The 60,948-nt window shown below is 38.4% G+C and overlaps 2 protein-coding genes across 3 annotated transcripts; both read right to left on the bottom strand.

Annotated features, from left to right (window-relative positions):
• Nucleotides 1-10,201: 10,201 nt before the first annotated feature.
• LOC139936072 (uncharacterized) lies at nt 10,202-43,656 on the bottom strand. Of its 2 annotated transcripts, XR_011785891.1 has the most exons (4): nt 43,342-43,656; nt 37,267-38,529; nt 33,826-36,412; nt 10,202-13,262 (listed from the first exon to the last, which is right to left on the bottom strand). XR_011785891.1 is itself a non-coding variant. In XM_071930797.1 (3 exons), the coding sequence occupies exons 2-3, from the start codon at nt 38,522-38,524 to the stop codon at nt 35,802-35,804; spliced, it is 1,869 nt and encodes a 622-aa protein (XP_071786898.1). In that variant the 5' UTR covers nt 38,525-38,529; nt 43,342-43,656; the 3' UTR covers nt 30,730-35,801. The 2 variants fall into 2 exon arrangements, 1 of the variants encoding a protein (XP_071786898.1); XM_071930797.1 differs by lacking the exon at nt 10,202-13,262 and having other exon boundaries at nt 30,730-36,412.
• Nucleotides 13,256-22,529, bottom strand: LOC139936074 (E3 ubiquitin-protein ligase TRIM56-like). Its single transcript, XM_071930800.1, has 3 exons — nt 22,410-22,529; nt 16,451-17,707; nt 13,256-15,639 (listed from the first exon to the last, which is right to left on the bottom strand). The coding sequence occupies exons 2-3, from the start codon at nt 17,700-17,702 to the stop codon at nt 15,023-15,025; spliced, it is 1,869 nt and encodes a 622-aa protein (XP_071786901.1). The 5' UTR covers nt 17,703-17,707; nt 22,410-22,529; the 3' UTR covers nt 13,256-15,022.
• Nucleotides 43,657-60,948: the final 17,292 nt, after the last annotated feature.

Below are 60,948 nucleotides of genomic sequence, written 5' to 3'. Positions count from 1 at the left end.
CCTCCCAGTTGAACACTTCTTCAGCTCGGAAAGCCATGCATTCTGTACGAAAATTAACAGACATGATGCAGGCACGTTGTGTTTACATTGTGGCCATAGAACGCTGGGTCTGGTTCCCTACGCATGTGTAATGGGAAAGGGTCTAAATGAAAATGAAGGGGCCAAACTATGTAGGAATCTATGGTAATACTTTGTTTTAACGAATTTTGAAACTCATTTCCCAAGTTGATGATTAGCAAGTTTCATTTAAATAGAGTACCGTGTATACATTAAATCGTGGTGGTATAAGTGATATTTTTCAGATTTGACTTAGTCCTTGTTTGAATAAAAAAAACACAAAAATGCTGACTTAGGTGTGTATTTAATTTATCAATAACGTAGTTAAACCTATAGTCAAGTTGTAGTGATGAATTATATTGAGTGTTCTGGAACAATAGAAGTATTTAAAGGTTTTAAAAATTGAACTGAAACTTTTTGCTTCCTCTGTGCATGCTCAACGAAATGTTGTTTCTCTTGCGTTTTTTCCCAGACGGCGTTGCCACTCCTCCCCAATGACCGAAACAAAATCGAGAACGAAACGTCAAAACCCAGAACCAGTCAAAAAACACCAACAATCTCAACAACCAAACAATAGAGTAGTAAAAAAAGAACCATTAAAAGTATAATGAAATTTTAACTACAAAGTAAAACAAGATCAACAATAAAGATCAACAAAAACGGCTTGGCTTGCCACTACTGGTCCAACAGAAAATAACCACGAGGGGAAAACAAAAATAACTTTATGTCATTCTTATTTATTTGTAACTCAATCATTTCCGCACAGCAATAAGTTATCGCTACTTCAAACAAGCTGGTAAAGAAACCCAACAGGGTTAAATAAAAGAAAACTGTGGAATGAATGAACTTTGTTTAAATTTAGACCAACCTGAGAATGTTTATACAGACATCTTGACATTATTGACTTTGCTGCAACAGTCGGGTCCCCGACGCCCACAGAGACAATGACAGTTCTTATGCTGATTTCATTAAGTCTGGTTTGCCTTGTTATTGGTTACTGTGGTTTGAATTAAAGACAAATAAAATGGTTGTGTCATGATGGATTGCTTATTGATTTAACCTCTACCCCAAAAATAGTGGTAGTTACTAGTAACAGCAACAATAAAACTACAGTACAATTATTTCAAAAGTGAGCAAGGCACAACAAAATTAGCCAAGAACAGAAAAGTCTTGCTTAGCAAAAAAATATAACCTGCCAAAGTTACATTAGAAATAGGTTCAGACAGACTTTTGCCCAACTCAATTTATGCTTAGCAAACAATTTTGTCTAGCAGTTGTTCTGCTCAACAGCTTTATGAAGTTGGGCCCTGAAGGTAACATTAACACCAGTGATTAACACCAGCAACGAAACTTTGTGGAATTTTGACTGGTAACCAGTTTCTGTTAAGCAAGCTTTTTCTGTGCTTGGCAAATGTTCATGCTTACAGGCTTAATGAAATTGGTTCAAGATCTATCCTCAATAGATTTGGAATAAGCCAGATATAAAGTCGGAGAACATTCAGGCTAAAAAAGGGCCCTTTTTAGAACAACAGTTACAGTACACCCTCAAAATGTTCATTGAAAATTTAAACACGCCTTTCTAATAAAACATAAATAATACATAAAGACTGATTATGTACAAGGTTTTTAATGGAAGGGGGGGGGGTAAGTCAAATTGTCTAGATTTCATGAAACATTTGGTTATTTGAAGAATACATTCATTCCAATCCTTTAGTGTTAAAGAAACATATAACGGGATGGTGCATAATTGGTTATTGGAAGAGTACATCCATTCCAATCCTCTTGTTGTCATGAAACATCATTGGTTATTGGAAGAATACGTTCTTTCCAATCCTCCAGTATTAAAGAACCATATCTTAAAGGGGGTTGTACATCATTGGTTATTGGAAGAGTACATTCATTCCAATCCTCACGTATTCAAGAAACATATCTTAAAGGGGTTGTACATCATTGGTTATTGGAAGAGTACGTTCATTCCAATCCTCTTGTTTTCCCAGAAACATATCTTAAAGGGGTTGTACATCATTGGTTATTGAAAGAGTACATCCATTCCAATCCTCTAGTATTAAAGAAACATATCATAAAGGGATGGTACATCATTGGTTATTGAAAGAGTACACCATTCCAATCCTATAGTATTAAAGAAACATATCATAAAGGGATGGTACATCATTGGTTATTGGAAGAGTACATCCATTCCAATCTTCTAGTATTCAAGAAACATATAAGTTAAGAAATATAGGCCTTTATTATTTAAAGGCAGTGAACACTATTGTTAATTGTCAAAGGCTAGCCTTTACAGTTGGTGTATCCCAACATATGCATAAAATAACAAACCTGTGAAAATTTGAGCTCAATCGGCCATCGAAGTTGCGAGATTATAATGAAAGAAAAATAACCCTTGCAACACGAAGTTGTGTGCGTTTAGATGGTTGATTTCGAGACCTCAAGTTCTAAACTTGAGGTCTCGAAATCAAATTCGTGGAAAATTACTTTCTCAAAAACTATGGCACTTCAGAGGCAGCCGTTTCTCACAATGTTTTATACCATCAACCTCTACCCATTACTCGTCACCAAGAAAGGATTTATAATAATAATTATTTTGAGTAATTACCAATAGTGTCCACTGCCTTTAACACCGAAACTAGGGTTAAATTTTAGATGGGTACAAAGGGGTGCACAATGCCCTGCACATCAACAAATATAACAGCACTGTGCTATAATGCAAAACATTATTGATCATCAGCTGTCATAAATTTACATACATTTGTCAATAAACTTTATTCTCATGATCAAACACTGCTTGTATAATATTATTTTGTTCTTTATAAAGTCACCTTTGGATCAATAACTGTTTGAATTTGAACATTCTAAAAGTTGCCCTTTTAGCCCAATTCACCTGATGTCATAATCACAACTTGTTTGTGCAATTTGATGCCCAAAAGCAAGGGTGAGTGCAGCCCTGGCGGTCTTACACTTTCGTATTGTACTACAGTGACGTCCTGGATATCAGGGTACATTTCTGGGGCGGAAAATTTTATACACATACGCACGGCAGCAGACAACACTGTAAGAGAGTACGATCAAACAGGAATTTCTTAGCGTTGGCAGCTGCATTATTTCACGAAAATGCCGGAATTTGTGAGAAATATATGAGGACCAAAACCCACAACAGAAAAATGCATGCCGCCATGGAATGTGAATCCGTTAAATTATGGCTTGTTGCAAGTAAGATTTGAGTTATCAGGCTTTGAAAATTTTCCGCCCCCAAAACGGGCCTCAATAAATAAGACTCTGTATCTGTGTACAGAGGAAGAGTCCTATAAATAGGGCTAGGGTGAATGCTGCAGACAGTAGCTGCATGTGGCATACATGGGATCAACACTCAATACTCAATATTAAATACTCACTGCTTCACTGCTACTGTAATATCAGAGGTGTCTGCATCGTCAACTTTGGTTGAGATAGTTAGGATCCTGTTGCTGCAGTGGCCTTCTCAGCTACAGTAGTTTTCTGAGCAATGGCTGTGGATTACTTTGGGGGTCCATGGTACGCATTCACTGCTACTGTAATATCAGAGATGTCTGCATCATTGACCTCAGTTGAGATTGTTGAGATTTCAAATCCCATTCCAGCAGCACAAACTCAGTTATTGGTGTATCCATGAACAGCTTTATCCAGATTCCAGTTAGAGACTCAAACCCTGGTGCTCTCCTCTCACTTAAACTGCAGCAACAATCTCAGCTATCTCGTTGGACTTCTGGCCGGAGTTGCAACCAATGAGTACCCCTGGCACCACAGTCCACAGCCTGCTTGGTTCCCTAACGACCATACTCAGTGTGGTGATTTATCTCATTCTTGATACGATCAGATTCTCTGTCAACCTCTGTGAAAATAGAGATGCATTTATATTAATATTAATATTAAAGTCTTATACAGCGCACGTATCTACCAACAAGGAATTCAAGGTGCTTGTTATAAATAGGTTTTGAAGTTTGAATTCTGAGACCCAATTATGTAGCACATTATAAGTGTTTACAAGGTGCTACACGACATACAGCAGCCACAGCCATGAACACCGGGGTGAACCCCGTCTTGTTTGTGCACTGTTGCACTGTTCTTTTACGTGCATTAAACAACACACTTACCCAACGGCTTTACGTCCCATCCAAAGGATGAAGCAATGGTTTAGTGACTTGCTTAAGGACACAAGTGTTATGTAAGGGACTCGAACCCAAACTCTGCTGATCAAAACACCAGAGTTTGAATTCGGTGCTCTTAACCTTTCGGCCACAACACTTCCATGGACTAAAAGCTAGCTCAAAAATAAATCGTTTTAAAATTCCAAAGATTCAACTTTGTACCTTAAAGGGAAGCTACACGTTTGGTAATTACTCAAAACAAATATTAACTTAAAAACTGACTTGGTAATGAGCATTGGAGAGCTGTTGATAGTGCAAAATATTGTGGGAAACGACTCCCTCTGAAGTAACATAGTTTTTGAGAAAGAGGTAATTTCTCCCTAAAATATTAAAACACTTCTAGCTAGAAGTCTTTTTTCCTATCTGAAAGCACAGAAATTCGTCCAACGTTTTGTCTTTCATCCTTAGCTTGCAACTTCGATGACCAATCGAGTCCAAATTTTCACAGGCTTGTTATTTTATGCTTATGATGGGATACACCAAGTAAGAACACTGGTCTTTGACAATTACCAAACGTGTACAGTGCCTTTAATAGAAAAGTTGATAGTTTTAACTTAAAAACTTTATGTATGCATTCATGTTGTGATAAGAAAACAAGTATGACATTAAGTAGGATTTGAAACTTTGCATAGTGGAAACACATCAAGTGAAGGTTTGCGGCAACACCATGTACTCATAATCTCTCTAGATGAGCACACTGATCAAAAAGTCAAGTTAAAACCATGGGTGCTTTTCAGAACCACCCCAACTCATTTAGAGATTACATGGTGGTACCCCAAACCTTTACTTTCTACATGTAAGTAAACATTGCAACTGTCACAAGTTCATACCTCATTATATGACCTGGGCACAAGTTCCTAAAGAGCCAGGACTAGTCCTAACTTAGGACTTTGTCCTAGGAGATATTCAACACTTAAGCCCAGTCATAAGTTAGGAAGAGTAACTCGTCCCAACTCGAGATAAGACTATTCTTAACTCTTTGTGAAATCCACCCTGGGTCTCACTGATGCAATAAATCCATAGTTATTGTGTATTCTTTTCTACAGAAATGAACTTTGTTTTCCACAAAATGAGCATTAATTGTTGATATATTTACCTCATCAATTTCGTGATACAGTTTCCTCACCACCACATCTTCATATACTTCATCATCAGTCTGGTAGATCACATCCTTCTTCTCCCTGAAGGTATGATGCATTGACATTAACTGTTGGGGTCAAGAGGTTTGGGAATGAGGTAAGACTGGTAGACTAGAATGATGAGTTGATACAATACTGTTTGACAACAATAATAACTAAGACAGGGATAGACTTGATTCAAGTCCCATTCTCGTGTGAGAGGTCCCTAAGCATACACCCCAACTTACTATAAAACAACACGTACATGTAGCATACACAGTACAGTGCGCGCTCGCCGTCAAAGTGTGGTCCCGAGAATGGGACTTGACGAGGTCGTTTAATACTCTGCACGTTGTTAATGGAAAATCTCCCCAAATGAGGAGATATACAAAACCAATGGGAGCGTGAAAGCGCTGCCCTGTCGGTAAAATATTCATTATACTCTGTGACATCACAGTGTGGAAGACAGTGGGGCGGGTAAACTCATTAGCAGGCAAGGGGGTGTCGGTGTCATAAGTCGTTTTATTGCACTTCCCAAAATTCAAATTTTGCAAACAAAACCGACCCCAATGTATGTTACAACATATTACTTAAATTCAAATGAGCATTTAGTGCTTTCTTTTTTATAATTAATTGGTTATTAAAAAACGTATTTCAATCATCAACTTAATACTTAACCCACAAATGACAAATGAACTAGTAATCTTTTTGGGTGCGTTTAATTGGTCAAAACGTATCACGTAACAATGTTACATATTCATAAGTGAATACATTTATATACCGAGCGACTGCGACATCGTCAAGTCCCTGTCCCGCATGCGGAACAGGTTTTGGAATTCAGAGCATCACAAAACAGTAGTTTCCTGGGGATGGCTTGGGATTGGGACTTGAGTCAAATCTAAGACAGGGACAGATTGTGATTCAAGCTTGAACAGTGAGGAACAAAAGAGGTCCACATAATGTATAGCATTGAAGCTACACGGACTTTCAAATGTCAACACAGTAATTTTTACAATGTTGAAGAATATGATTTTTCTTAAATTAGAACAAAGCGATATCCAATGAGTGTGTGCACCACAAAGATAAGACCAAATGCCACCTTTTGTTATATAAAGAATTATCATTATCCACAGTTAACCAATACGATTCAAACTTACTCCTTGTCACTGGGTGGGCTCATTGGCCCATCAGTTAAGATGTACTCTAGAATGAGGAAGGTGGACTACCATCTCAACTGCCTCAACTATTCAATATGATTCAAACTTGCTCCTTGTCACTGGGTGAGCTCATTGGCCTATCAGTTAAGATCTACTCTAGAATGAGGAAGGTGGACTACCATCTCAACTGCCTCAACTATTCAATATGATTCAAACTTGCTCCTTGTCACTGGGTGAGCTCATTGGCCTAGCAGTTAAGATCTACTCTAGAATGAAGAAGTTGGACTACCATCTCAACTGCCTCAGTATTTCAATATGATTCAAACTTGCTCCTTGTCACTAGGTGAGCTCATTGACCTAGCAGTTAAGATCTACTCTAGAATGAGGAAGGTGGACTACCATCTCAACTGCCTCAGTTATTCAATACGATTCAAACTTGTTCAGTGTCACTGTGTGAGCTCATTGGCCTAGCAGTTAAGATCTACTCTAGAATGGGGAAGGTGGACTACCATCTCAACTGCCTCAGTGTTTCAATATCATTCAAACTTGCTCAGTGTCACTGGGTGAGCTCATTGGCCTAGCAGTTAAGATCTACTCTAGAATGAGGAAGGTGGACTACCATCTCAACTGCCTCAGTATTTCAATATCATTCAAACTTGCTACTTGTCACTGGGTGAGCTCATTGGCCTAGCAGTTAAGATTTACTCTTGAATGAGGAAGGAGGACTACCATCTAAACTGCCTCTGTATTTCAATACGATTCAAACTTGCTTCTTGTCACTGGGTGAGTTCATTGGCCTAGCAGTTAAGATCTACTCTAGAATGAGGAAGGTGGACTACCATCTCAACTGCCTCAGTATTTCAAAATGATTCATACTTGCTCCTTGTCACTGGGTGAGCTCATTGGCCTAGCAGTTAAGATCTACTCTAGAATGAGGAAGGTGGACTACTATCTCAACTGCTTCAGTATTTCAATACGATTCAAACTTGCTTCTTGTCACTGGGTGAGTTCATTGGCCTAGCAGTTAAGATCTACTCTAGAATGAGGAAGTTGGACTACCATCTGAACTGCCTCAGTATTTCAATAGGATTCAAACTTGCTTCTTGTCACTGGGAGAGCTCATTGGCCTAGCAGTTAAGATCTACTCTAGAATGAGGAAGTTGGACTACCATCTAAACTGCCTCAGTATTTCAATACGATTCAAACTTGCTTCTTGTCACTGGGTGAGCTCATTGGCCTAGCAGCTAAGATGTACTCTAGAATGAGGAAGGTGGACTACTATCTCAACTGCCTCAGTATTTTAGTATGATTCAAACTTGCTCCTTGTCACTGGGTGAGCTCATTGGCCTGACAGTTAAGATCTACTCTAGAATGAGGAAGGAGGACTACCATCTCACATGCCTCAGTATTTCGATATGATTCAAACTTGCTCTTTGTCACTGGGTGAGCTCATTGGCCTACACTGCAAAAACGTTGGTCAAATTATTTGTTGGGCAAAGTAACTTCAACAATTATTGGTCGATAATTGCCCAACAACACCAATAATTGGTGTTGTTGGGCAAACATTTTGTTTGCCAATTTTTTTTTTTTAAAGCGGAACAAAAGTTGGGCAAGTGTTGGGCAAATAATTCGTAATCTGAATTTATCATAACTGTTGGTTACACTTTTGCTTATTTATTGGGCAACTTTTTGGGTAATTTTAATTAACTTTGATTGTTGGTTAAAATGATGCACATTAGTTGGTCAAAATCATCCGATCATGCGCACTACGATCAAAGAGTTGCCCAAAAGTTGGGTATGGTATAAAAAACATAGCGATATTTTCCAACATGGCGAGTAGAGGAGTGGCTGTGACGAGCGGGGTTGTCCAGTAGATATAGATCCAATTTGAAGGTTAGTTTTTAACTAAATATGAAGTTGTGTTTTCTATTCAGTCGTGCATAGTCGTGACAGTTGCAGAGGGAGCAACACAGTGACACAACTGTTGAATTAGTTTCAGTTTTTAGTTTCAGTTTCATCATGCCATTATGTGCAATGCCGGTTTTGGCATGTATGCGTGTGCTTGCGCTGCAACTGTCACGACTGTGTACAACAACTGAACAGGAAACAAACTGTATTTAGTTAAAAACTAACCTTCCAAAGCATCTACAAACCACTGAGCACCCTCTCGATTTTGAGAGAGATGTCGAGGTCACAGCTCACTACCGTTTGCCATCGTGGAAAAGATATTTTCTATGCCTGGTTGTATGACGTATCACAGGAGAAACTGTAAATCAAAGGGTTAAATATATTCACCATTTGTTGGATAACACCGAAAAGGGTTAAATCATTAATAAAATCATCGCCCAATAAGTGGGTTATTGATAATGTATTAAATACCCAGAAAATGGGTGAACAAAATATTACCCAACTGTTGGTTAGCAAAATATACCCAACTATTGATGAGGAAATATTACCCAGTTATTTGGCAATCAGAGTGCCCAACTTTGATGGGTAATATTTTGCCCAAAAGTTGGAGGAGTTCACTATTCGCCCTTAATTGGGTAAAAGGTTGGGCATTTTTTTACCCAATTTGTTTACAGTGTAGCAGTTAAGATCTACTCTAGAATAAGGAAGGTGGACTACCATCTCAACTGCCTCAGTATTTCAATATGATTCAAACTTGCTCCTTGTCACTGGTTCAGCTCATTGGCCTAGCAGTTAAGATCTACTCTAGAATGAGGAAGGTGGACTACTATCTCATCTTTTTCAGTATTTCAATATGATTCAAACTTGCTCCTTGTCACTGGGTGAGCTAATTGGCCTAGCAGTTAATATCTAGCAGTTAAGATCTATGCTTAAAGAATATTTGTAAGCAATACCCTAAGCAGCAGAATGTTATTTGACAGTGGATTTGTCTGCACTCCTATTTCTTGACTCTAAGACACACCACATGGTTCCTCTCATACCTGATTACTTTGGTTTAGTTCATGCTCCAGCAGTGACATCATCTGCTTCAGCTTTAGACTCCCACACTCATCATCCTCAAGACACTGAACTAGACTCGAGTTCTCCTTCTGTAAAGAATAAAGATGAGAAAGAGGGTAGATGATTAGAAAGTGAAATCCAGTAGAATTCCAACCATTGATGATCCTTACACCGTGTTCAGAATCTCGTTCATGAGAACCATCTTCTGTCTGAGGTTTATTTGACTCTCCACAGGACTCCGAAAGCAGTGAGTATACAGCGCTTATCACACATCAATGAGAGGGTCAAACTACAATAAGATTATTCATTATCTCAGCCAGGCTATCACGGGCAGCGCTATATTGATACTTCTCATCACTAAACCCTAGGAAGGGATGAGCTGCAAAACATCGATGAATGGCTACATTTGAATCTGTTTGTAGGGTAGTTTCGGTTCAATAAGCTCAAATTTCTAAATTTTAGCTTGATCTGCTGATTGGTCGCGCTACGGCACACTCTTCCTCATTGTAATTTATTACTTGATTTGTTTTACTTCAGAAAAGATGTGAGCTCCTTCAAGATCTATAAAGTAACTTCAATAATTCCTAAACATTTTTAATTAAGGAAATATCTCTAAGCTCAGAGCAGTTTGTACAAGACAATCAAAGTGTATGAGGGAGAAAGAAAATCTTCACTTGACAGAAACAATAATGGAGTAAGAATCATCTGCAGATTTATTGACAATGTCAAAAGTTTGGAATATACTTTGCTTTAGAGATAGAGTAGCATTAATCCAACCAATTTTTCATGCGCAATAATCCACTGCAACGTCTTAACATACAGATCAAACTTACTCAAACAAACTCAAACTAAACTACTTTTTGCATGCACTATCAACAGCGTCCACCAGTCTTGATTATCAAGTAAAATGTACTCCCAATATGGGTCAAAAAGCAAACTCATACAGTAAGTCTTCAAGGCAGTGGACACTATTGGTAATTACTCAAAATAATTATTAGCATAAAACCTTTCTTGGTGACAAGTAATGGGGAGAGATTGATGATATAAAACAAAGTGAGAAATGGCTCCCTCTGAAGTGCCATAGTTTTTCGAGAAAGACCAATTGTCCACGAATTTGATTTCGAGACCTCAAGTTTAGAACTGGAGGTCTCAAAATCAACCATCTAAACGCACACAACTTCGCGTGACTAGGGTGTTTGTTTCTTTCATTATTATCTCACAACTTCTATGACCGATTGAGCTCAAATTTTCACAGGTTAGTTATTTTCTGCATATGTTGAGATACACCAACTGTGAAGGCTAGTCTTTGACAATTACCAATGGTGTCCACTGCCTTTCCAAAAATTTTTGATCATAAAACAAACCTGTCTCTTAAAGGGAAGATACACGTTTGGTAATTACTCAAAGCAAATATTAACTTAAAAACTGACTTGGTAACGTGCATTGGAGAGCAGTTGATAGTATAAAACATTGTGGAAAACGACTCCCTCTGAAATAACGTAGTTTTTGAGAAAGAGGTACTTTCTCACTTAAATAATAAAGGACTTCTAGCTAGAAGTCTTTTATTCCTGTCTGAAAGCAAACACATCTGTCTAACAAGGGTGTTTTTTGTTTCATAATTTACTCGCAACTTCGATGACCGATTGAGCCCAAATTTTCACAGGCTTGTTATTTTATGCCTATGTTGGGATACACCAAGTGAGAAGACTGGTCTTTGACAATAACCAAACGTGTACCTTCCCTTTAACATAAAAGCAAATCCAGATAATTGGAAGTATCAGCAATACAACTACTTCTAATAGCTTTATAACACAATAGCTTTATAACACAATCTTGATTATACAATGAAACTAAAGTTAACTGCAAACTTTTCTATAATGAAAATCATGAATTATTTAGCACCTTATACAGGATTACAAGGTGCTACGGTGCATAAAAGCAGCCACAGTCAGGAACACCGGGGTACACCCCTTCTCGTTTTGATAAGTGCACTGGGTTCTTTTACATGCGAACACAACACATGGGACCAACGGCTATACGTCCCATCCGAAAAATGAAGCAATGGTTAAGTGTCTTGGTTAAGGGCACAAGTGTCACGACTTGGGGATTCAAACCCACACTCTGCTAATCAGAAACACCAGAGTTTGAATTCTTTGCTCTTAACCACTTGGCCAAAACACTTCTACAGAAAACAATCTTGATTATACAATGAAACTAAAGTTACCCCTTTATTTTAGGTAAATACCAAACTCATATAAATGATGTATAAAGTGTTTGTATTTATATGACTTGATTATAATGTACACCTGTTCCTTAAAGGCACTGGACACGTTTTGTAAAATGTTAAAGACCAGTATTCTCACTTGGTGTATCCCAACACATGCATAACAAAACAGACCTGTGGAAATTTGGGTTTAACTGGTCATCGAATTTGCATGAGAATAAAGAAAATGCACCCTTGTTGCAACACTTTGCATACTTTCAGATGCGTAAAACAAGGCTTTAGACCTAAAGTAGTTCAGTATTTTAGAGAGAAAAAATACCTCTGTCTCTAAAACCATGTTACTTCAGAGGGATCTGTTACCCAAAAGGTTTTGTACAATCAACAGCTCTCCATTGCTCGTTACCAAGTAAGTTTTTATGCCAACAATTTTTTTGAGTAATTGCTTAAAGTGTCCAGTGCAATTAACATAAAAGCAAATCAAGATAGTTGGAACTTGGAAGTAATAAAATTGCTTCCACTATTAACTACAGAAAACTATCTTGATTATACAATGAAACTAAAGTAAACTCCTTTCATAGGTTAATATCAAACTCATATACATGTATGATGTATGCAGTATTTATTTTTATATGACTTGATCATAATGTACACATGTTTCTACAAATCTACCAAACAAGGTACTCAAGGCGCTGAGTTTATACAAACTCTCAGAAAGATAGGTTATAACAGTGATGAAGTCTCAGAACCAATTAGTTAGCACCTTATAAGGGTCTATACAAGGTGCTACGGCGCAAACGGCAGCCACAACCAGGAACACCGGGGCGAACCCCTTCTCTATTTGATTAGTGCACCGGGTTCTTTTACATGTGTTACACAACACATGGGACCAATGACTTTTACGTCCCATCCGAAGGACGAAGCAATGGTTAAAGGAACACGTTGCCTTGGATCGGTCGAGTTGGTCTTTGAAAAGCAATTGTAACCGTTTGTTATAAAATGCATATGGTTAGAAAGATGATTTAAAAGTAGAATACAATGATCCACACAAATTTGCCTCGAAATTGCGTGGTTTTCCTGTTACTTTGCGAACTAACACGGTCGGCCATTTATGGAGTCAAAAATTTGACTCCCATCATGCCCATAAATGGCCGACGGTGTTAGTCGACAAGGTAAAAGGAAAACCACGCAATTTCGAGTGATACTTGTGTGGATCATTATATTCTACTATTAAATTACTTTACTTTCTAATCATATGCATTTTATAAAAAAAACGATTACAAACGCTTTTCAAAGACCAACTCGACCGATCCAAGGCAACGTGTTCCTTTAAGTGTCTTGCTTAAGGTCACAGGTGTCGCGGCTGGGGATTCAAAACCACACTCTGCTGGTCAGAAACACCAGAGTCTGAATTCGGCGCTCTTAACCGCTCGGCGGTTAAGTTCAATTGTCAAATGAAGATATAGGAATACAACAATCTACATTTTTAGTAATTACCAATAGTGTCCAGTACATAAAAACATATAAACACAGATCAAACCTAGTTTGAAACATTAACTAAACTACTGTTTTAGAACTATAACTACAGATAAACATTCTTAGTCCAGTAAAATTAACTCCCAATAAATGTCAAACAGGAAAAACATTGTATTTATCTTTAAATCACTTTACACATGTTCCTTAACATCAAAGCAAATTCAGAAAGTTTAACACATCAGTCCAAACTTCTTTTTACTAACTACAGAAGAAAAATCTTGATTATAGAAAATAAACTTAACTTCCTTCATTGGTTAATACCAAACAAATGTTTATATTTATATGACTTGATCATAATGTACACTTGTTTCTTAACATCAAAGCAATCACAGTCAATTGGAAGAATCATTAATAATAGCAAGTTCAATTGTCAAATGAAGATATAGGAATACAACAGTCTACATAGACCATTATAAAGTTATGTCATCAGAAACTTTGATCAATTCTGTTATCAATGGTGTTTATTGATTCAGAGTCAAATATTTCTAGCTACTTTTTCCACACCATGATCAGACTATTAATTGTGTCTACAAGAGCAAACCTACTTCACAGTTCCCATTTACTCTAAGAACTCCAAACTCAAAACTGACCCCGACTCTAGATTCAATTAGACCTGACCCATGTTTGGATCAATCTGACCCACATCCAGGGTCATCCAGGAGTATTTAGAGTGCTTAGTATAAAGCCATCTAGCTTACCAGGCAAGTTGGGGGAACTCCATATTTACTCATTCTCAGATTGTAATGTCAGTAAGTTGGTCAACAACTACATACAAGTAGGATTTCAAACTTTGTATATCAGAGCTACAATCAAGTTCAGTTTGATGAACTAAAAATATCTGTCTAGTCATAAATTAGCCGAGAGCCGACAAGCAACAGGTTAGAAACAATGTAAAATGTGTTTTCAGTTGATGTCTGTTGCAAAGTCTTTCTGGTAATTGTTTAAAAATTGGTATCAGAGTTGACCTTTCAATGCTCCTCATTATTTTGGCTGATCTGCAATTTGTTTGCTAACTATTATATTCAACAACTAATACTACAAAATTATTACATTAGAATCCAATACAATTAGGCCATACAACAGAACATAAAAAATAAACAAGGTAAACCATTGTTCCTTTGCAAGTCAACCATGATGTTTATAAAATGAATTCTGCTCAACTAGCACAGCATGTTATATTTCTGATTACAAATCAATGAAGTAGACTTTGTCAATCTTTTTAATAGACACTTGTCTAATGTCACATTAGTACTTTTCCGAGTGGTCAGAAATCTTTTAAGAACCACAAACTACCCATAAATGTTTGAATGACGTCCAAGCTTATACTGAAAAGCTTTGAATTACTCTCCAATTTCATAAACAATAGAGGGCAAAGGCCGGTATTAAACATTTATTATTGAAATTTTAGGGTGATTTAAGACAAAATCTACCATAAAACATCAAATAAATCAACTCAGATTATTTCCAGTGAAAGTCTGCATGTCCATTCACATGTCCAAATATTTGTTGGTGTTTTAAGAAAAGTTAAATAAACATTAAGAGTTCACTACGTTAAGGTTTGGATTAAACAATTGTGTGGATGTTTTACTGATATTATTGATCAATTGAACTGATAAGATTATTGCTTGATTGAACACACATCTTTTTGAATTCTAGATTGATTTTCATTGAGCTGTATGACACTCTGTGGTCATTACATGTCAATGTACATGTTGTACTTGTAGCATTTATTTCTCTTACCAGTATCATCATAATCAGATAACATTACACTTTGTTATAAATCTTCACTGATTTGCTGTCTGCCACTGCAAGCTGCTGACCATCTGATATCAATGATATTCCACCTGGGCAGAACAGACCCTGAGCAATACAGCTGAGAAATCTACCCTGAGTGTCATACTGATGAATATGACCCTCATTGCCCATCTCATAGCACACTGCAATGTAGATAGCTGAGCTGTCACAGCATATACCTCTGCAGCATTTAACATTTTTACTATAGATCTTTGGATAGATGCTGAATAGTGTAGTACCATCGACTCCAACAATGTCTACATGTTGTCCGTCCCAACCACTGACTACAACTCTGTTCTGGCTGTCAATGGCCAAGAAGCAAGGTTGTGTCAGAACTGAAACAGTGTCAATGAGTGCACCATCACTGGATCTGTGTTTAGTTATAACTGACCTCTTCATATCCCCCACAATGATTGTATCCTTTATGACTGCTACACTGCAGAGGCGTACTGGTGTCATGTTCACTTCACTATGAGGCACTGTGTGGAATTCAAACATCTTGTTGCCATTCCTATTGTACATCTTGACAGAGTTGGTGTTATCTGCAATCACTAACTGATTCTTGAATGCAGCAACAGACAATGGACCTGAAAAACAATTGAATAAATGGATAGGACTCAATACAATGACAATTAATTCGCAAATTACTTTCAATCTGTTTAATTTGATGATTGTGAACAATGCAAAAGAGATGTTTGCTTTATTAAATTTTGTCATATATTAGAAAAGTCAGTATTACTTTGCTAACAACTCACAAAGCACCTACGTGCAATTTTCAAATACAGTAGGACAACAAACATGAATCTGTTCATACTAGCAAGGTAATTAAATTGCATAAATTGTTGCTATGTATTCATTCATTTAGAAATATATACTTCTTTATTGGTGGTGTTGAATAGAAGAATGTAAATCTTCAGAATGACAGTAAATAGAGTGGACTCGGTTATCATGTAGAAAGTATGTATAACAACAGCACTAGCCTGCAAGGTCATTTAATCAGTCTCAATTATGATCTGATTTAGAACAAAATAAAATGAACCCAGGCAATACCTGAACAAGTGAACAAAACACTGAGATATTACAATTATTTGAATACAAAATAAAAAAACAAACAATTTAAACCTATGTGTGGGACAAATGCCAGCATGACGATGACCAAAGGGGCTCGCAACCAAACAGGTCCCTCACTGCAGGGTTGTAATGACTGACTTGAATTGATAAGTTTGATTAAGATTTCTCAGATTTGACTGCAGTTTTGAACATAACTACTTATTTCCATGGAATACTCTTTGACTGTCACCCTGATAACTACTCAACTGCAATCTTTATAACTGTTTGAACTGAAAGTTACAGCATTAATACACCTCTAACTAAAGACTTAAATTGTAAAGGACTTACCTTGTGGTAGTTTGATAGTTTTCTTCTGGTGTCCCGTAGTGTCGTAGATTACAACTCTTCTATTCCCTAAGACTGCCACTGCTATCTCATCCCCAGGTAAAGAGGCGTCAATATCCATAGCCCGATCGAATCTTTCACCATACTTCAAACAAAGCTCCCACCTTGACCCCTTCAGATTACCCAGGGAGATGTCACAAACCCCTGAAGTGAATCCCATGTGGTCAAGGGTCGGATCTATCTTGGGTTGATTTTTATCTCTCAGTTTCTTCAAGTCCTGACTGATAGTAGAATAGACTGCAAGGAAGTCAGGAGCTAATGAACTCTTGCTGACATCTTTGGCGCTCTGCAATGATTGCTGTATTTGCTGCAAGTGTACACTCACTGCTTGCTCAAATTCCTCCAATTTCCGGTTACGATCTTTAAGGGTGGTTTGTATTTCATCCATGATGCGACTCTCTTGAGCTGTTACCTCAGCCCTGATCTCATCAGCTCTGTTCTTCAAGTCTGCCATGGTTCTCTTAGCTGCAATGTTTAGGTTGTCTTTCATTGGTGAGGCAGTTGCTTGAGATTGTTCAAGCTTCTTCATGGTTTCTTCAAGGGGAGTAAAGAGTTGAGCCAATGACTGTTTGTATGTGGATGAGCTTTGGTTGGAGTCAATATACTCATGTTGTGGTTTACAGTGATCTATGACAGTACAAACTTGGCAAATCATCACATCACATGTTGTACAGAAGAACCACATCACTTCACCTTCATGAGTTTGGCATTCTGGACGGCGTTTTCGTTTTCTGTCTTTGCTTGCAATCTTCCCATCACTAATGTCTTTCAAAGTGTTTACTGTGTGGCTTTTCTGGTGCACTTGGTAGCAGTTTGCACAAAAGATTGCAGGGCAGTCAAAACAGAAATGAGTTGCCTCATTTTTGTCCTTACATAGTTTACAAACCCACTGGTTGTCTTCAGATGAGCTGACCAGCTTCAGTTGATCTGCAAGACGAGTTATGTTGAAGTTAGTCTTGAGAGCTTGAACATCTTTCTGATGAAGTTGTGTCTTTTTTAGACACACGGGACAAATAAGCATCGTAGCATCTTTGTAGTTGGTAGACTGGTAATTCTGCAAACAGGTTTTACAGAAGCTGTGCTGACAGTCAAGAACTCTGGGATCATTATATTGCTCATAGCAAATACCACACTCAAGATGTTTCTGGACAATTTTCTGAAGAGCTGAAACCTTTGGTGGGTTTGACGAAGCCATTTTATCTGAAAACAGGGACAAAGGAGCAAAACATTACTTTTAAATAAGATTAAGCATTCAGTTTATTAGAACCACTTTCAGTACACATCTTTAAACTTATAGATCATGGCATCAATACAAATAAAACACTTGTACTCAGCAGTTTGAATTTCTAAAGAAAAGTACTTCACCATTCACCAATATGTAATAAGCACTGTATACTCAGTGCTTTCCCCGGAGTGATGCAGAAACAAATCCCAAGCAACCTACTCAGGTTCGATTCAAACCCATGACCCACAGCATCCTAGAGCTGATAACTGAACTACTAGCCCACTGAGAATCCCAGCACAGAGTGATGAGAATCCTGTAAGTAATAAGGGAATAAAAGGGTAGCGACGAGTTCTTCAACGGCCGTTAAAAGCCGGCAGAGTCGGCGGTCGTGTGATGGGCCTTTATCGCATGGCAACAACCCTGCAAGGTTTTAAACGGACGTTTGAGAGTAAGAGCGAGTCACTACTATTTTATTCCCTTTCGGAAATGCCCTTTTGTTAAAAAACATTTCCAAAATACAATTATAGACACTTTAATAATTGAAAATTCAAGGTTTGAAATATTTTTTTCAAAAACTTTGTGAAGAATCTGTTTGATGTGTGTGGGTTGTGTGTATGCGCACGCGCTTAGATTACGAGCTGTTACTACAGCTATGAATTGCGTTCCGCATGATAATCTTGCACGCACGACACGCAGAAGCCAGCTGGTTATAATTACTGGTCATTATCAAAGGTTTATACACCCAAACGTGACGCGCTCTCCACCACTAGGAATAGCAAAACTGTCTGAGGTATTTATGAATGCCTAATTAATGCCGATCACACATCAGTGTTTGGTTAAACCCATCAACCTAAAATTAAAGTTAAAGTTATAATATCTTTCTGGGTATTTGTCCAAACTCTTAAATTTTTTACAATTGTGTCCAGAACAAATAATGCACCTATGCCTACGATGTAATTAACATTTGATCAAAGCTAAACATGAAATGTCAAGAGAATATTTAAACAGAAATGACAAATTAAATATACATAAGTCTTGTTTGTACCAGTTACACAAAACTGTTTTCTTCAATAAACTTTAAATAAATGTTGAGACTTGTATAACAAAAGATGTTGTACATGTAAAGTTCAAACCAAGGAGTCTACAAGACACACAGACACCCCTCTGACTAACACCATGACATGAGACACATGCAAACTGAAGATGATATTGAGTTTCTAAATTCAAAGCAAGGAGTCTACAAGACACCCAGACACCCTTCTGACTAACACCATGACATGACGGACATGTAAATGGAAGATGAGGTTGAGTTTCTAAATTCAAACCAAGGAGTCTACAAGACACCCCTCTGACAAACACCATGACATGAGGCACATGTAAACTGAAGATCAGGTTGAGTTTCTTAATTCAAACCAAGGAGTCTACAAGACACCCAGACACCCCTCTGACTAACACCATGACATGAGGGACATGTAAACTAAAGATGAGATTGAGTTTCTAAATTCAAACCAAGGAGTCTACAAGACACCCAGACACCCCTCTGACAAACACCATGACATGAGGCACATGTAAACTGAAGATGAGGTTGAGTTTCTAAATTCAAACCAAGGAGTCTACAAACCACCCAGACACCCCTCTGACTAACACCATGACATGAGGCACATGTAAACTGAAGATGAGGTTGAGTTTCTAAATTCAAACCAAGGAGTCTACAAGCCACCCAGACACCCCTCTGACTAACACCATGACATGAGGCACATGTAAACTGAAAATAAGGTTGAGTTTCTTAATTCAAACCAAGGAGTCTACAAGACACACAGACACCCTTCTGACTAACACCATGACATGAGGGACATGTAAACTGAAGATGAGGTTGAGTTTCTAAATTCAAACCAAGGAGTCTACAAGACACCCAGACACCCCTCTGACTAACACCATGACTTGAGGGACATGTAAACTGAAGATAAGGTTGAGTTTATTAAATCAAACCAAGGAGTCTACAAGACACCCAGACACCCTTCTGACTAACACCATGACATGAGGGACATGTAAACTGAAGATGAGGTTGAGTTTCTAAATTCAAAGCAAGGAGTCTACAAGTCACCCAGACACCCCTCTAACTAACACCATGACATGAGGCACATGTAAACTAAAGATGAGATTGAGTTTCTAAATTCAAACCAAGGAGTCTACAAGACACCCAGACACCCCTGTGACAAACACCATGAAATGAGGCACATGTTAACTGAAGATGAGGTTGAGTTTCTAAATTCAAACCAAGGAGTCTACAAGACACACAGACACCCCTCTGACTAACACCATGACATGAGGCACATGTAAACTGAAGATGAGGTTGAGTTTCTTAATTCAAACCAAGGAGTCTACAAGACACCCAGACACCCCTCTGACTAACACCATGACATGAGGCACATGTAAACTAAAGATGAGATTGAGTTTCTAAATTTAAACCAAGGAGTCTACAAGACACCCAGACACCCCTGTGACAAACACCATGACATGAGGCACATGTTAACTGAAGATGAGGTTGAGTTTCTAAATTCAAACCAAGGAGTCTACAAGACACCCAGACACCCCTCTGACTAACACCATGACATGACGTACATGTGAACTGAAGATAAGGTTGAGTGTCTTAATTCAAAGCAAGGAGTCTACAAGACACCCAGACACCCTTCTGACTGACACCATGACATGAGGGACATGTAAACTGAAGATGAGGTTGAGTTTCTAAATTCAAACCAAGGAGTCTACAAGACACCCAGACACCCCTCTGACTAAGGCGCCTTGTCAAAACATCCAAGCTGTTCCATTCCGCGTGCATTCTGCGGGAGTCCGCGGATTTTTGTAACAAAAGAACCCCTAGCAACCGGGCATGTCCACGGCCACGACGGCTCATTTACATGTCAATAAACATGAATATTCCGGGGGCTCCGCGGAGTGACCGGTCGGCCATTGTAAGGTCCAGCTTATGAGCTGACCGGCGGAACCGCGGAGGAACGTAGGTGGTTAACAATGGTTTTACCTTTGCAGATTAAAAAGCAAAGTAAGGGTGGATGTGTAACTAAAATCCATTTCTTCCAATGTGTGATTTTTAAGACTTGGTTGGGCCTACATAACCAAATGATGAATTTTAAAAATGGTTGTCTTTGTTCCCAGCTTTGACTGACAAAAGTTCCAGGCTACGTGCAAACTTCGTTCCAAGTGGGTCAGAGTATCCGGGGACAATTTAACTGTTCGTTCTTACTTTCCAAGCGGAAAACATTAGTTTCTTATTTATAAAAACCCAAGTCACCGTCACCAATAAACAAATCTACACACCTGTGCGAGTGTGTCTCCATGTCAAAACAACCAGATAGTCTGATTTGTCCAATGTCTGAGGGCGAGGAAGCCACAGTTTCAGAGACCGGTGTTTCTATTGGCTGTTGAATTGGCTGTTGAATATATAGCGCGTAACAAATGTTTTCATTGGTCGATTTTGCCCTACTGCCAGAGCAGCATATTGTATTCAACATCATGGAAGAAAACGTTTAGTAGTCGCAGCGGCAGTGATTTCTTATCAATTAAGCATCGTTTTTCTTGCGTGAAAATTGATTGAATGTGAATGGTTTCAGGTTAAAAATCGATTTCTTGTATCAAGCATAAATGTTGCACATTATGCTTCGCAAATTGGATCGCAACATTTGCGATGCACTTTTTACAATTGCAAAGCAAATCATCAAAATTGCGACGTGATACAGGCGAAATTGTTCCCTGATTATCACATAATTGTGATGTCGGTGCGGCCTGTCCGCTTCCAGGAGATGGTATTCGTGAGTAGAAAATGTATTGTTCTGGAAGAGCACGGCCGGTCCGCGTCCAAGCTGTTAATATTCATGACCTGAACATACAACTTGTTTATTCATTCAACTTGACTTATTGTTATACTAACAACAGTGCCTGACAAGGACAGCTCATTAACTTTGCCGCGCTTCAACGCACATGGCCGTTCTTCCGCGGACTGTCCGAGGTCCTTAGCAACGGCGGTATTTGCTGTCCAGTCCGCAGACTGTCAGCGGAGGAACGCCCGGGAGGTTTTGACAAGGCGCCTAACACCATGACACGAGGCACATGTACCGGCATGGACTTCAATTTGTTAGGGCAAGGCCACTTTGGCCTTGGAGCGAGTAGGCCAAATTTTGGGGGGCACCAACATGACTAAGGCCAAACATTTCAAAAAAGAGAAGGCAAAACAATAGCCTTATTAAAAATTGCCAGAGGTTTCCCTATGGGTGGTAAACCCAATGAAACAGTTTTTATGAATAAGATATTGATCAGTCATTTCATAAAGAAACCCTTGAAACGTTCTTGTAAAAAGAAGACAAGTAAAGAAAGAAATGTGTGGCGTCAAACACAAATGTCCAAATGTGCCCAAATGTGTATTTAGAATTTCCCAAGATCTTTGAAAAACAATCATTCTGGCAACTTCTTTGTGTTATTGCACAGAACACATGACCCAGATCCATCGTCAAAGTCTTGACTTATCATACGCTACACTACACAGTGAACACTTATGGAAGTTTGTACATATTTCACAATTTCATTTACATGTAGATGTAGATATAGGCCTATCTCAAGCTAAAAGACTTGAACAAAATTTAATCATTTGTAATCTGTACTCACCTCAACTGTCCTTAGTACATATGTCTGAAGTACTGTCCAAATTGAATGAACACAAAATAAAGTCAAGTTTTCTTGCTGAATTTAGAACATTTTTTTTCTGCATGTAACACCAGAGCTGGTCCCTCCCAAAATGGCGCTGGAAATGAAGCTTTTACTTCCTCCTAGAGTCACGCAGCAGGTTCATGTACATGTACGTCACACACCCTTAAGTTAGCTGACTTTGCAGCTACCACAGGGCACAGCATACAAAGAAACCACTGACCCTAGTAGTGAATATTGAACTTGAATATGAAGCTACCATTGTTGTATGTACATACTGTAAGTGTACAGGTAGCTCCATGTACCATTGTTGTCTGTCTGTGTAGGTGTATTGTATGGTGAATATTGAACTTTATATCAACTTTAAGTTTGCAAGTAATCATTGTTACCTGTCTGTGTGGCCCTTAAACTGTACTGAAATCATACACACAGAGTTATGTAGTAATCATAAATATATGGTAATTTGCTTAAAGGCTCTGGGGTGGACTTCACAAAGGTAGTCCTAACTTAGGACTAGTCCTAGGCAATGCTAAGAGATAGGACAAGTCCTAAGTTAGGACCAGTAACTCATCCTAACTTAGGACTGGTCCTATCTATTTCACAAAGGTAGTTCTAACTTAGGACTAGTCCTAGGCAATGCTAAGAGATAGGACAAGTCCTAAGTTAGGACCAGTAACTCATCCTAATTTAGGACTGACCCTATCTCTTAGCATTGCCTAAGACTAGTCCTAAGTTAGGACTACCTTTAAGAAATCCACCCCTAAACATGTTTGGTAATTGTCAAAGACCATCATTCTCAATTGGTGTATCCCAACATAAACTAACAATTCTGTGAAACTTTGGGCTCAACTTTTCATCAAAGTTGCAAAATAATTATGTCAAAAAACGATCCTTGGTGCACAAATTTATGTGTTTTTCAGATACCTGAAAAAAGGTTAATGCCTGAAGTCTTACTCAGATTCAAATATTTTAATTGAAAAATTAACTCTTTTTTAAAAACTATTTTACTTCAGAAGGAGTTTTTCTCAAAATGTTTTAACACTATACATTTTATCTTCATTTTCAGGGATGCCAGTGGCTCTTTCCTACAGAGCCTGAACAATTTTTTTGAAGGAAAAGGGGTAACCGCCCCCCCCCCCACTCCCTCAGACCAAAAAACTATAAAAAAAAACATAACAGCACTTTTTTAATAAAACATAAAGAAAAAGAAAATTCTGACCCCCCCCCTCCCCCTTCTAGTCTTGGTCCCAAGACCATTGGTGTTGCGCGGTCACACACAACCAACGTTCCGATTATGCACGGCAAAAACTGTCCACGCTTGTAATGAACGAACGCTAGCGGGCGCTCTGTTTCTCTGATTTAGATCTCACCATGGTCTTGAATATTTGCAACGACAGGTCTTAACTTTTTTATTGTTTTTCGGCAAATCTCCCCCGACTTTCCGGTGGAGCCAATCAGAGGCTGCGTTGCGGTTGGCTCATGAATAATTCATCAGTGTTGTGCATGTAGTGTACAATGCATGCAGTAATTCCGTTGCATGACTTTTGCTTTACTCTGTGTGTGGGTATATATGTTTTTATCGGAGTATAATAATGTCCAGATCAGTAGGATTTGAAACTTTGACACAGGGTGGAAATACGATAAAGAAAGGTTTGTGGTACCAGCACAAACATTTCTGTGTATAATGTCCAGATCCAGACACCTGCATTGCCATGATATGCAGCTTGAAATGCGATCGTGGCGTTATGCTCCCGACGTGCCAGGGCCCACACTGATGAAGCCTGTATTGGCTAAACAATTTGCTTATAGTTAGCACAAAATAGTATTGCTTAGCAGAAACTGGTTGCCAGCCAATTTTTAATTAAATTTGAAATTTTGTAGTGCCCAAGTAAATTTTTGGATAGTAAAGAAATTTTGTACAGTATTTTCTGCCAAACAGATATTAACTGGTGGGCCCTGTAGTGTTATTCACAGTGAAAGTTTTTTAATCTTGGGGGAAGGAAATCTTGAGGGATTCAAAAGCGTCTTTGTGAGAACGTATTTTGAAACGTAACCGCAGCTGCATATCTTGGAACGTAAGCGTAGCTTGACTCGGGATTGAAAGCGTACTTTTTGATATTGTAGCATAACCTATTAGTATCTTGGAGTGTATAAGCGTAGCTGAGTAGCTGCGTAGCTTGGAACGTAACAGTATCTTTTGGTGGAGCGTAAGCATATCTTGGAACATAATTCGTAGCTGCGTATCTTGGAACATAAGCGTAACTTGACATGGGATTGAAAGCGTACCTTTTGATATTATGGCGTAACTTGAAGGAACGTAAGCAGATCTGTAAGCGCAGCTGAGTAGCTGTGTAGCTTGGAACGTTGACATCTTTTGGAACGTAAGCATATCTTGGACTGAAGTGTAGCATCTTGGAACATAAACGCAGCTGCGTATCTTTGAACGTAGGCATAGCTTGACTCGGGCTTGGAAGTGTACTTTTTGATATTATAGTGTAACTTGAAGGAACGTAGACCTATATGCGTAGCTTGGAACGTAACCATATAACATTTTTTTTGAATGTAGTCGTAACAATATCTTTTGGAATAACTAATGAGAAATTTCGAGTTTTGATTGCTTGTCCAGCGGCGACTACTGCTATTCAACTCCCAGTTATTTGAGGCGAATAGTCAGGTCATTAAATTCCACTAGTTGCCCAGTTTAATCATTACCTCAAAAATAACTCTTCATTCACAGAATTAAAAAAATAATACTTTGTTTGACAAAATTATGCTTTGAGGGAATTTTGTTTTAGCATTATTTTTATTTAAACCTTTTATACAAAATTCTCATAATTTTTTTAAGCTACTCACACAATAACACTGTCAATATAACAATATGCGATATTCCTACGTTTTGACATCATCAAAATTACCTGAAAACTCATAACAAAAAGAAATTAGGGGCCATGAATTAAAATGGAGCATATTGGAACGTTGCGATCATAAGAAACAACGGATTCGATACCCGCAAGCTGGGAGTTCATAGCGCCTGGGATTTAACACCTCCAACCCCCACGAGACACGGCATGGGCGGTACGTGATATTCCACAAGGCTTATTTCACGTTCCGATTGCTCCACGCCGTGGGGCCATACAGCGTCCGATACACGGACTCTCTGAATGCTAATTTTACGTTCGATTTTTGACCATTATTTACGATTTCAAATCGTCACGTATCCATAATCTGAATAGGTACCTATACTTAAAATTTCACTGTTTTCCTTTTAATAGGCCTATAATGACCACGGAATCACTCTTTGAGCAAAGATTATTAAAAATAGACCGCCGATCATATTGACCTTTGACTCGATCTAGTTTGAATAGTCATCTTCAATTCGTCACGTGATATGAATATTGCATACATTAAAAGTAATTTACATAGTCTGGCCACGCCTTCAATTTGCAAATATCCAAGACCATGGTGAGCACAGGACATGGTGAGATCCGTAAATCAGAGAAACAGCGCCCGCTAGCGTTCATTCATTACAAGCGTGGACAGTTTTTGCCGTGCATAATCGGAACGTTGGTTGTGTGTGACCGCGCAACACCAATGGTCTTGGAACCAAGACTATCCCCCTTCTTGCAAAAAGGAAGGCATGGTCTGATTTTAGTCTCAAATCTTCCGTTTTTATATATCACAAATTATTTTGCCTCTTTGTTGGGGGTCCATGCGCCACACGCAATGGGGGGTCCCGGCAGACATCCATATCTGACCATGTCAGGTTATCCACTAAATAATCCTGTACTCAAATATTGGTACCTCGTTCCTTTAACCAAAGTGCTCTGGGCCGGTCTAGTAGTTGAATCAACTGGTATTAGGTATTCTGATGATTTGAATTTGTTTACTCACAGTTGAAATTTCAATAAGTAGAATAGTAATTACAACTGTCATCTATTCAGACACTAAGGTGTTCGAGTATTCGGTATAATACCCTTGGAGTCGAAGCTATTCCCACTATCAAGATTATCATCTACTTTGAAATCTTCCTCAATGAGGCTCGTCCACACTGTGTTCCTTCCACGGTCCGATAGAGTATTGGACATTGTTTCAATACTTTGGGAATAGCGTACAATAATCACACTACGCTGCAAGGGTGTAAATAAGCTATTTCAACCCAAGTACTTCATCAGAGTAAGCCTGAACATCTGACGTCAAACTTCGAGGCTTGTGAATAAGGCCAGAGACCTGCCTCGATACAGGCGTGATTCACCTTTGACCTACATTCATTTCACATAGAGATACGCAGTCAAATTCCAGGCCTTCATTTTAAAAAAAAATTGAGGAGAGCTGTACATCGCTCTCCTTAAATCAAGAAAATGATTTATGGCGATAAGTTTAACGAGATTTGAAACATATTAATTTTCAACTTAAGTACATGTATCAAGCATAAATGCTTCAAAATATATACTGCAAATTGAAATTAAAAATGCTCTAGTTACACTTTTAAGGAGCGATTTTTTTTTGCTCTCCTAAAAAACTTCAAGGAGCGAGGAGAAGCGCGAGCGATCGCGCTCCTTTAAAATGAAGGCCTGAAGTTCTTATGCGGATGAGACAGAAGTGTACTGTTTGGGCATCTATGGAAAGCTCATGTCACTACACGTTTATCCAATGATATCATTGTATCCAATGGAATCACTGGATCTAAGGAGCAGGGACCTGTCTTTATCCTTGTTTTGAAAGAAAACTTGCTATCTGCATGAACTGGTCAAAATAAATAAAATTGTGTGTTACACAACAACCACTAAGGATTTTCCATCAAATACACTAATCATGAAACACAAATGATTTTAATTTCAGGAAAGTTTAAACAATCTTGCTGTTGAAGTAGATCTTAATCACTTCAAAATATACTGACGGCAACATTGATCCAGTTCATCAACTCAAAGAACATCAAACTACATTTTTTTCCCTTCATATTTTGACTTTATCTGGCTCATGTAGGTTCCAATTGAACCCTCATTCCTTTCTTGGTACCAACGTTCACTATTCTACATGTAAATAATAAAACCAAAGTGTGACAAAAATTGCTCCAAAATCCATCAAACAAAGCTGTTAAATAGTTTAAACTCACCTGAGGTACGCAGGAGATGTTGCTGGTTAATATGATGGTACGATTGTGTGAGTCACAGGCTGGATCCTCAGCAAAGTTCCACATTCACATCTTGGTATTGAAGCGCCCAACACCAGTCCACAGTCTCTTGAGTCTCACCCATTCCAGATGCATCAAACTCACATCCAAACTCGCCTATGGAAACAACAATGTTATAAAGCATGTTACCAAATAATTAAGGTTTGCTAATTGTTGTGCAAGGTTACACATAGCCTGAACATCTGACATCACGCTTTGAGCTAGTGAGAAACGCCAGAAACCTACCTCCAGACCAGCGTGTATTTTCACCTTTGACCTAGGTCATTTCACATGGAGATACGCAGTCAAATTCTATTTCGGACGTGACAGCAGTGTACTGTTTGGGCATGTATATGGAAAGCTCATGTCACTGCACGTTTATCAAATGATCATTGTATCCAATGGAATCACTGGATCTGCAAGCAGGGACCTGAAAGACAGGGGCCAAGTCTAGGTTACACAAACCATTCAGCTTTAAATTCCCCTGTATTTTTTACCATGTGAGGGCGCTCATAAAAATATGATTTTACTTTCTCGGTACGTGATTATCCTTGACGTTCTGTCACTTCTGTGCACGGGATAGTTTTGAGTTGCTTCAATTCATGTAGGTGGGTTATAACAACTCCTTAAAAAGTCTTATTGTCATTAATGGCAGACAGAATATTGGCTTGACTCTCCACCATGCCATGGTCAGGCTGATGTCCTGGCAGGAATGTTCTACATAACAACGGGTAACACGCCAATCCAGATACAATTCACAGCATGCAAGAGACAAACCAACTTTTCCCTACAAGCAAAGACTGCTTCAAATATTCATTCATACCCAAAACAGTTTTGTTAAAGACTGGAACACATTACAACCAGACATCATCCATCAGGGACAAAACAAGTATCTTCAGGCAGTTGAATGCTTGCAATGTTTGAACACAATGTTTATAGGGAAAACAATCTCAGAATTGTCTAAATGAATATGGACTTAAAGGGAACATACTGTACAGGTAGTTAATAACAGCCGTGGGTACAAAGTTACGAGGGTAGGAGGACTACCATCTAAACTGCCTCAGTATTTCAATACGATTCAAACTTGCTTCTTGTCACTGGGTGAGCTCAATGGCCTAGCAGTTAAGATCTACTCTAGAATGAGGAAGGTGGACTACCATCTCAACTGCCTCAGTATTTCAATACGATTCAAACTTGCTTCTTGTCACTGGGTGAGCTCAGTGGCCTAGCAATTAAGATCTACTCTAGAATGAGGAAGGTGGACTACCATCTCAACTGCCTCAGTATTTCAATATGATTCAAACTTGCTTCTTGTCACTGGGTGAGCTCATTGGCCTAGCAGTTAAGATCTACTCTAGAATGAGGAAGTTGGACTACCATCTAAACTGCCTCAGTATTTCAATACGATTCAAACTTGCTTCTTGTCACTGGGTGAGCTCATTGGCCTAGCAGTTAAGATCTACTCTAGAATGAGGAAGTTGGACTACCATCTAAACTGCTTCAGTATTTCAATACGATTCAAACTTGCTTCTTGTCACTGGGTGAGCTCATTGGCCTAGCAGTTAAGATCTACTCTAGAATGAGGAAGTTGGACTACCATCTAAACTGCCTCAGTATTTCAATACGATTCAAACTTGCTTCTTGTCACTGGGTGAGCTCATTGGCCTAGCAGTTAAGATCTACTCTAGAATGAGGAAGGTGGACAACCATCTCAACTGCTTCAGTATTTCAATATGATTCAAACTTGCTCCTTGTCACTGGGTGAGCTCATTGGCCTAGCAGTTAAGATCTACTCTAGAATGAGGAAGTTGGACTACCATCTCAACTGCCTCAGTATTTCAATACGATTCAAACTTACTTCTTGTCACTGGGTGAGCTCATTGGCCTAGCAGTTAAGATCTACTCTAGAATGAGGAAGTTGGACTACCATCTAAACTGCCTCAGTATTTCAATACGATTCAAACTTGCTTCTTGTCACTGGGTGAGCTCATTGGCCTAGCAGTTAAGATCTACTCTAGAATGAGGAAGGTGGACAACCATCTCAACTGCTTCAGTATTTCAATATGATTCAAACTTGCTCCTTGTCACTGGGTGAGCTCATTGGCCTAGCAATTAAGATCTACTCTAGAATGAAGAAGGTGGACTAACATCTCAACTGCCTCAGTATTTCAATATGATTCAAACTTGCTCCTTGTAACTGGGTGAGCTCTTTGGCCTAGCAATTAAGATTCAACAGTTAAGATCTATGCTTAACGAATATTTGTAAGCAATACTCTCATTAGCAGACATTATTTGGCAGTGGATTTGTCTGCACTCCTATTTCTTGACTTTAAGACACACCACATGGTTGCTCTCATCTCATACCTGATTACTTTGGTTTAGTTCATGCTCAAACAGTGACATCATCTGCTTCAGCTTTAGACTCCCAACACTCCTCATCCTCAAGACACTGAACTAGACTTGAGTTCTCCTTCTGTAAAGAACAAAGATGAGAAAGAGGGTAGATGATGAGAAAGTGAAATCCAGTAGAATTCCAACCAATGATGATCATTACATCATGTTCAGAATCTTATTCATGAGAACCATCTTTTGTCTGAGGTTCATTTGACTCTCCACAGGACTCTGAAAGCAGTGAGTATACAGCGCTTATCACACATCAATGAGAGGGTCAAACTAAAATAAGATTATTCATTATCCCAGCCTGGCTATCACGGGCAGCGCTATATTGATACTTCTCATTACTAAACCCTAGGAAGGGATGAGCTGCAAAACATCGATGAATGGCTACATTTGAATCTGTTTGTAGGGTAGTTTCGGTTCAATAAGCTCAAATTTCAAAATTTTAGCTTGATCTGCTGATTGGTCGCGCTACGGCACACTCTTCCTCATTGTAATTTATTACTTGATTTGTTTTACTTCAGAAAAGATGTGAGCTCCTTCAAGATCTATAAAGTAACTTCAATAATTCCTAAACATTTTTAATTAAGGAAATATCTCTAAGCTCAGAGCAGTTTGTAAAAGACAATCAAAGTGTATGAGGGAGAAAGAAAATCTTCACTTGACAGAAACAATAATGGAGTAAGAATCATCTGCAGATTTATTGACAATGTCAAAAGTTTGGAAAATACTTTGCTTTAGAGATAGAGTAGCATTAATCCAACCAATTTTTCATGCGCAATAATCCACTGCAACGTCTTAATATACAGATCAAACTTACTCAAACAAACTCAAACTAAACTACTTTTTGTATGCACTATCAACAGCGTCAACCAGTCTTGATTATCAAGTAAAATATACTCCCAATATGGGTCAAAAAGCAAACTCATACAGTAAGTCTTAAAGGCAGTGGACACTATTGGTAATTACTCAAAATAATTATTAGCATAAAACCTTTCTTGGTGACAAGTAATGGGGAGAGATTGATGATATAAAACAAAGTGAGAAATGGCTCCCTCTGAAGTGCCATAGTTTTTCGAGAAAGACCAATTGTCTACGAATTTGATTTTGAGACCTCAAGTTTAGAACTTGAGGTCTCAAAATCAACCATCTAAACGCACACAACTTCGCGTGACTAGGGTGTTTTTTTCTTTCATTATTATCTCACAACTTCTATGACCGATTGAGCTCAAATTTTCACAGGTTAGTTATTTTCTGCATATGTTGAGATACACCAACTGTGAAGGCTAGTCTTTGACAATTACCAATAGTGTCCACTGCCTTTCCAATAATTTTTGATCATAAAACAAACCTGTCTCTTAAAGGGATGATACACGTTTGGTAATTACTCAAAGAAAATATTAACTTAAAAACTGACTTGGTAACGTGCATTGGAGAGCAGTTGATAGTATAAAACATTGTGGAAAACGACTCCCTCTGAAATAACGTAGTTTTTGAGAAAGAGGTACTTTCTCACTTAAATAATAAAGGACTTCTAGCTAGAAGTCTTTTATTCCTGTCTGAAAGCAAACACATCTGTCTAACAAGGGTGTTTTTTGTTTCATAATTTACTCGCAACTTCGATGACCGATTGAGCCCAAATTTTCACAGGCTTGTTATTTTATGCCTATGTTGGGATACACCAAGTGAGAAGACTGGTCTTTGACAATAACCAAACGTGTACCTTCCCTTTGACATAAAAGCAAATCCAGATAATTGGAAGTATCAACAATACAACTACTTCTAATAGCTTTATAACACAATAGCTTTATAACACAATCTTGAATATACAATGAAACTAAAGTTAACTTCAAACTTTTCTATATAGAAAATCATGAATTATGTAGCACCTTATAAAGGTTTACAAGGTGCTACGGTGCATAAAAGCAGCCACAGTCAGGAACACCGGGGTACACCCCTTCCCGTTTTGATAAGTGCACTGGGTTCTTTTACATGCGAACACAACACATGGGACCATCGGCTTTACGTCCCATCCAAAGAATGAAGAAATGGTTAAGTGTCTTGGTTAAGGACACAAGTGTCACGACTGGGGGATTCGAACCCACACTCTGCTGATCACAAACACCAGAGTTTGAAATCTTTGCTCTTAACCACTTGGCCAAGACACTTCTACAGAAAACAATCTTGATTATACAATGAAACTAAAGTTACTCCTTTATTTTAGGTAAATACCAAACTCATATAAATGATGTACATGAAGTGTTTGTATTTATATGACTTGATTATAATGTACACCTGTTCCTTAAAGGCACTGGACACGTTTTGTAAAATGTTAAAGACCAGTATTCTCACTTGGTGTATCCCAACACATGCATAACATAACAGACCTGTGGAAATTTGGGTTCAACTGGTCATCGAATTTGCAAGAGAATAAAGAAAGAAAATGCACCCTTGTTGCAACACTTTGCATACTTTCAGATGCGTAAAACAAGGCTTTAGACCTGAAGTAGTTCAGTATTTTAGAGAGAAAAAATACCTCTTTCTCTAAAACTATGTTACTTCAGAGGGATCTGTTACCCACAAGGTTTTGTACAATCATCAGCTCTTCATTGCTCGTTACCAAGTAAGTTTTTATGCCAAAATTTTGTTTGAGTATTTGCTAAAAGTGTCCAGTGCAATTAACATAAAAGCAAATCAAGATAGTTGGAACTTGGAAGTAATAAAATTGTTTCCACTATTAACTACAGAAAACTATCTTGATTGTACAATGAAACTAAAGTAAACTCCTTTCATAGGTTAATATCAAACTCATATACATGTATGATGTATGTAGTATTTATTTTTACATGACTTGATCATAATGTACACATGTTTCTTAAGATCAAAGCAATTATAGTTAGTTGGAAGAATCATTAATAATAATAATATCAAAGTCTTATATAGCGCACGTATCTACCAAACAAGGTACTCAAGGCGCTGAGTTTATACAAACTTTCAGAAAGATAGGTTATAACAGTGATGAATTCTGAGAACCAATAAGTTAGCACCTTATAAGGGTCTATACAAGGTGCTACGGCGCATACGGCAGCCACAACCAGGAACACCGGGGCGAACCCCTTCTCTATTTGATTAGTGCACTGGGTTCTTTTACATGCGTTACACAACACATGGGACCAACGACTTTTACGTCCCATCCGAAGGAGGAAGCAATGGTTAAAGGAACACGTTGCCTTGGATCGGTCGAGTTGGTCTTTGAAAAGCGTTTGTAACCGTTTGTTATAAAATGCATATGGTTAGAAAGCAAATTCAGAAAGATGATTTAAAAGTAGAATACAATGATCCACACAAATTTGCCTCGAAATTGCGTGGTTTTCCTGGTACTTTGCGAACTAACACGGTCGGCCATTTATTCATGCCCATAAATGGCAGACGGTGTTAGTCGACAAGGTAAAAGGAAAACCACGCAATTTCGAGTGATACTTGTGTGGATCATTATATTCTACTTTTAAATTATCTTTCTAGTCATATGCATTTTATAAAAAACGGTTACAAACGCTTTTCAAAGACCAACTCGACCGATCCAAGGCAACGTGTTCCTGTAAGTGTCTTGCTTAAGGTCACAGGTGTCGCAGCTGGGGATTCGAAACCACACTCTGCAGGTCAGAAACACCAGAGTCTGAATTCGGTGCTCTTAACCGCTCGGTGGTTAAGTTCAATTGTCAAATGAAGATATAGGAATACAACAATCTACATTTTTAGTAATTACCAATAGTAACCAGTACATAAAAAACATATAAACACAGATCAAACCTAGTTTGAAACATTAACTAAACTACTGTTTATATGAACTAACTACAGATAAACAATCTTAGTCCAGTAAAATTAACTCCCAATAAATGTCAAACAGGAAAAACATTATACTTATCTTTAAATCACTTTACACATGTTCCTTAACATCAAAGCAAATTCAGAAAGTTTAACACATCAGTCCAAACTTCTTTTTACTAACTACAGAAATAAAATCATGATTATAGAAAATAGACTTAACTTCCTTCATTTGTTAATACCAAACAAATGTTTATATTTATATGACTTGATCATAATGTACACTTGTTTCTTAACATCAAAGCAATCACAGTCAATTGGAAGAATCATTTATAATAACAAGTTCAATTGTCAAATGAAGATATAGGAATACAACAATCTACATAGACCATTATAAAGTTATGTCATCAGAAATTTCAATCAATTCTGTGATCAATGGTGTTTATTGATTCAGAGTCAAATATTTCTAGTTCTACTTTTTCCACACCATGATCAGACTATTAATTGTGTCTACAAGAGCAAACCTACTTCACAGTCGCCATGTACTCTAAAAACTCTGACTCAGAACTGACCCTGACTCTAGATCCAATTAGACCTGACTATGTTTGGATCAATCTGACCCACATTCAGGGTCATCCAGGAGTGTTTAGAGTGCTTAGTATAAAGCCATCCAGCTTAACAGGCAAGTTGGGGGAACTCCATATTTACTCATTCTCAGATTGTAATGTCAGTAAGTTGGTCAACAACTACATACAAGTAGGATTTCAAACTTTGTATATCAGAGCTACAATCAAGTTAAGTTTGATGAACTAAAAATATCTGTCATAAATAACCCAAGAGCCCGCTAGCAACAGGTTAGAAACAATTCTAAATGTGTTTTCAGCTGATGTCTGTTGCAAAGTCTTTCTGGTAATTGTTTCAAAATTGGTATCAGAGTTGACCTTTCAATGTTCCTTGTTATTTTGGCTGATCTGCAATTTGTTTGCTTACTACATGTATATACAACAACAAATACTACAAATGTATTACATTTGCAATACAATACAATTAGGTCATAGAGCATCATAAGAACATAACAATAAACAAGGTAAACCATTGTTCCTTTAAAAGTCAACAATGATGTTTATAAAATAAATTCTGCTCAACTAACACAGCATGTTATATTTCTGATTACAAATCAATGAAGTAGACTTTATCAATCTTGAATAGACAATTTCTACCGTCACAATTTAATTGTCCCTGCATGGGACAATTTGTTGGAATTTTACAACAAAAAAAGCAATCATATAAAATACTTAAGTTAAAAATGATTAGACAGTAGAGAAAGATAATGGACAACAAGGTAAAACAGTTGTTCTTTTACAAATAAACGTTGATAGTATGAAAACAAATTCTACTCCACTAACAAAGATGTTATTTTCTGATTACAAGTCTTTAAAGTATACATGGTCAATCGTGAATAGACAGGAACAACAATAAAGGGAGCACTTTTCTACCGTTACATTAACACTTTTTCAGAGTAGTTGTAAATCTTTTCAGAACCTCAAACAACCCATAAATGTTTGAATGGACATGCAGGCTTATCCTGAAAAGTGTTGAATTACTCTCCAATTTCATAAAAAACGGGAGGGCAAAGGCTGGTAACATTTCTCATGGAAGAATCTGAGGGTGATTTAGGAAAAAAATAAACTGTAAAAACATCAAATGAATCAAGAAGAGTTAAATAAACTTTAAGAGTTCACTACGTTTAGGTTTGAAATAAGACAATTGTGTGGATGTTTTACTGATATTATTGATCAATTGAACTGATAAGATTATTGCTTGATTAAACACACATCTTTTTGAATTCTAGATTGATTTTCATTGAGCTGTATGGACACACTGTGGTCATTACATGTCAATGTACATGTTGTACTTGTAGCATTTATTTCTCTTACCAGTATCATCATAATCAGATAACATTACACCTTGTTATAAATCTTTACTGAATTGTCAGCCACTGCAAGCTGCTGACCATCTGATGTCAATGATATTCCACCTGGGTTGTACAGACCCTGAACAATACAGCTGAGAAATCTACCCCGAGTGTCATACCGATGAATATGACCAGTGTTGAAATCCTTATTGTCCACTGCAATGTAGATAGCTGAGCTGTCACAGCATACACCTCTGCAGGATTTAACCAGTTGACTATCGATCTTTGGATAGATGCTAAGTGTACCACCATCGACTCCAACAATGTCTACTTGTGGTGGAATGCCCCCACCGAATACAACTCTGTCCTTGTTGTCAATGGCCAAGTACAAAGGTCTAGTCTGAACTGAAACAGTGTCTATGAGTGAACCATCACTGGATCTGTGTTTAGTTATAACTGACCTCTTCACATCCCCGACCATGATTGTATCCTTTATGACTGCTACACTCTGGAGATCTACTGATGTCTTGCCCACTTCACTATGAGGCACTGTGTGGAATTCAAACATCTTGTTGCCATTCCTATTGTACATCTTGACAGAGTTGGTCTCATCTACAATCACTAACTGATTCTTGAATGCAGCAATAGACTCTGGACCTGAAAAACAAATAAACAAATGGATAGGACTCAATCCAATGATCATTCATTCGCAAATTACTTTCAATCTATTTAATTTGATGATTGTGAAAAATGCAAAAGAGATGTTTGCTTTATTAATTTTTTTCCTATATTAGAGAAGTCAGTATGACTTTGCTAGTAACTCACAAAGCACCTACGTGCAACTTTGAAATACAGTAGGACAATAAACAGTAATCTGTTCATACTAGCAAGGTGACTACTATCAAGAGAACTTTGGTTTTGAAGATAGTCTTGTTAACTTTTATTTCCAGTCTTTACTTAAAATGAATTACCTTAATAACATTAATTGTTGTTATTTATTCATTCATTTACAAATAGAAACTTCTTTGTTGATGGTGTTGAATAGAAGAATGTAAATCTTCAGAATGACAGTAGATAAGAGTGAATTCAGTGATCGTGTAGAAAGTATGTATAACAACAGCACTAGCCTGCAAGGTCATTTAATCATTCTCAACATTGGAACTGATTTAAAACAAAATAAAATGAACCCAGGCAATACATGGCGGAGTGAACAAAAAACTGAGATATTATAATTGTTTGAATTATAAATATAAAAAAAACATTTAAAACCTATGTGGGGGACCAAAGGGGCCTTGCAACCAAACAGGTCCCTCACTGCAGGGTTTTAAAGATTGACTTGAGTTGATCAATTTGATCAAACTTTTTCAGATTTGGTTTCAGTTTTGGACAGTAGTGACTTATTTTCATTGTTCGACTGACAACTAATCAACTGCAGCTTTTATAACTGTTTGAACTGAGAGTTACAGCATAAATACACCTCTAACTAAAGAATTAAATTGTAAAGGACTTACGTTTTGGTAGGTTGATTATTTTCTTCTGGTGTCCTGTAGTGTCGTAGATTACCACTCTGCTATTCATGAAGTCTGCCACTGCCATCTCATCCCCAGGTAAGGAGGCATCAACATCCACAAGCATACCGATTTCTTTACCATACTCCAAAGAAAGCTCCCACCTTGACCCCTTCATAATCAGATTACCAAGGGAGATGTCACAAACATCTGGAGTGAATCTCAGATGGGAAAGGGTCAGATCTATCTTGGGTTGATTTTGATCTCTGAGTACCTTCAAGTCCTGACTGATAGTAGAATAGACTGCACAGAAGTCAGGAGCTAATGAATTCTTGCTGACATCTTTGGCAGTCTGCAGTGATTGCTGTATTTGCTGCAAGTTCACACTCACTGCTTGCTCAAATTCCTCCAATTTCTTGTTCCGATCTTTAAGGATGGTTTTTATTTCATCCATGATGCGACTCTCTTGAGCTGTTACCTCAGCCCTGATCTCATCAGCTCTGTTCGTCAAGTCTGCCATGGTTCTGTTAGCTGCAATGTTTAGGTTGTCTTTCATTGTTGAGGCAGTTGCTTGAGATTGTTCAAGCTTCTTCATGGTTTCTTCATGGGGAGTAAAGAGTTGAGCCAATGACTGTTTGTATGTGGATGAGGTTTGGTTGCAGTCAATATACTCATGTTGTGGTTTACAGTGATCTATGACAGTACAAACTTGGCAAATCATCACATCACATGTTGTACAGTAGAACCACATCACTTCACCTTCATGAGTTTGGCATTCTGGACGGCGTTTTCGTTTTCTGTCTTTGCTTGCAATCTTCCCATCACTAATGTCTTTCAAAGTGTTTACTGTGTGGCTTTTCTGGTGCACTTGGTAGCAGTTTGCACAAAAGATTGCAGGGCAGTCAAAACAGAAATGAGTTGCCTCATTTTTGTCCTTACATAGTTTACAAACCCACTGGTTGTCTTCAGATGAGCTGACCAGCTTCAGTTGATCTGCAAGACGAGTTATGTTGAAGTTAGTCTTGAGAGCTTGAACATCTTTCTGATGAAGTTGTGTCTTTTTTAGACACACGGGACAAATAAGCATCGTAGCATCTTTGTAGTTGGTAGACTGGTATTTCTGCAAACAGGTTTTACAGAAGCTGTGTGGACAGTCAAGAACTCTGGGATCATTATATTGCTCATAGCAAATACCACACTCCAGATGTTTCTGGACAATTTTCTGAAGAGCTGAAACCTTTGGTGGGTTTGACGAAGCCATTTTATCTGAAACAGGGACAAAGGAGCAAAACATTACTTTTAAATAAGATTAAGCATTCAGTTTATTAGAACCACTTTCAGTACACATCTTTAAACTTATAGATCATGGCATCAATACAAATAACACACTTGTACTCAGCAGTTTGAATTTCTAAAGAAAAGTACTTCACCATTCACCAATATGTAATAAGCACTGTATACTCAGTGCTTTCCTTGGAGTGATGCAGAAACAAATCCCAAGCAACCTACTCAGGTTGGATTCAAACCCATGACCCACAGCATCCTAGAGCTGATAACTAAACTACTAGCCCACTGAGCATCCCAGCACAGAGTGATGAGAATCCTGTAATTAATAAGGGAATAAAAGGGTAGCGACGAGTTCTTTAACGGTCGTTAAAAGCCGGCAGAGTCGGCGGTCGTGTGATGGGCCTTTATCGCATGGCAACAACCCTGCAAGGTGTTAAACGGACGTTTAAGAGTCAGTTCAGGTAAATAATTGACATAGTTGCTCACGGTCAAAAAATGAATTTTTTTTATACTATGTGGGTGGAAGGGCCTTGGGGTGCAAGTAAACAAAATTGCATTTTTAATTCCATATATAGCCCGTTGCCATGGTTACAGCTCATTTTTTTTTGGGCCATTTTAGGCCGATTTTGAGGTCTGAAAAACTGGTTTTTAGCTCATATTTACAACTCCACCCCACCAAAATGCAAAATCATTTCAAAAAACCTTTTACATCATTACAAAGTATCATCATTGGCCTTCCTTGAGAAAAAAAATTATTGCTTTAAATATCACCCTTGTGCTATTTTTGCATCATGCATTACAGTATGGTTTTTGAACTTGCAAAATCGACATTTTTACCATCTTGGACCCCAAAATGTCAACTTGCCAGGGGTCTCAGAAAACTCTCCTTTAGGCTGTGATTAGGGCAAACATTGGTCTTTCCATATCTGGTGTCAAAAACTAGGGCAATTGTATCCTGTTGTGACAGTACTGCCTCAAAACTAGACTTTTTTCCCAAAAACGTGAAAAATGCCTTTTTAAGGGTCTTTTCACATAATATCGACGTACGTGTCCACGGTAAAACAAAAAGGAATATTTTTCTTATACTTTGTGGATGGTAGGGACTTGGGGTCCAAATAAACAGCGTTAACATTTCAAATCATAATATAACACGTTGCCATGGTAACCGTTCATTTGTGTTTAGGCCACTTTAGTCCAATTTTGGGGTCTGAAAAAACTTTTTTTTAGTTATTATTTACAACTCCACCCCACCAAAATCAAAAATATTTCATAAAACTTTTTCCATCACTACAAAGTATCATCCTTGGCTTTACTTGGGACAAAAAAAATTGCTATAAAATTCACCGTTTTGTTATTTTTAGAACATGCATTAGAATATGTTTTTAGAACTTGCAAAATCAACATTTTTACCATATTTTTGTGCCTCAAAATTTCATTTTTTTCAGGGGTCTCAGAATATTTTCCTTTCAGTTTTGATCAGGTCCAAAATTTGTCCTTTTTTTTGGGTAGAAAAACTTGGGCAAGTGTATCCAGATGTTAACAGTACTGTCTCAAAAATAGACAGAAAAATGCATTTTAAATTGTTTTTTTTTTTCATCATGAATTTTGAACATTAAAAAGTAATAATTCTATCAATCTTGCAGCTTTTCCTAAGCACTCTATAGGCTTAGTGGATTATTCAACATTGATCAGGAACGATTGATGACCTTAATTTGAGAATTTGCCCCGGCCCAGCCCCAATCATATATCTTGACATTGCATAAAACAATGTTTTGTGAATAGCGCCTCTTTTTTGTAAAGTGTTCCCTTTCGGTTGTATTGGTATTTTCATGCCTTCTGGGTAGAAACACTGTGTTTATTGTATCCTGTTGTGACTGATCATGCCTTAAGTATAGTAAGTTTTCCAAAAACAATGCATGCTTGTTAAAAATCTGGCACTGTTTCCATGCCCTTTGAGTAATGAATACAAAGTTTGTAATTAAACATAATGGTATCCAACAAAACCATAACCAATGCTTTGCCACTGAGAGTTCTTGATTTGGCTACTTTACCTATTGTACAGGTATGATTCCCATTGCAAGTAGAGTGCGATGAGCATTCTCTACAAGTTGTCTTTAATACAGGGCCTACTCACCTTGGTCCCTGCCTGCTACCAAATGTAAAACTTTTCATAGAGATAGAGATCATAAACAATGTAGTTTCTGTGCTTGAGGCAGATGGTTTGGAGCATCCAATCATGTCCAACACAAATGTGGGAAATTAAAAAGCCCGCTTAAAAGTGTTGGAAAAGTTTGCCAAGATCTTATTAAAAACAATGATACTAACGATTTGCATGACGAGCGTAAGAGATCATTTAAAAGGTACACGTTGTCAGGGATCGGTCAAGTTGGTCTTTGAAATGCGTTTGTAACCGCTTGTTATAAAATGCATGGTTAGAAAGATGTTTTTGAGTGATACTTGTCTGGATCATTATATTCTACTTTTAAAATATCTTTCTAATCATATGCATTTTGTAATAAACGTTTACAAACACTTTTCAAAGACCAACTCGACCGACCCAAGGCAACGTGTGTTCCTTTAATGAAACAACACGGATAGAAGTTGTAAATACTTGAACCTGCTCAACATAAGTAAGTAAGATGCATTTGCAGTGACAAAAGTTTATTCGGGCTAGTTTGATTATTTTTGCCATTCACTATTTTACTAGTTCATAATTAGCATATATGTCTCTGAGAACGATCAACAAAAACATTGTCAAACATTACCTGCTGAACTCTTTTATTGTTTGCAACAGTACAATTGAAAGGAACCCCACCATGGTTGGGGGAACTGTTTACAGAAGGCCAAAGCAGTTGAATTTGGAAACAGTACTTGCTCACATTTAGAGCCTCTTTGTTCTGATAGGGATGAAAATGTTTAGTTTGGTAGCGGGCAGGGGACCAAGAAGACTGTTAAAAGGCCATGTACAATTGTATAGACAAGAATAGTAAAGAATGCTCATCGCACTACTTCTCTTCTTGCAATGTGAATCATACCTGTACAACTAGGTAAAGTAGTCATGACAAAACAAGAACTCTCAGTGGCAAAGCTTGGTTATAATTTTTGTATATGTTACCTAAAGAATATGGAAACAGTGCCATATTTTTTTAACTAGCATGCTCGTTTTTGTTTTTTATCAATTCAAACTAAGGGATAACTTCAAAATGCATTTTTATTGTTTTTGGAAAAATTACCATGTTTGAGGCAGAAGTGTCACAATAGGATACAATAAACCAAAGTGTTTCTCCCCAGCAGACATGCAAACCATAATGATTGCCCAATCACAACCAAAGGGGAAATATTCTGAGGACCAATAATAAATTAAGACAGTACAAACTTTCTTGATGTGCAAGGGAAATTAAAACATGTGACTTTCAAAAAAGAGGCGCTGTTCACAAAACTTTTGTATTTTTTTATGCAATGTCAAGAAATATGATTGGGCCGGGGCCGGGGTGAGGCCGGGGCAAATTCTAAGATTTAGGTCATAAACAAGTCCTGATCAATGTTTGGTAATGCACTAAGCCTACAGAGTGCTAATGACAAGCTGCCAGATTGATGGAATTATTACTAACTTCTTAATGTTTTAAATTCAAAATGAAGCAAATATTTCAAAATGCATTTCTCTATGTTTTCGGGGAAAAGGGTTTATTTTTGAGACAGTTCTGTTACATCAGGATACAATTGCCCGGGTTTGTCTTAAAAGAAATAAAAAGACAAGTTTTGGCCCTGATCAAAACCGAAAGGAAAATATTCTGAGACCCCTGCAAAAAAGAAATTTTGAGGGCAAAAAATGTGGTAAAAATGTTGATTTTGCAAGTTCTAAAAACATACTCTAATGCACGATCTTAAAACACCACAAGGGTGAAATTTTTAGCAATAATTTTTTGTCTCAAGTAAAGCCAAGGATGATAATTTGTAGTGATGGAAAAGGTTTTATGAAATATGCTTGTTTTTTGGTGGGGTGGAGTTGTAAATATTAACTAAAAAACAGTTTTTCAGACCCCAAAATTGGACTTAAGTGGCCTAAAAACAAACAAACTGTTACCATGGCAATGTGTTATATTATGATTTGAAATGTAAATGCTGTATATTTGGACCCCAAGTCCCTACCATCCACAAAGTATAAGAAAAATTTTCCTTTTTTTTTTACCGTGGACCATTTATCGATATTATGTGAAAAGACCCTTAAAAAGGCATTTTTCACGTTTCGGGGAAAAAAGTCTAGTTTTGAGGCAGTACTGTCACAACAGGAAACAATTGCCCAAGTTTTTGACACCCAATATGGAAAGACCAATGTTTGCCCTAATTACAGCCGAAAGGAGAGTTTTCTGAGACCCCTGGCAAGTTGACATTTAGGGGTCCAAAAATAGGGTAAAAATGTCGATTTTGCAAGTTCTAAAAACATACTGTAATGCATGATGCAAAAATAGCACAAGGGTGATATTTAAAGCAATAATTTTTTTTCTCAAGGAAGGCCAAGGACGATACTTTGTAATGATATAAAAGGTTATTCCTCCATGATGTATATAAACTGAAGATGAAATTGAGTTTCGAAATTCAAACCAGAGAGTCTACATGACACCCATGACACCTGATTTACACAAAAACGTTGGCTGTGAATTAATAACTTTTTAACAAAGCTGAGACCATTGTTAAAGGCTAATTCCTGAAATAAATAAATAATTACATGTAGGCCTATCAAAGCCCAGAGTTTTGAGCAAAGGTTTAATTTTGTTAATGATTTGTACTTACCGTGTCCCTGTGTACTGTAAACACTGTCAAATATCGCTGATCACATCTATGCGTACTACTGAGGTCTTCTCAAGAACAATGTTCCAAGCGAAAATGGCACTGGCGACAAATTGTTTTACCTTTTGACTCCAAGAGTCACGTAGCAGATATTTACAAAAGGTCCCTAGAGTTGGATGTCTGGTACAGCCGGGTACAGCAAATAAACAACAAACAATCCAGTAGTGGACTTTCAACTTGGTACATCCGTGAAGTTTAAAATACTTGAAGCTAAACCTACAATGTATTGTGGTGTGTTTGTACATGAACTTTTAACTAAACTTGATGTGAACTTTCATGAAGCTACCCTTGCTGTTTGCCTGCGCTGCGCAACAAGATTTGTTATCTATAATATGTATATATAGATGTAATGCAAATATTAAAAGTATGCAAGACAGATAACAACTTGTCCATTGTCTGGTCACGTATTTGATGTTATGGGTACTTTAAGATGTTTCATCATTTCTTGTTTTCTAAAACTTTTTGAATGAACGGTAGAAACTGAAATTCCCTTTGATGTTTTAAAGAGACAACGACAAGGATTTGTAAAGATACTGTACACTTAAAGACACTGGACACTATTGATGATTACTCAAAATAATTGTAAGCGTAAAAACTTACTTGGTTATGAGCAAAGAAAGTTGTTGATAATACAAAACCATGTGAGAAACGTCTTCTTGTGAAGTAACACAGTTTTTGAGAAAAAAGTAAATGCTCACTAAAATACTTGAATTGATTTCGAGACTTTAGCTGAGGTCTCGAAGTCAAGCATCTGAACTGAAAGCACACAACTTGTGTGACAAGGTTTTTTTTCTTCTTCTATTATTCTCTCACAACTTCGACACCCCATTGAGTTTTATTGTAAACAGTTTAACAGGTTTGTTATTTTATGCTGATGTTGAGATACACCAAGTGAGAAGACTGGTCTTTGACAATTACCAAAAGTGTACAGTGCCTTTAAATGAACAGTGGAAACTGAAATTCCCTTCAATATGTTTTAAAAAGGTAAAAACAAGAATGTGTCAAGATACATTTCTCCAGAGTGAACCAATTCATCACTACTTCAATTGTCAGATTCATTTGTATGGCACTTACCGTTCAATGTGCAAACATGAAGAGGAGCTTTCTTCTTGTTCCTTTACTTTTACTTTAGTTCTTTCCGGCACCAAGTCTTTGAAACAAATCAAAAAGAACAATAAATCAACGTTGAATTGATTGAAGTTGTGATTAAAACACTGTACATGTAGGTATTCTATAATGTTACTTATAAAAGAGATGTTTGGTAAGTTTTTAATTCACTTCTTTGGAACGAAATTGAAGTGTTATCTTCCAAGTTTTAAGACTGATGAAGAAGGTGATGAACACAAATCCTAAAAAGAGGACAAATTGTGATTCTAGACAACAAGCCTATATGTAAATGGTGTTATATTTGAAACATTCAAGACAGACATTATTTATTTTTGTCTAAAGATTGGATGAAGATTAAATTATGAATTTGAAGGACCATTTGGAGCTGGAACCAATGAACTCCAGTCAGTGTTGCAAAGGTTGTGGAAATTATGTTCTTTTAATTTACAACGTTTAATTAATTATATGAGTTTCATATACATACATGTACATTTACAATATACATTGTACAGTGAACAACAGTTCTTTCATTTCATTCGTTTAAGACGAACAAAAAAAAAGTGCCTATAGAGCGCTAATTGAACCAATGACCACAGAAAAAAATGCAACCCCCTCTACCAACTGAGCTACATGTAGGTGGTAGTCTCCCTATTTTGTCAATATCCTTTGCTTGTGGGTGCCAGTCATAAGCCATACAACCTTTAACTGCCGTATAGCCAATGGATTACACCCAAGTTTGCGATACAACCTGCAATACACCCAAGTTTGCGATACAACTCAACTTAAAAGGGGTGGGGGGTGACTTTGCGATACAACCGGGAAGCAGCATAAGGGGAGGGGGGGGGGACTTTAATTTTCAATCATTTCAGGTTTTATCAAGGTCTTTTTCAGCACCTTTTATATGGGTGCCTCACACTGCTTATTACCTTGTAAGACAGGCATGTTAAGTTGTTGAACTATTAGACCTATGTGATGTACCATAGAGAAAGCTGCGCCTTGCTCTATAGATGTATATAACATCCTATATAACCTGCAGTAGACAATGCCAGATACACTGGGTTAAGTCTCTCAATGGGTGTGTTCGTTTAGCTTCCCTGGGTCGACTCCGGTGTGTGGCAGTTTTTTTTCTTCCAGTATGAACATGGGTCGACCCGGGGAAGCTAATCGAACGCACCCAATGTGTTGAACATTGTGTGAAAAACTGAGTGGCAAAATGTTACAATGTGAGTTTCTATTGCCCCCCAAAACAAAATAATTGAATGCAACAAGAATGAAAAAGGAACCCTGGAGCTTGCTGGAACGTGTAAAACTCTTGCTAAATTAAATGGATTATGATGAAACTATTTATAAAATTTGAAATCAGGTAAAGAAGCCTATAATACTGAAAACAAGAGAAACATTACGATCAGTATTCCAAAGAGTACACGTAGGAGCTACTTTTATCTAATGTACACAATAATCACTGGATGCAATAACATGTATCCCGTAGCTGATAACAGACCTAAATGTACAAGTACTTCAAAACTCAAGTTTTGTATTTAAAGTCCACAATTGTTCATTACTAACCGCCATTTTCCAATAAACTTATAATCTTGATATCTGATCATTATAAATGGTTGTTTCCAAGTCCGGGACTGTTCTCGAGTGCTTACATTGCAGCCCTTGTCTCAAAATGACACAGAGCCTTTGTGAGTTGGTGATCGACTCGCTGACATTAAGGTGTCAGTTGCCGATGCATTGACGTAGAAGTGTCAATCAAGTTGTCCGACGGGCGCGCGGGCGGGCGGCTTTGAGTTGAGATCTTTGGTAAGGTGTGGAAAAAAAATCTAATTTGGTGCGGTTAGAACTACCATTAGGTAGACAGGTCCGCTGTTCTATGTGGAGAGTGAAGTGTGTTAGGAGCGTGGCGCTTCAAACTTTGTCAACACTAAATGAATTAGTTACTAAACTTTTTCAGAGTCTAATGCCCTCCAAAATAACGACAATTCACGGCAATATTGTTAGATACATAATAAATGTCCGCTGGTATGTTACACTACCTTTTCGGTTGAAAATGGTTGAGATAATCATAAAAAAAAAATCACTAGAAAGTCCCGCAAAACACAGACCTACCAACTCCGCTATCACAATATACAACGCACGCAGCATGCAGTCACAAAGTCTCCAATAAAGGCTCGTAGTCTTTTTACTTTGCATTCTATAATAAAGGCAAGAAACATTGAATGCTAGAACGCCCTCTATTGTCGAAGTAACGCAGTGCATCACGCGATACCGCCTTGACCAAAGACTGCACGTGTCTGTGCATGCTTAAACCGTACAACAGCATAGTCTTAGCTGGTACTCACGCAATAGCCGCCCACAGCGTGGTCTGCGAAGCATATAGTTCCTCAATTTGTTAGTCAAAAGTCAATAATGCTGTGATGAAGACGCATTGATTTTGATCACATGCGCATTGGGAAGTTGCATCTTAAACAGCCGATAGGCTGGGGCAGCAGCGGCGGTTTCTTTTGAGGTTTTACAGTGCACTCGCCGCGGGGTCGTGAATTTCTGCGGCGGGCCGGCGGCTGATGGCGAAAACACAAAGAACAAGCAGACATACTTGGTTGTAAAACGTATTTTATTTAATAGGGCAACTCAAAATGATGAAACTACATAACGACGACGGCTTTTCTAATACTCAAACACAGATTTCTTTTAAATAATTGGACACTCTTTTGGTATTTTCGATATCATTTAGGAACATCAAAATTTTCAAAACATCAAAATTTTCAAAACATCGAAATTTTTGATATATCGAAAATCCGATATTACGATATGATTATAAAAGTGACATCGGCGATTTCGATGTCAAAAAAATATCAAGTTTTTGAGTATTTACGATATATCGACGGACGTTACCCCCCCCCCCCCCCCAAAAAAAAAAATAAAATAAACATGTAAGACGGCGAACATCAATATATTTTTTCCGGCCTGATGAAACACGGAGCGCCGGAAAAAGTCGGGGAAAATCTGAAAAAAGCCGGAATTCCGGCAATAGCCGGAAAACTGGCATCCCTGTTATAAAGGATGCCCATTATCGATTATACATACATCTTGTGTGTTCAACATTTTAAACGAGTTTGGAAAAACCCTCTAAAATGAAATTCCATTATAGGGCCTAACCTGTTGATTTCTTTTTGTGTGTGAACCAAATTAGTTTGTTTGTCACGCTTAAATGTGGTTGGTCATAACAAAAATCGCCTAAATTCACAGATTTACGAAAAACTTACACGGTCAAAACTTATCATGACAGTACATGTACATGTACAATAAAAAACATCCCTTGAAATATACTGTCTGAAATATCATCTTTGATGAGAAATAAATAAAACTAATTTCATGTTTTGAGTTACTAACTCAGTGGGCGTTTTGTTCAGTTTTGTTTAAATAATCATTTTTCCACTATTTTCTCATGTCAAAGATGGCCGATCGATGCCAAACTTCTACAGGTGTGTCAGTTCATGTTCATGGTGGATCACATAAAGTGCTTACACTGCCAGCAACTGTTTAAGTTCGTTAGCAAAAAAAAAATCTGTAATGTTCCTTTAATGACTGCGTTTGATTAGCTTCCCTGGGTCGACCCCGATCTGCCCCCGGTACATTCAAATAGCTTTGACGTCATTCCAGGGGTTCACCTGGGTCAGCCCCAAATGCCCTGCTTGTGGATAGGTCACTCTGGGCTGGCCCAAGGTGCATGGACGTCACTACGAGAGGGTGAGTGATCGTTTTGATTTGCTCTTGTCTGGGGCTCACCCGAGTGAACACCGCGGGTCGACCCAGGGAAGCTAAGCGAACGCACTCTACATGTAAGTTACAGCTTGACAAAAAAACAAAAACAAAAAACTACAAACTGAAATCATGGGATATCTTAAAATCACTATTCTAAAGAGTGCGCCTATACTTTAATCCAATGTATACAATATTCACTGGATGTGCTCTGACAGTAGCAACAAAGCTAGACATACTTCAAACTGTTTTTGTATTTAAAGTCCAAGTCCATTATCAATAGTCATACTCCAATAAACTGATAATCTGGCCATTGATCATTATAAATGGTTATTTGTTTGATCTTTGACTATAACAGCAAGTAGCTCTAGTGCACAGTTTGTACATCATTAGCCCTGTACCTATATTACGTCTTATTTATTTGTTGAATTTATCTTGACTGGAAAAACCACAGTTGGGAAATCTAAGAGACAGCACCACCTCATCTTGAATACCATTTGAAAGTTAACATAGGAAGAAAATAAAACCCCAAACTGGAGTCTCATTTAGCACAACAGTTTTTTTAAATGTTTCAATTAAGAGATCTTTTTATGCATGGGTGTCAAACTGTTAATCTGTCTTGAAAGATGAGGGGGGGGGGCCACACCACACACCAACAAGTCATAGCAGTGATGATGCTATGAGGCATCTGGGGCTCGCTTTAAACCCAAACCTGGAGTCTCATTAAGCACAACAGGTGTTTTGAAATGTTTCAAGTAAGAGATCTATTTATGAATGGGTGTCAATCTGTCTTGAAATATTGGGAAGGGGGGGGGGGACACACCACACATCAAGTCATAGCAGTGATGCTATATGAGGCATCTTGGGTTCCCTTTAAACCCCAAACTTGAGTCTCATTTACATGTAGCACAACAGTTTTAATGTGTTTAATGTTTGAATTAAGAAATTTTTGTATGCATGGGTACCAATCTGTCTTGAAAGAGGGGGGGGGGACAACGTTAGTCATAGCAGTTATGGCGTGGGGCCAGAGGCCCGCTTTAAGGCCCTGAAGATGTTTAGGTCGTAGATGCTCTCTGGTGCAATCTAGACCCTTTCAGGGACATCTTTTGACCCTTTCAATTCATCTGAAATGATTTAACCCTTTGGTGCACAAAGACGGCCGCTAGCGTCCACCAAAACAGTAATTGTTGAGCTTTCGTTTGGTGTGATGTTCAACAGGGGGTGCTATTGCAAATTATTGAGAAAAACATGGTTTGAACATGTCTTTGTTTTGTTTTTGTTTTTGATATAATCTGTGCACAAAAGTGATGAGTCGTCTGATGGGGTGATTTGCCTCCCTCAGAAGGTTCAGTTTTTTGGATTTAAGGTCTATTGTAAGCCAAAAGCATTTTGCTATGATGTTGGTTATTATATCTGAAAAACAACTCATTAATAGCTTTGTATCTATATTATTTTTGCGCATTTAGTGCTCAGACGGCGTTTAATACCAATCATCACCAAGGGGGGGGGGGAGGGGGGATTCCAGGACAAAGTTTTTAATTAATATTATTATTATTTTTTTTTTTTTCTGGGGGGGGGGGGGGGCGGAGATTGTGCCAAGAAGATGGAGCATGTGTCAGAGTATGTGCAGAACCAAAGCCTTTTACGGATTGGGGTTTGGGGTCTATTTAAGGGCCGGGATATTTTGTGCATTCTAATGTAGATGCTCTGAGGTGCAATCTTAGGCCATTTATAGACGCATAATTGATGAAACAGAACATGAGCCTCTTCTACTTAAGCAGCAGTAGAGCCTCTTAGAATACCAGCATCTTTAAACAGATACTTGAGCAGAATATTTTTAAACAAAAATGCTATTTTAACTTCCAAATATGATTTGTTTATAACATACAGTAACTACACTGAGACTTTGAAAGTAAATATTCTGGTGATGGCAGTTGCCGAATAATACAAGAGTTAACAAAATCTGATGGGACATTTGATTTGGTGTTCCCCACCCTTTAAAAACGGGGGACGTGTCCCCAATCGCCCTAGGATTAATGGCCATGGCAGGATAGGGTTTGGCCTCACACAGTGCAATCTTCATGATAAAGCTGGTCAAAAATTGGGAGTCGGGCATTTGATAGTGTCCCTCACCCGTCAAAAAGTGAGGGACGTGTCCCTTGTCTGCCTGAGGATTGATGCCCAGGGCAGGACACAGGGTTGGTCTTACACAGTGCAATACTTGAGCATCATGTTAAAGGTGATCAAAAGCTGAGGGGTGGGCATAACGTCCGTCGATATTGTTTTTTTCCATTACCGATATATCGAAAATTTAATATCGAGTATACTCGATATATCGAGTATTTCCCGCGCGCAAGATGAAGCCTAAAAACAGCACTTGGTATACTCATGGCGAGTAGAAATATATACACCGTAGACTGACAGTTTAATAGGGTTACATTTAAACCTGTTTTGGGGGGCCCCGACCTTGTTTGTAGTTCAAAAATTTCAAATTGCGTAGTCCCGCGCCCCGATTATTTCTGGTTTTACAACAAAGTACGATCGCCGCTACCGCTGGCTTGGCCAATATTGGTGAAAGCTCACCACAATTCTCGATTCGAGATTGGCCATGATTGACTGTCTCAAAATGACACAGAGCCTTTGTGAGTTGCGTGACTCGCCGACATTAAGGTGTCAGTTGCCGATGCATTGACGTAAAAGTGTCAATCAAGTTGTCCGACGGGCGCGCGGCTTTGAGTTGAGATCTTTGGTACGATGTGGAAAAAAAAATTGGTACGGGCCCTCTGTTCTATGTGGAGAGTGAAGTGTGTTAGGGGAGCGTGGCGCTTCAAACTTCAACACTAAATGAATTAGTTACTAAACTTTATCAGAGTCTAATGCCCTCCAAAATAACGACAATTCACGGCAATATTGTTAGATACATTATAAATGTCCGCTGGTATGTTACACTACCTTTACGGTTGAAAATGGTTGAGATAATCATCGAAAAAAAAATCACTAGAAAGTCCCGCAAAACACTGACCTACCATTCCGCGCTCCTAATATACAACGCAAACAGCATGCAGTCACATAGTCTCCAATAAAGGCTGGTAGCACTTAGTATTCTATAAAGGCATGAAACATTGAATGCTAGAACGCCCTCCATTGTCAAAATAACACAGTGCATCACGCGATACCGCGTTGACAAAAGACTGCACTTGTCTGTGCATGCTTGGGCAAACGGGTTTTCCCCCCGAAATGCAATAACCACACACGCTGGTGTGCACGCTTAAACCGTACAACACCATAGTCTTTGCTGGTACACACGCAATAGCCGCCGACAACGTGGTCTGCGAAGCATAGTTCCTCGGAAATGTTAGCTTGTTTACGAACACAACGTGTAGGCTTTATTTGACCAAAATGACGCCATTACGATACCTTGGATTGATAGAAAAGATTATTTTTCTGTATAATGTAAGATTGTTTTCTTCCTTATTTTGTTATGTCTTGTTGATTCGGGGAAATTTTTTGCGGGGTATTTTTGCAAAGTAGCGGTGGTTTCTTTTGAGTTTTTACTAACGCTCGCCACGGGGTCGTGAACTTCTGCGGCGGGCCAGCGGCTGATGGCGAAATCCCAAAGAACAAGCAGACATACTTGGTTGTAAAACGTATTTTATTTAATACGGAACTCAAAATGATGAAACAACATAACGACGACGGCTTTTCTAATACTCAAACACAGATTTCTCTCAAATAATCGGACACTCTTTTGGTATTTTCGATATCATTTAAGAACATCGAAATTTTCAAAACATCAAAATTTTCGATATAGCGAAAATCCGATATTACGATATGATTAAAAAAGTGACATCGGCGATTTCGATGTCACAAAAAAATATCGAGTTTTTGAGTATTTTCGATATATCGACGGACGTTAGGTGGGCATTTGATACAGTGTCACCCTACGCTTTAACAAGTGAGGGGTGTGTCCCCCGTCGCCCCCAGGATTGATGCCCAGGGTAGGACACAGGGTTGGTCTTACACATTGCAATACTTGAGCATCATGTTAAAGGTGATCAAAAACTGAGGGGTGGGCATTTGATAGAGTTTCCCACACTCGTAAAAAGTAAGGGACGTGTCCCCCCTCGCCCCCAGAATTGATGCCCAGGGCAGGACACAGGGTTGGTATTACACAGTGCAATACTTGAGCATCATGTTAAAGCTGATCAAACACTGGGGGGTGGGCATTTGATATAGTGTCACCCCACCCGTCAAAAAATGAGGGACGTGTCCCCCGTCGCCCAGAGGATTGATGCCTAGGGCAGGACACAGGGTTGGTATTACACAGTGCAATAATTGAGCATCATGTTAAAGCTGATCAAAAACTGGGGGGTGGGCATTTGATACAGTTTCCCACACCCGTTAAAAAGTGAGGGACGTGTCCCTTGTCTGCCACAGGATTGATGCCCAGGGCAGGACACAGGGTTTGGTCTTACACAGTGCATTACTTGAGCATCATGTTAAAGCTGATCAAAAACTGGCCGGGCTGGGCATTTGATATAGTGTCACCCCACCCTTTAAAAAGTATGGGACGTGTCCCCCGACGCCCCCAGGATTGATGCCCAGGGCAGGACACAGGGTTGGTATTACACAGTGCAATACCTGAGCATCATGTTAAAGGTGATCAAAAACTGGCCGGGGTGGGCATTTGATATAGTGTCACCCCACCCTTTAAAAAGTATGGGACGTGTCCCCCGACGCCCCCAGGATTGATGCCATGGCAGGACATAGGGTTGGTCTTACACAGTACAATACTTGAGCATAATGTTAAAGCTGATCGAAGTGTAACTGCCTTCGATTTCATCAAACTCACTTATGAGTAGACTTGGGCTTTCAGACAAGTTAAAATTTGTAACCATAGAGTTAGGATACATTGAACCATCATAATTTAGGACCAATAACTCGTCCTAACTCGAGCATTTCATAAAATCGGCTGCTGGGCTCTTTTTACATTAGTAAGCACAGGACCTGCGACCTTTTGTTGCTATGGGTGAGGCATTTTACTGAGTAATTAATGTGAGGTAAATAAAATTCATTATCTTTATCCCAGATAATGGTAGATACAATTGAGGCACTCACTGCTAACACTATGTAGGATTTGAACTGCCTCTAGCCGTCATGTTACGGGCTAGCTCAATAGTCTAGTGGTATGCCATCTGAATTATCAATGCAAAGGTTGTGGGTTCGTTTCCCACCTGAACTGACAAACATGGGGGGAAGGGAACATTTGATATAGTGTCCCCCACTCTTCACCCCCCCCCCCAGTAGGCAGGGGTGGGGGGCAAATCTATTAACAAAAGAACATTCAGGCGTAAGGCCTTATACAGCGGTGGGTACATGTATGCATACGGGGCCCCGCTGAATGGCTGAAGGGCTCGGGAAATTTTTGCATTTAGGATGCTTTGTTGAGCAATCATAGGCCAAATTGAGGGGGGCACTTGATAAAGTGTCCCCACATTCAAAAAGTGGGGTGGGGACAACCCCCGGAATGTGTGCCCATGAGCTTCATGTTAAGGTGGTCAAAATTATGGGCTGGACACTTGATATTATGTCCCCTACCACTGTCCCCCTCCCCCCCCCCCCCCCCCCCCCCCCCCCCCCCGATTGACGCTCATGTTTTTATGCAGTACTGATAGGACTATTGGGTATTTTAGATTCTGTGGTGCACTCAGCAGCCACTGCTAGAAACACCGGGGCAAACCCCTTCTCTTAGCTTAGCTTTGAGTGTAACTGCCTTTGATTTCATCAAACTCTTCCTAACTTATGATTAGACATAGGCTTTCAGACGAGTTCAGGGTCCGTATCATAGAACGCATGTATCCTAAAACTCGTCCTAACTCGAGATAGGATTAATCCTAGCATTTCATAACATAAGCTGCTGGGTTCTACTTACATTACACAGCACAGGACCTGCAACCTTTTGATGCTATTGGTGGGATATTGTACGTGTACCATCTGAGTATACAGTGCTTACTGTGTAAGTAAAACAAAATTCAATAACTTTATCCCGGGAATGCAATCCTGGCACCCACTACTAACACATAGGATTCAAACTGCCTCTAGCCCCCAGGAATGCAATCGTGGCACCCACTACTAACACATAGGATTCAAACTGCCTCTAGCCCCTGGGAATGCAATCCTGGCACCCACTACTAACACATAGGATTCAAACTGCCTCTAGCCCCCGGGAATGCAATCCTGGCACCCACTACTAACACATAGGATTCAAACTGCCTCTAGCCCCCGGGAATGCAATCGTGGCACCCACTACTAACACATAGGATTCGAACTGCCTCTAGCCCCTGGGAATGCAATCCTGGCACCCACTACTAACACATAGGATTCGAACTGCCTCTAGCCCCCGGGAATGCAATCCTGGCACCCACTACTAACACATAGGATTCGAACAGCCTCTAGCCCCTGGGAATGCAATCGTGGCACCCACTACTAACACATAGGATTCAAATTGCCTCTAGCCCCCGGGAATGCAATCGTGGCACCCACTACTAACACATAGGATTCGAACTGCCTCTAGCCCCCGGGAATGCCATCGTGGCACCCACTACTAACACATAGGATTCAAACTGCCTCTAGCCCCCGGGAATGCAATCGTGGCACCCACTACTAACGCATAGGATTCGAACTGCCTCTAGCCCCTGGGAACGCAATCGTGGCACCCACTACTAGTTTTAATGTGCATACCTTGTTTGCTTGTTTGTTTGTTACCTTGTTTGTTTGTTAGTTGTTTGTTTGATCTTCTCGTCCACTGTCATTTGTAAACCTTTGACCAATCTCTCATTGGTTTTCCTCTATTCCTGTAACTGTCCCTAAAACAAACGGCCCCAAACCCTTAAAGGCAGTGGACACTATTGGTATTTACTCAAAATAATTATTAGCAAGAAACGTTTGGGGGAGAGGTTGATAGTATAAAACATTGTGAGAAACGGCTCCCTCTGAAGTAATGTAGTTTTAGAGAAAGAACTAATTTTCCACAAATTTGATTTTGAGACCCCGGATTTAGAATTTGAAGTCCCAAACTCAAGCATATGAAAGCACACAATTTCGTGTGACAAAGGTGTTTTTTCTTTCATTCGTATCTCGCAACTTCAACAACCGATTGAGCTCAAATTGTCACAGGTTTACTTTTTTGTGCATATGTTGAGATACACCAACTGTAAAGGCTAGTCTTTGACAATTACCAATAGTGTCCAGTGTCATTAAACATGTTAAAGAAATAAATAATGAAATATTTTAAACTCACCTGAGGTACGCAGGAGATGTTGCTGGTTAATACGATGGTACGATTGTGTGAGTCACAGGCTGGATCCTCAGCGAGGTTCCACATTCACATCTTGGTATTGAAGCGCCCAACACTAGTCCACAGTCTCTCGAGTCTCACCCATTCCAGATGCAGAAAATGTACATCAAACTGACAACCAAGCTCACCTATGAAAACAACAACGTTGACAAAAATAGGTCAAAATATGAAAGATTTTGCTACTTGTTGTGAAGGTCACACAAACCAGTGAGCAACAAAGGTGTCAAGTTTTGTCTTATTTTATCGCTCGAAAAACATTTGTTTCATTTAAACGGTCTATGTCCTTTTTGTAGCACACAAAACACAATGTTGACAGATTTACATTAAACTTACACAGTTTTAAAATAATGATGTAGAAAGCTTCCCTGGAAACATTTACTTGCTGAGGTGCTGTAGTTTTTGAGAAATGAGTAAAACAATGTCATGAAATTAAGCTTTTACATGAGCACAAAAACAAGTTCCATCTCATGATCACCGAGATGAAAAAACCTTGTCACAGCTAGAGGGCCCTATCATTCCTGTAATCACAGCACTCATCCATTAACAAATTGAAGCGGGCCTTACTGCCAGAGGACAACAGAGGGCTGGGGGTACGACTCGTGTCAAACATTTAACTTACATGTCAATTGGAAAATCCAGGGACATCGCGCAAAAACATTGACGTACAAGGAAAAATATTACTTCGCTGGAAAATTGAAACACTGATTACTCTTGTTGTTGACTAGGTATTGCAGCTGTTGTTGTTATAAAACAATCCCTATTTGAACCTTTCATCAGGTTTTTTTTTAACTTATTAATTGTAAACAAATTAATTAATTTACATGTCTCTTAATTGTTGAAATTTTTAAGAAAAACAAATACTGAAGGGAAGTTAGCATTTTTGTTTGTAATTGTGGGATTTTGATTTTCTTTTGCTGTTTAATTATTTGTAAACATATTCACTACCTGCCAATATACCTAGCCTGTATTTTCTAAGTGGTTGTTGAGGTCCATCAACAATGCTGACCAGTGTTGATGCTGACGTTCCATACTCAAAATGTTTTACCTCAACTTAGTTGAAAGGCATGGGCTGTCAAAATTGTGTAAGATATCATATGCCAGGTACCTCTAGTTTATTACATAAATAAACAAAATAGCTTTCACTTATGAAAATATCAGGGTCTGAATTTAAGACTTACATCTATCGGTCCATACATAAAAAAAAAGATGCATGCCTATAGTATGCAAAATGTTAACCTTCCCAAACAGGTACAAACATAAACAAATTGCGGACAAAATTGTGTGTTTACATTGTAGAGAATATTTATTCTTAGAATGTCAGTGCGATGGCATTGACGTCCGACTAGCCTACCAATACCAGGCCACTACATCTCCATGTATTGTATTGTATGCAGTAAGTACTGGACCGGGGCTAGATACACTGACCCATACCCTGCCACTGACGCGTTATGCAACGGACTTGACCGGTAGTCCAACTAAACAGCTAACTAATAAAAACTAAAAAACGTGACAAAGAGAGGCAAGGAACAGAGAATTACGAACAAATTAAAGTACATGTACATTCCCATTTAAAGTGACAATTTACCTGTTACTTTGTTGAATGTCTGTCTCTCAACTCAGCGCCAAAACTCACAAAAACAGAGGTGTGTTTTGGAGTCATTTGTTCCGTGATTTTAACTTTGCGTACATGTACATGTAGATTTACATGTACATAGATTAATTAGTTGTACATGACCATTGAGTAGTAGTGTAATGTTAACAAACTAGACAAGAGGGGCTGGGTACCACATCTGACAGTAGACTGTTCCCCTGCCCATGGCCTTGCTGTGCCACTAGAGGGAGGTATAATGAGTTTGCCTGGATCTTCCATCCAGGGGCGCACCAAACTAAAACAAACAAAAGGTTTTTTTTAGTAGTAACGTTTTGGGGTCATATTTACAACAATCTATCCAAACCTGAAGAAGTTCTGTGCTTCAACGTTTGAGGAGACTGGATACATTTTAGTTTAGACTTGAAAGTTTTCAATTTTTTTTTTCTGGGGGTAATTAGCAAAATAAAATATTGAAAACGGCTGACCCCCAAAAGTTTAAAGGAAATTTGAAGTTTATTTGTCGGAAAATAATGTTCGATAGGTTTCCTAAAGGCTGAGAGACTTTATATATTGGTTGAATATTTTTGAATATCATTAAGCGTTGGTTGATATGGGAGTTTATTTTGAGTGGTGGTGAACCCGCCACCATTCATTAGGGGTGGGGGAGCGGTCACGTTTATCACCGATTTGAAGTTCGTGGTTTTGATAGAGTTTTGGCAATTTGTTTTAATCCCTTTGGATTAACCCGTGACATGTGCAGGACTAGCCATTAAAAGCACTTTAAGATGACCTTAGCTATCAAAACTGAATCATAAATCAATTTAGTTGTCAGCAAGTTAAACAAGTTTAAATTCAATGGGCTAAAAGAATTAAATATCATTGTAAGTGGTTTTACAATTTGCATTGTGTTTGGACTTTCAGATAATGAGAAACAGGCTCCGTATACGGGAGGAGATTTCTCAAACAAAAAGGGCTGACAAAATGGAGACGAACTTTGTGAACCCAAGAAAAATAACTCTGCAAAGAGCTTGAAGTTTGTATGTAGGGGTTAACATGGACTAGCAAACAAGAACACGTAAAGATAGCGATTTCACTGGTTTGGATGAACATTGTTGTTTGATGTTATTAACAATGAACCAAGGTAATAATTATGGTCGATATAATGGGTGGTATTTGATCTTTTGTTTGGGCGGGGATGAGGATAAATAATACGCTAGCCTGCCAAAGTGCCTTTTGGTTTACACACCATTGTTAAAATTCAATTCTTTATCACTTGATATCCACAATGAACCAAGCCATGCCATGTCAAAGGTCAACCCATAGATTTACTTGTTTGAGTTTTGTAAATTAAATACAGGCTGCATATCAATGACAACATATAGAACCATCCATTGTAGAAGTCTCATTGTTGTATATGTAAGGATTTGTGCGATTCAAATGATTCACGACAGACCAGTGCAATGCTACGTGTCAGCAACCTTTAACCATATCCAAAATGTTTGTTACGGTCCCTATGTGGACACGGTCCCTCGCAGCAAATGAAAGTGTCGAATACTGAACAAAAATGGCTAGGCATAAGCCCTTTCATAATATAGGTTTGGATACATTTGTTTTAACGGCAGAAAAACAGGACAGCAAAATATATTAAAAAGTAGTTCTAGCTTTTAAGAAGAATATATATATATATATATACTAAAATTTATTATTTTGTTTATGAAATTTAAAATTTAAAGGCAAGCTTAACTGTACCATTCAATATTTTTGTATGCAGTTAATTTTCAAAGTTTTTATCAATGGCCACTGGTTTCTTCCTTTTTGTGTTATTATATCCAAGCCTGCCAAAGTGCCTTTCTGTACTATTTGCAGTGATCTACATCTCTAGAGGGAACAGGCAATCACACCATTGTTAAGAAACAATACTTCGTCACTAGATTGCGTTCACAATGAACCAAGGCACATCAGATCCTAGGCAAACCCATAGGGTTACATCTTGCTGTACGATTTCGGAATTTATAGATTGAGTACTGCATCACCATGCCAACTAAAACCATCCTTTGTTAGCATTATATAACAGACCAGACCAGTACAATGCTAAGTTCAGGCAACCTTTAATCATATCCAAATAAGTTTGTTACGGTCCCTATGTGAACATGGTCCCTTGCAGCAAATGAAAGTGTCAAATACTGAACCAAAAAATGGCCAGGCAATATCCCTTTCATATAGATTTGGGTACATATTTTATCGGAGAAAACAAAAAAGTTATGTCCAAGAGTTAAGTTCTTTCTTAATAAAGCAAACTGTACAATTAAATATTTTTGTATGCAGTTAATTTTCAAAGTTTTTATCAATGGCCTCTGGTTTCTTCCTTTTTGTGTTATTAAATCCAAGCCTGCCAAAGTGCCTTTCTGTACTATTTGCAGTGATCTACATATCTATGGGAAGCACAGACTACCTAGACGGAACTGGCAACCACACCATTGTTTAAAAACAATACTTCGTCACTAGATTGCGTTCACAATGAACCAAGGCACATCAGATCCTCGGCAAACCCATAGGGTTACATGTTGCTGTACGGTTTCTGAATTCTATAGATTGAGTACTGCATCACCATGCCAACTAAAACCATCCTTTGTTAGCATTATATAACAAATTCAGACCAGTACAATGCTAAAGTTCAGGCAACCTTTAATCATATCCAAATAAGTTTGTTACGGTCCCTATGTGAACATGGTCCCTCGCAGCAAATGAAAGTGTCAAATACTGAACCAAAAAGGGCCAGGTAATATCCCTTTCATATAGGTTTAGGTAACTTTTGTTATCGGATAAAACAAAAAAGTTATGTCCCAAGAGTTAAGTTCTTTCTTAAAAGGCCCTAGACTGCCAACGCATTTTATGAAGGCTCCACTGGCAATGGTTTACAGATGGGTAGTATTGACTGCTTGCAAGGGACACTTTGTGGTATCTTTCTACAACTGGCAAGCGCACCATTGTTATTAACAATGAACCAAAGCATAGCGGCCAGACCATCTAACACAAAGGTTTACTTGTTGAAGAATAGGACGTGCGGTTTGAGAATAACGGTGATTAAGTTTTGCTTAACCATGACAACCGAAGCCATCTATTGTATTCTTATATAATTCCCATCGCATAGACTAGTAGGTGTAGGCCTAACCATTTGATGAGAGAACCAGGAAAAGATACATGTAGTGAATTCGTTTCAGCAATCTTTGAAGTTGTTGCTTACAGTCCCTACGTGAACACGGTCCCTCACAGCAGTAGCGTGACGTCACATGAATAGTTTAATGTCCGGTCATTTTCCTAACAACCACAAGTTGGATAAGGTTCATTCCACGGGAAAAAACACTATGTAAAACTTTATTTGAAGCTTTAGAGATTTACTTTAAGTTTTATTTTCCTTTTAAATAATGGGTTTATAAGTAAGCACTTGAGTTATTATTTATTTATTAATCCAGCTTTTTTTAATTTTTTTTATGCACATCAGATGCTAGGCAAACCCATAGGGTTACATGTTGCTGAACGATTTCGGAATTCTATAGATTGAGTACTGCACACCCATGCCAACTAAAACCATCGTTTGTTAGCATTATATAACAGACCAGACCAGTACAATGCCAAGTTCAGGCAACCTTTAATCATATATCCAAATAAGTTTGTTGTACGGTCCCTATATGTGAACAAGGTCCCTTGCAGCAAATGAAAGTGTCAAATA

This window comes from Asterias amurensis, chromosome 4, assembly GCF_032118995.1.
Source record: "Asterias amurensis chromosome 4, ASM3211899v1".
NCBI classification, from domain to species: Eukaryota; Metazoa; Echinodermata; class Asteroidea; order Forcipulatida; family Asteriidae; genus Asterias; species Asterias amurensis.
Note: the sequence above shows the minus strand (reverse complement) of the source record. Positions and strands in the feature narration are given on the sequence as shown.

What these genes read in the sequence shown, in the direction of transcription:
- LOC139936074 (XM_071930800.1), bottom strand. Translation starts at nt 17,702, where the DNA reads ATGGCTTCGTCAAACCCACCAAAGGTTTCAGCTCTTCAGAAAATTGTC. An exon ending in AACTATCAAACTACCACAAG is followed by an intron (nt 15,640 to 16,450) that starts GTAAGTCCTTTA and finishes ATTGTTTTTCAG; the next exon opens with GTCCATTGTCTGTTGCTGCA.
- LOC139936072 (XM_071930797.1), bottom strand. Translation starts at nt 38,524, where the DNA reads ATGGCTTCGTCAAACCCACCAAAGGTTTCAGCTCTTCAGAAAATTGTC. An exon ending in AATAATCAACCTACCAAAAC is followed by an intron (nt 36,413 to 37,266) that starts GTAAGTCCTTTA and finishes TTTGTTTTTCAG; the next exon opens with GTCCAGAGTCTATTGCTGCA.